This window comes from Gadus morhua, chromosome 10, assembly GCF_902167405.1.
Source record: "Gadus morhua chromosome 10, gadMor3.0, whole genome shotgun sequence".
NCBI classification, from domain to species: domain Eukaryota; kingdom Metazoa; phylum Chordata; class Actinopteri; order Gadiformes; family Gadidae; genus Gadus; species Gadus morhua.
The window spans coordinates 9,996,347-10,068,435 of record NC_044057.1 but is presented as its reverse complement, the minus strand read 5'-3'; the positions used below and the strand labels follow the sequence as shown (position 1 = coordinate 10,068,435).

Sequence of the window (72,089 nt, the reverse complement as noted above, 5' to 3'; positions counted from 1 at the left end):
CTATTGGATAGTTTTTAGGATATTTTTCCGGGAAAATGGCGGACATACTTTTTATTCTGGGTGGAAAATATGATATTTTAGCATAGTTACGCCATTAAAAGTGTTTATGTAAACATTTTTAGCGAGAAATGTGCATTTTACTTTCATAATCGTCGCTCGGTGAATGTGAAGGATGTTTGGTTTGATAGTTATGATGAAGAATATTTCATTCGTCTCCACATAATTATAATAACATGGTTGATATGATGGTTGCTAGGGACGCTGAAACCAGCAGCTCGCATGCCGTTTAAATCATGGGTATAAAACCATTGTCATTGCTGGTTATGTAAGGGATAATGTATAGAACGCCGGCCATTATCGCCTGATAATGGCCGGCGTGCAGGCAACCCGGGCTCACGAAAATACGTGACACTTTCACGTTATTTAATCTATTGAAACGTGATCAGGGACACGTATTTTCTAAATGTTTGTGTCAAAAAGCACAATTTTCAAACTCATACATATCAATTGGAAGTATTTGTCATGTCACTAAGCACGACTTCCATCTAAGGTTCTATCCGGGAGCGTTCTCCCTAAGGTCCCTTAAGGAGCTCCGTACAGAACATTTATTGTTAAAAATGGTCTGTGATAACTAAGAATATGACAGCTTTTGGCCACCCGTTTCTACTTAAAATTGTCTGTGATAATATGACGGCTTTTGGCCACCCGTTTCTACTTTCACCTTTGATTCTGAGAAATTGTGACAGTTCACGGATATATTAAATGCAGGTGCGCTGCTGTATAGGCAAAACGCGATGGAAAAAAGGGTAGATCTGTTCTTTTTAGAATTGTATGTCTTGATGTTTATTTTATCTAGCCATCTATTGTCTTGTTTTTGGCTATGTGAATGAAAGTCTGCGTCGATGCCTCGCAAGTCCAGTGTCGCGAGCGGACGTTGCCATGACATCTAGAAATCATACTGTATTTAATGGGTTATCATTAATATTGATGTGTAGGGGTTGATTATAACTCGTGAATAATATTGTTTATACCATGGTCTGGGGGAATACTCGTATTCTGATTGGCTGCAGGGCGTGCATTAACTCCTGATATAGGCCTACAGACACCTGCTAAGTAGTTCCAGTCAGTGTTTAGATTCTCTGGCCGAGCCCGAGCCCGACGCAGGCCGGGTCGGGCCGATATTTCCCTCCACTATCCTCGGGCCGGGCCTTTGATCAAGCGTTTTTATTTTATTTGATCATTGGTTTATTGGCCTAATCTGAGGAGAAATCTATGCCATAAACAGAAATATTAAAGGCCTTTATTACACGGGTCTTCTCAATGCCGTGGAACGCTCCGTTCACTTGCATGGGTAGTAGTCCGGTGACTTGTCAACCCCAGCGTCTTCCGTTGCTAAGCGACGTCACCGTCTTTGCGGACAAATTATTTCTCTGCTGATCAAAACTACGAATGGCCAAAAGACTTATATTCCCCCCCCCTTAAATAAATACTATGGCAGAATTATTATTATTATTATTATTATTATCATTCAACTTGAACATGTGTTTTTACAGTATAGAGTGGTGGAGGGATGACGTATGTTGGCCAACCCGGAAGTGAGCGTCGCCCGGGGTTCCCTTGACAAAAAGCCAACGGGTTTTTCCATTGGATTTTGGATTATTGCAGAAAAATTAGCATCTTTGAAGCCCCTCCTCAAAAACGGAAAATAAATAAATAATAAATAAATAAATAGAAATAACCGTGCTCCAAAGAACGAAATGTAAACCAATATATTCTGAATGGGAGTGTTTCTCCCGATTTTTCCATGCTACACAGAACGAAATGTAAACCCATGCAAATAAAGACTTCATGGTCATAATAATTTAAATATCATTAATGTGTGTAGGGTGGTATCCTATTTTTTTCAACGGGGCTGCATCCAGTCACTTAATAATAATAATAATAATACATTTAATTTAGAGGCGCCTTTCAAGGCACCCAAGGTCACCATACAGAGCATAAAGTCATCATAATTCGTTTAAAAACAAGACATTGTGAAAAAAAAGAAAAAGGGGGGGCCCTTCCTGCCTGAAACTTGGCCCTTCCTGCCTGAAACTTGGCCCCCCTTTCCTGCCCTCGGGGTCCGACCGAGCCAAGTATCGGTGCGGGGGTCCCAGTTAGGCCCTAGAATAAGGTATTCAAATTTCAGGGCGGTAGGACCTTCCTATCTCAAAAACTGTTTTTCCACCACATTCTGAACCAACACAGTTTCACTCCGAGAATTTCAAATACCGACTGTTGGCATAGGCACTTTAGCGTCGGTGACTGACGGGAAAGGTACCCTTTGCCTTCGGTCGGTGACGGGAAAGGTACCCTTCGGCGTCTTCTGCAGACGGAAAGGGGGAGGTTCAGCAGCCCATTCACTCCTGCATTAACCCAACCCAGTCTCACCAATATGCGTACAGATCGCACGGTTTGACACTTTCAAAATGCGTGCAGTATACGCCAAATGACAATTTCGGGTGCATATGATACTCAAAACCCAGCATTAACTTCTATGGAGGGCAGATGTGTCCACATACCACGCATCACTTTATACTCATACCGACGTCACCAGCGAGAATTTCAGACGAAAGATGGGTACCTTGACCTCAGTGCTGCATTCGACACTGTAGACCATACATTACTACTGGACAGGTTAGAAAACTGGGTGGGGCTTTCAGGCACCGTCTTAAATTGGTTCAGGTCCTACCTACAAAATAGGAACTACTTTGTTTCCATTGGTGACTTTGTATCAGAATCAACCAACGTGACATGTGGAGTCCCACAAGGTTCGATCTTAGGACCCTCCAAACTCCAGGGAGTGATAAACACCGCACAGAGGATCACTGGCTGCCCCCTCCCGTCCCTGAAGGACATATACATCTCCCGCTGCCTAAGCAGAGCGGAGAGAATCACAAAGGACAGCTCACACCCTGGCTTTCACCTGTTCGACCTGATGCCCTCTGGCAGGCGCTATAGGTCCATCAGAACCAGGTCTTCACGGTTCAGAGACAGCTTCTTCCCAAAAGCTGTATCCACCCTGAACACACACATGCACTGACCCCCGACTGACTGACCCCCCCCTAACCTCCCACTGCTGTATTGTACTTTACTTTATTTTACTTTATTATTTATTTTACATTATTTACATTTCTATTTGGTATACTGTTGTTCTTGTTCTATTTATATATTTATTTATATTCTCGAATGCACCATTTGGGAAAGCTTACTAAAAATTTCGTTGTACTTGACTCTTGCAATGACAATAAAAGGCTTTCTATTCTATTCTATTCTCTTTATTCAACATCTACATGCTCCCACTAGGGCAAATCATGCAAAATAACAATATTGACCATCATTGCTATGCTGATGACACGCAAATCTATGTATCGCAATCACCAAATGACTATCGGCCCATAGATCTGCTGTGCCAGTGCATTGAGCAAGTGAAAGAATGGATGTGCCGAAATTTACTTAAACTAAATGAGGACAAAACAGAGATAATTGTATTTGGTTCTAAAACGGAAAGGCTTAAAGTAACCCAACACCTTCACTCTCTGTCCCTGAAAACCTCAATCAAAGCCAGAAATCTAGGGGTTATCATGGATTCAGATTTACATTTCGACAGTCACATCAAATCAGTTACAAAATCGGCATATTATCACCTTAAAAATGTAGCAAGACTTAGAGGGCTCATGTCCACCGAAGACTTACAAAAACTTGCACATGCCTTTATCACTAGTAAGCTTGATTACTGCAATGGTCTCCTTACAGTTCTCCCAAAACAAACTCTGAGGAAGCTTCAGCTTGTTCAGAATGCTGCTGCTAGAGTTCTAACAAAGACCAAAAATTTGATCATATTACACCAATTCTGAAATCGTTACATTGGCTTCCTGTAGGTCAGAGAGTTGATTTTAAAATCATGTTGCTAACCTAAATCCCTACATGGTTTAGGCCCAAAATATTTAACTGATATGATTCCACTACATCAGCCTTCTAGACCACTTAGATCCTCTGAGACCATCTGTTAATTATCCCCAGAGTAAACACAAAACATGGGAAAGCAGGATTTAGTTACTATGCAACAAAGAGCTGGAATAAACTCCCAGAGGATTTAAGACTTGCCCCAACTCTGAGCACCGTTAAAACAAGACTGAAGACTTTTATGTTTGCTATCGCTTTCTGCTAAATCTTAAATACATTGCACTTTCTAAAAAGCTTTTTTAACTTTGCCTTTATTTTCTATTTAATACTAAAATGCCTTTTTAACTTTCTATTTTACCCATTTCTTTGCATATGTTTTTCTTTTACTTATCTATTATTTTATTTTATTGTATGACAATGTTTATATGTGAAGCACTTTGAGTCTGCCTTGTATATGAAAAGTGCTACATAAATAAAGTTGGCTTGCCTTGCCTTGCCTACCTTTTTCGTCGTTTTTCAACGCGGGGGTCCGTCAGATAGACATTAATTTTATAGCCTACCTTTTGCTTCATTTTTCAACGCAGAGGACAATCAGATATACATTCATGTTAATCCTCACCGTTGGATATAGACGAATGGATATCATTGTCCATCAACGGTGATGCCGTCACGTTATACAACTAGGGTGTTGATTTGTTTGACATGATCTAAAAAACAAAACAACGCAGACCATCAGAGCCATCTACCTTAGGTTACTTTGATCTTGCATAATTTTATTCAGCTCCGGTGTTGGTAACGTAAGGTAAAACAAATCATAATAATGACGATGATGATGATGATATAATAATTATAATTATAATAATTTAATATTTATCTCACATTGTGTATCTGGGCAACCCAGTCGCCAAAAGCATTCGTTGACAGTTTACGTTTTCGTGAACACTGGATTACGTCGCACTTCAACATAAAATAGCGTGTTATAGGCCTATCTACAGGATCCGCGCGTAGCTCTGTGGGGACGCCGGAAGAAGGCACAAACAACAAGGTTATTTTTATAAAATAGCCTACATAAATTCCTGGTTATATACAATACATAAATTATAATTATTTGGAAACTTCCCATCGCTGCCAGTACGGGGAAGGTGACTGTGATGCAGGTTGCAAGCTTCACGGGTTGTTTTAAAAACTGAGTCGCGGGTGTAAATCTCAACGCGCGGGTCACGGTTTTCTTGGCTACTTTCAAAACCCACCGCAGAAACTGTTGGGGTGTAATATGTAGGTTATTGTTTAATCTTCATGAAAACACAGTCAGAACTATTAAACACCAGAGTATGGGCGGGGTTGTGCAGTGGACACACACACACACACACACACACACACACACACACACACACCACACACACACACACACACACACACACACACACACACACACACACACACACACACACACATTTCGCTGCTAAAACAATAACAAAAAAACATTTTAATTTGGGCTGCTTCTCGGACATTTTGGCTGGATTTTGAACGGTATGTGGGCAGGACGTTTTTTTTGCAGGACCTGGCAACCCTGCGCTGTTGCCCGAGGAGCTGAAATGCTCTGGAACAGATCTGGATCCATGGCCCAAAGACTTGAATGCACCCCCCCCCCCCCTTTCAATAAATACTACGGCAGAAAAAAAGAATAAATTCATGCATTATCATTCAACTTGAACATGTGTATTTACAGTATATATGGCGGAGGGATGACGTGTTTTGGCCAACCCGGAAGTGAGCGTCGCCCTGGGTTCCCTTGACAACAAGCCAACGGGTTTTTCCATTGGATTTTGGATTATTGCAGAAAATTTTGCATTTTTGAAGCACCTTCTCAAAAACTGAAAATAAATAAATAAATAAAAATAACCGTGCTCCAAAGGACGAAATGTAAACCAATGCTTTCTGAATGGGAGTGTTTCTCTGATTTTTCCATGCTACACAGAACGAAAGGTAAACCCATGCAAATAAAGGCTCCATGGTCATAATAATTTAAATATAATTAATCTCCTGAGTGTGTAGGGTGGTATTCTATTTTTTTCAACAGGGCTGCGTCCACGTCACTTGACTGTCATGGTTGCTATGGTGGTTGCTATCGACCGCCCCCTCTAATCCTTACATGGCTCTAAAAACCACGCGGCAAAGGAGCTGCCGTCAATTGTGTTGTTTTTGTTGTAAACTAGGGTCCGATGGTTAAAAAATAGACAGATATTCCAAGGTATCCTTAAAAGGCACCTTGGATGTTTTTATTTTCTGCAGTTTAGACTTCTTCTATAACCTATTTTTGAAAGCAAAACACCAAACTCATTGATTTAACGAGGCAGGGTTATTTGAAACAATTTATTAAATAAATATTTGTGAGAGGTCATTCCATCTCCTGAGTTTGCTTCCTATTTATGTCTAGTGTACACCCCTACTGCCTAACATTTTCAAGTAAGCTATACCTTAGGGTCTCTTATATATCAAAGGGGGTCACAAAGGACGCATACGCATCAACCTGTGGCTCCAGCCCTGCAGGGAATGATGAACTGGAGTCAGTTAAGCTTTTTTCGCGATTTTTCGAATACATTTTACAGACGCAAATGGGCGTGGCCTATGCCAAAAGATGCAGCTGACTCCAGTGAATCTGTGCGTATAACGTTTTTGAAAAAAAGGAAACACAAAAACCTTTTTGATCCGACCTTCGACGACGAAACTGTAGCGTTTTTAATATTTGTTGCTGAACTACGTTTTAAGTCGAAAATCAAAAATCCAGAAAGAAAACAGAATTAGACATCGGATCGAGTCCAAATTTTAGACACATTTTAGCACTACCCTTAATGGCGTTCGTAAAATAATTCTGAAAATTACGCCCTAAGGGGGCGCAATAAACGAGGAAATTGTATATCTTCTAATTGGCCAAAGGAATGTTCTTCAAACTCAAGGGAAACCATCAAGGGGCAAACCCGAGTCTATATAGAAAATATGGCCAAGAATTATTAATGTGGGCGGGAGTTAATTGGAAAAGGAAAATTCTCTTCGGAAAATTACGCCACAAGGCGGCGCCAAAAACGACGACATTGTATATCTCCTAATTGGTCAATGGAATGTTCTGAAAATGCGTTTTGGGCTATAACTCCCACACCGAACCTCCCACAGTCAAAAACGTTATACGCACAGATTCACTGGAGTCAGTTGCATCTTTTGGCATAGGCCACGCCCATTTGCGTCTGTAAAATGTATTCGCAAAATCGCGAAAACCGCTAAACTGCATTTTCGCTCCTCCTCCCACATTTCTTGCCCAATTGAGACCAAACTTTGCACACGACATCTTCAGACGCACACGACAAGAAATCAGCAAAACTATTTTGATCCGACCATCGTTGACGAAACTGTAGCGTTTTGAATATATGTTTTGCGTTGCAAATCAGATGACAAGTATCGTTTCGTCGTATTTTTGATCCAAAATACGACGAAACGGTAGCGGAAAATGCGTTTGGGGCCGAAACTCCCACACCGAACCTCTCACAGTCAAAACCTTTATATCCACAGGTTCACAGTAGCGTTTTGAATACATGCCTCGCGTTGTGCCGGCGAAATGCACATCGCTTGGACCCCTGCATAACTGCTCGCAGTTCTAGTTTTTGTTTGTTGTTCACATTTTTTAATTACATAACTATACGTCATGATGCATATTGATCTAAATGCAAGCTAAGCGTATTAGTTTATTAGGCTACATATTGTATTCCAAAAAAGTGAACAGCTCTAAACACCCCTTCCAAAAAGCCCAAAATAGTTCAGTCCACACAACTGATTTCCCAGCTCGATTGGGCATTATGCCTCAACGTAGACTTCGGAAGGCTCTCACCGCCCCCTTAACATTACCTCAACCATCACTACTGAATGCCTTACCCAGCCCTGTGCGCTGCCTAGAAGGCTTCGTTCGGGGAACAGAATTCCGCGATTTCACTGCAAATTCCACCTTGCTAACGGTGAGACTTTTATCTGGATGGAGATGCGGCAACATGTCACAACTACAGAAGTTAAAGTCTGGCTCTCAGAAGAGAAAGGAAAAGAAAGAGAGGGAGAAAAAACTAAAACAAGGACAAGCTTCTTTACAAAGAAAGTTGAGCACAAACGTTTAAACACAAGGTGAAACCCCATTCTTAAAGTATCGTTTTTAAAATGAACACAGACAACAAGTTAGCAAGAGCAGACAATAGGCTCCACTTTCAATTAAATGAGGCCTCCCTTGGTTAGTATGTTAATGGATAAATAAAGTGAACGGTAGGCTAATATTGAAATAGCAGGCTACTGATTTGAAGCAAGCTAATATTAATATCATGTAGTAGCCGTTATTAGGCTACTACATGATAAATAATAACCTATGGCATATAGGCTATAGTTAGCCCCATAAGTCATGACATGACACAATGGCTATATTATCCTAGTTGACTGCTAGTAAAACTTAGGCCCCGTCCACACAAAGCCGATTTCATGGCGAAACCGCAAAGGTCTTGTACGGTTCCGCCTTCCGTCCACACGAAGCCGGCGAATCTGCTGACCGAAACCGTAAACTTCTGAAACCACCCTCGGAGGTGGTTTCAAATCTACCCGGTTTCGTTTTGGATTTGTGTGGACGCCTGAAACCGACTGAAACCGTAAACCATAGGGTGACAATTTCAATAACCCCATAAAGGAGGACATTATGTGGCATATCAATAAATTACTATGGTGTACATAGGACTCTGGTATACTCTCATTTATAGTACAATTTTGAGTGGTTTAAAGATGATGTTAGTGTAGCTGAATAGGAACAAATATTAATGAAAAGTCAAAAAGTGTTTGTTCACAGTATTTGTAGTTATTCAATACATTGTGGTGTTCAAAAAGTGACCACTGAGATTAATCTTTTAAAATGAAGAGTGCCACAAAGCATAACATGTGGGGACTTAAATGTGAAAAACAATTAACAGGTAACAACATAATAAAAAAAAATGCTTTTTAAAACTTTTCGATATAAGTTCATGCTCTTTTGTCCATTCAGAGTTAAACGAATCCGAATACTTAGTACATAATATTTCTGTTCAGTTTCTACTACTTGACCGTACCACACTTGACTGTGTAGTACGGTCTACAGTTATGCGTAGAACACCTGAACGCTTCCGAACACCGCCGAAAAACGTATCTCCCTTCAGATGCCGGCAAAATTACCTTGATAAGTTACCTGTTTTCCGTCTTGTCATCGTTGCTATTAAATAAAAAATGTCTCTTTTTACTTAATTACTTACTTTACTTTTTTACTCTTTTTAATGACTCTTTTTTTCGCCGCTTTCTACGACGTCTTTCTGGTGGTGTCGGGTCAGCCATCTCTTCTTCGTTCGTTACCAGACTCCGGTTGCATTGTGAGATAGCGTAGTGAACTCTGTTGTTTACTGTGGCGGTAGTACGCATTCGGAAACGTTTTCCGTACTACACAATGCGTACTGAGCATTCAGACGCGCTATATTTGTGGCGTACTACAAAATGCGTACTATATAGCAGTCAAGTATGAGTATTCGGATTCAGCCGAGGTCTTGTGTTTTGGCATGATGCCAACTTTCTGTCAATGTCATAGACGTAGCAGCACATGGACCCTTGTTTACTTTTTTAACCAATGATAAGCAGGTCACCTGACACCGCTCTTAGCCGTCATTTGTTAGACCAGATGTTACTGCGTTGGATGCATTTTTTACAGTCTATGATTGGATATTGTGCTGCAGCCCAGCAAAGATGAAAAAACTCTGCTCTTCAAGCCTATGCCTCAAAAAGGAGGACAAATACGCGTCCGGCTTGATGCTGCGCCGGACGCCCGACAGAGCATTGAAAATCCGGACTGTCAGGCCTAAAGCCGGACGCCTGGTCACCCTAGTAAACCATGAAGTCATCGCCCCACCCCTCGACCCACTAGCCAATGACTGTTAATCCCTCGGAGCCTCAGAACTCACAACAACAAAGATGATGGCGGACTACAGGCTTGTAATCGTTATGCAGCAGATCATGTCCCTTGTTGGGTTGCTAAGCCATTATTTATTGAGACTGTTGACTGACTGTTTGTGTTGTTGGTGGTTCGGGGGGCAACCTTTATGCGCATGCTCGCTCTTCTTCTTATTTCATTTTCTTCTGGATTTCTGCAGCAGAAGCAGCGCCCCTTATGGGCCTGGCATGTGTACTACAGCGTTTCTACAGATCTACCCGGTTTTGCTTGACTCCGTCTTTACGGAGATACTCCGAAACCGGAACGGTTTCGCCCGTTTCGGCTTCGTGTGGACGGGGCCTTAATTTGTGAAACAAATTACAGAAACTGTCACAGAAAGTGGACCAGCAGCAACAACCCCCTCATTCTCCTCTGATGCAGACTTGAGACAAGGTGAGCTTAGTTCAACATGAAAGCAGAAATAAACTATTTTGACTTGAATGACTGTAGCAACAGGATTTGTTTTAGGCAATAATTAAGATGAGAGGCGTATTAGTTAATTATATCCTTCATGCTCCTACAGAGGGGCCTGCTGTTGTAGATAAAGAAGATGTGATAGAGGATGATGGAAGTGATGAGCAAAGAGAAGAAGGCAGTGTACATGAAGGTTGCATTCAGCATGGAGAGGAGGATAGAGAAGGCACCGTACATGAAGGTTGCATTCAGCATGGAGAGGAAGATAGAGAGAGGACATTAGAGGAAATGAAAAATAGGCAGGGCGAAGAAGAACAGTTCTTTCCAGAGGATCCAGGATTATGGCCAGAGGGGTTAACTAAGCAACAGAGAGAAATAATAGTATGTGCACTAGCAAGTAAAGATGCCGAATAAAGTAACAAATTGTCACCTACAGATATGGAGGGGAAACCATTTCCCATGTATCTTCAATTTCCAAAGTCAGCTAATGGCCGTGAGAAAATCAAAAGAGATTGGCTTATACACCGTGAGACTGCCAAGGCTTTTTATTGCATCCCACGCCTACTGTTCTCTCATGAGCTGTCAAAGTCATCCAAAAGTACCCTGAACAGTAAGGATGGATTAAAGTACACAAAATGGCGCAACATGTACAAAAAATTACCAGAACGCAATACAGGCATGGCCCATAAGCAGTGCTATTTGAAATGGAAAAACCTCCAGCACTCACTTTTGACAACAACTGGAGTTGATAATCACTTTCAGGAACAGATGCAAAGTGAAATAGAAAAGAATAGACTGCTTCTGGAGAGGCTTTTGGATGTGACCCTTCATTTGGCATCAAGAAACCGTGCTTTCAGAGGCAATACTGTTGACTTAGATGATGTCCATAATGGGAATTTTCTTGGCACATTGGAGTTGCTGGCCCGTTATGATCACATTTTACATGACCACTTGGAGATGATAAGGCAACATAAAAAAGGAACAAGATTAACACACTATCATACTATCATATAATACATAGATATCTGTATCATATAATACATATTATCACGGCCAAAAGCTGTGTGCGCCTCCAGACGATATTATGAATCACAAACTTTGTCGGGTTCTGCGACGTCTCTGCTTCTTCCACTTTCACATCAACCTGAAGTCGACTGAACCGCACGCTGCCCGCTGCCGGCTGCCCGCTGCCGGCTGCCCGCTGCCGGCTGCCTGCTGCCGGCTGCCCGCTGCCGGGCGATGGTGCCTCGCGGCAACCGGCGGCATGTCGCAGTTCATGTACTTCATTGAGTCAAAGCCAAAGTTCCTTTCCCCCAATTCCTTCTCAACCATGGCTCAGATAACCCCCACAACAGTCTCGTTGTGAAAATACAAGACACGTCAAAGAACCGACAAGAAACACTTGCGTTACAGTGTGTGTATTCACACACACACACACACATATGGCGCTCGCACGGTCGAGTCTCATTGGCGGACCAACGTCTCCTGGGCGGGCCAGGCAGGAGTAAGGGGAGGAGCTTAGATGCTGATGACATCCTAAACACAGACATTCCAAATCAGCGCACTTGAGCCTCCGTTTTTTCAAAGGCGAGCAAAACAGCTAGTGCTCGTTTTACGCCAAACGCAAGTTTTAGCCACTGGGGGACCATAGGCAGGCTAGGGGAACTCATATTGATGTTAGAAAACCTCATAAAGTGAGATTTTCATGTCATGGGAGCTTTAATAATACCAATACTCTTTGGCTGGGATAATGAGGCATCAGACAATCAAGTGATTTTAGCCTGAATACATAGGTAAAAAGCACCAGGGCAGGTTTCTAGTACCATGGACAGTATCAGAACGATAACCTGTTAAACTAAATGGATGTGGTAGGCTACACCACGGGATGCATCTGCAGACCACTGCCACATAAATAAAGGTAACACGCGATATTTATTGCTTAAGATTTGCAGGTGCTGTGGCAGGTCTTTTGCGTTTTTTGCTTTGCTTGAATTCTGGAATAATTGGGGGGGGAGTGCATGCGTTTTGGTCAGAATGCCTGATGTAGGGGGAGCGTGTCTATGTTCCCCGGGTCCTATGTTCCCCTCTTTGTATGAGACTGGGGAACATAGGACCCTTTTTTTAAAAAACTGTCCTATGTTCCCTGCTTTTCCCAAAAAGGGTCCTATGTTCCCCGATATGTATGTGACCGGGGAACATAGGACCCTTTTTAAAAAAAAGGGTTCTATGTGTCATATACGGTAGTTGAGGTGCTTGCGCACATACTTGTCATATACGGTAGTTAATGTGCTTGCGCATATACTAGGGGACATAGGGGAGGTTAGCGGATGTGAGCGAGACACACGGCAGTTAATAAACCTGAGTTGAGCATCCGAACAAGTATCTATCGCATTACTTTACATGGTGTCAGAAGCGAAAACGAAGTCATGCCTAAGTTCCCCCCTCCGACCAACTTTTCCTTCGGTCGGCCAGGAGAGTGGCCGGAGTGGAAGCAGCGTTTTGTGAGATTCAGAATCGCAACCAAGCTGGACAAGGACGATGGTGCTGTGCAGGTTAGCAGTCTGATATACGCTATGGGAAGCGAGTCGGAGAACATCTTCCGTTCGTTTAACTTCGAAGATAATGCACATAGAGATGATTATGTGAGGGTGCTTGGAAAGTTCGATGATTACTTTGTGCCAAGAAGGAATGTAATACACGAACGTGCATGTTTCCATCTGCGCATGCAAAGACCAGGAGAAAAAGCTGAAACTTTTATCAGGGCTTTGTATGAACTGGCAGAACATTGCGAATTCGGCGGGAACAGAGATGAGAATATCCGCGACCGAATCGTAGTTGGAATACTCGACAAAGATGTCTCACGGAAATTGCAGCTGACAAAGGACTTAACACTAGCGCTGACTATAGAGACAGTCAGGCAGTCGGAAGAAGTTGCTTCTCAAGTCAGCATGCAAGGAGAGACAACAGGGGTGATACAAGAAGTCACTCACGAGCGCAGCAAATACCCCAATCACTACGGTAAGCCAAAAGGGGGAAATAAAGGGCAATGTGGACTGTGTGAGAAAGCGTGGCACAGTAAAGATGAAAATTGCCCGGCTCGAAATTCCACATGCAATACATGTAACAAAGTTGGACATTGGAGTAGAGTGTGTAGGCGCAGGCAGGCAGTGAGTGAGGTTACAGAGCAAACGGAGCAGCAGTCACACTTTCTTGGGGCTGTGAGTAAAGCAGACAGGTCGCCAGAGCAATGGGCCGTCGAGTTACTGGTGGGCTCTACACCAGTTGACTTCAAAATCGACACAGGGGCCGATGTTAACGTCATCTGCGAGGAGACCTACCACTCACTCATGCCCAAAAGAGCACTGCAGCCTGCAGAGATGCCACTGGACAGCCCAGGGGGCGAGCTGCAGTGCATAGGACAGTTCCAGAGCACTGTGACCTACAAAGGAAAGACTCACCCACTCACAGCATATGTCATCCGCGGACGTACGGTCAACAACCTACTCAGCAGGCCGCTGTCTGTGAAAATGGATCTAGTGAGGAGAGTGAATGAAACGGTGTGCAACAGGGAACATCCACAGGCATATGGCACGCATGGGACTTTAAAGACTGAACCAGTGAGAAAACTGCTGAAAGACAATGCTCAGCCATATGCTGTATACACAGCACGACGCGTGCCTCTCCCTATGCTGCAAAAGGTAAAGGAGGAGCTCAAGAGGATGGAGGGAAATGGCATCATCGAGAGGGTGACACAGCCCACGGACTGGTGTGCACCCATGGTGCCAGTCTTGAAGAGCACAGGTAAAACCCTATGTGTTGATCTCAAGAGGCTGAATGAGGCAGTGAAAAGAGAACAGTATAGCCTGCCTACTACTGATGAGATTACAGCAAAGCTGAGTGGGGCCACTGTCTTCTCTTCGCTCGATGCCGCCAGTGGGTTCTTCCAGATACCGCTGCACCCAGACAGCTGTAAGCTCACTACCTTTATTACACCATTTGGCAGATTCAACTTCAAGCGGCTACCTTTTGGAATCATGAGCGCACCAGAAATCTTTCAGAGGATGGTGGAGACCCTGCAGGGGCTGGAGGGTGTTGAGGTCTTCATGGACGACATTCGGGTCTATGGGACCACACAAGAGCAGCACGACGGTCGCCTGGAGAAGGTAATGCAGCGCATTGTGACAGCTGGTCTGAAGCTCAACCGTGAGAAGTGCTCCATCAGGCAGAGTCAGCTGCGGTTCCTTGGACATCTCATTGACCGGTCCGGGATCCGGCCTGACCCAGACAAAGTGAAAGCTATAAGGCAGCTGTCACCACCAGCAGACGTGCAAGAATTGAGAAGGATACTGGGAATGGTAAATTATCTTGGAAGATACATCCCCAGACTCTCTACCGTAGGACAGCCGCTGTACGAGCTCTTGAGGGACAAGAATTCATGGACATGGAGCCACGCACAACAAACTGCTTTTGAACAGATCAAGGAGCTGTTGTCAACTGCACCAGTACTTGTTTTCTATGACTTGAACAAGCCCACGGCTGTGTCAGCAGATGCAAGTAGTTATGGATTGGGGGGTGTGCTCCTTCAGCTCCACGGGGAGCAGTGGAAACCTGTGGCATATTGCTCCAGACGGCTCACTGAGGCAGAAACACGCTACGCCCAGATAGAGAAGGAATGCCTGGCCGGTGTGTGGGCATGCGAGAAGTTTGACAGATACCTCAATGGACTGGAGCAGTTCAAGCTCATCACTGATCACAAACCGCTAGTGCCTCTCATTAACAGCCACAGTCTAGACAATGTACCTTTAAGATGTCAGCGTCTTCTCATGAGGCTCATGAGATTCAATGGGGGCTGGGGCTCGGATGTTGCTGCACTTTCAGCACACGGCTCACCAGACCTGGAGCTGTTATCGATTAAAGTTCGCCCCTTCTACCTCCCACGGGAATTCAGCTCCGTTATTAGCAGTAGCAGTATACATTCCACCGCAGGCGGACAAAACGTGCGCGTTAGAGGAACTTTACAGAGTAATTAATGGACTTGAGGATGCTCACCCTGAGGCGGTTTCTATTGTTGTTGGAGACTTCAATAGGACCAATATGAAGAAAGTTTTACCGAAGTACTATCAACACATAAACTTTCCTACCCGGGGTGATCAGATTCTTGACCATTGCTACTCACAGATTCGAAAGTGTTACAAACCCCTCCCCCGCCCCGCTTTCGGAAAATCGGATCACACCTCCATTATGCTTATCCCTACCTACAGACAGCGCCTAAAACAGGAAAAACCGGTTTCTAGGGCAGTTCAACGCTGGAGTGCTGAAGCCATTAGCACTCTGCAGGACTGCTTTGACACAACAGATTGGCAGATGTTCTTTGTTGCAGCTGATGGGGACATCAATGAATACACAGACTCTGTCTCCTCATACATCTCCAAATGCATTGATGATGTCGTACCTAGGGTCAGTGTAGGACCTTCCCAAACCAAAAGCCCTGGGTAAATGGTAATGTCCGTGCTAAGCTCAAAGCACGGTCCTCTGCCTTTAACTCTGGTGACCAGGAGGCTTTGGGGAAGTCCAGATGTGACCTGCGGACGGCCGCAGGTCACATCTGGACTCACAGCTGGAGTCGACCTACCTCAGCTCTGACCCCCGACGCCTGTGGGGTGGCCTGCGACACATCACTGGCTATAAAGGGAGAAATAGCAGTGATGATCAGCCTGCCGCCTCTCTCCCTGACGACCTCAACACCTTTTACGGAAGGTTTGAGGCAACCAACCCCCTTCCTTCAGCAAGACTGGCCGAGGACCAGGACGACTACACTCTGTCCCTGACCGTGGCTGACGTGAGGCGAGAGCTCCAAAGGGTGAACCCCCGGAAGTCATCGGGGCCCGATGGAGTCCCAGGCCGCGTCCTCAGGGGGTGCGCTGACCAGCTTGCGGAGGTATTCACCTCCATATTCAACTTATCACTGCATCTGTCTGAAGTCCCCACCTGCTTCAAACAGGCCACCATCATCCCCATACCAAAGAAAACATCAGTAACCTGCTTGAATGACTACTGCCCTGTAGCACTGACCTCCACAATTATGAAGTGCTTTGAGCGGCTGGTCAGAACCCACATCTGCTCTACCCTTCCCAACACCCTGGACCCCTTTCAGTTTGCATACCGTCCAAACCGATCAACAGACGATGCCATTGCCCTAGCTATGATTCTAAAGGACAACAGCCACCCAGGCTATGGACTGTTCTCATTGCTGCCGTCTGGTAGACGCTACCGGAGCATCCGAACACGGACTACCAGACTCACAAATAGCTTTTCCCCCCTGGCTGTAAGGCTTCTGAATCAGAAACACCTGAACCTCCAACCCGGTCTCACGAAAAGTCGTGACACTGTCACGTTATTTAATCTATTGAAACGTGATCAGGATCACGTATTTTCAAAATTTTCGTGTTTTAAAGCACAAATTTCCGGCCGTGGTGCAAACAATATTATTCAAGAGTTATAATCAAGCCCAACACATCAATATTAGTGACAACCCATTAAATACGATATGATTTCTAGATGTCATGGCAACGTCCGCTCGCGACACTGGAACTTGCGAGGCGTTGACGCGGACTTTCATTCACATAACCAAAACAAGACAGTAGATGGCTAGATAAAATAAACATCAAGACATACAGCGCACCTGCATTTAATATATCCGTGAATTGTCACAATTTTCTCAGAATCAAAGGTGAAAGTAGAAAACGGGTGGCCTAAAGCTGTCATATTGTTCACAGACAAGTTTAAGTAGAAATGGGTGGCCAAAAGCTGTCATATTGTTAGTTATCATTGACTTGAAATACATGGGTTTGAAATTTGTGCTGTAAAACACGAAAATTTTGAAAATACGTGATCCTGATCACGTTTCAATAGATTAAATAACGTGACAGTGTCACGACTTTTCGTGAGACCGGGTTGGAACCTCTGAACAGTTGCCACCTCCACCTACTCCCTGCTCCCCCACTCATACAATTCACTTCATAGATATATTTGCACAATTTTAAAAACTTTTAACTTATGCTTAGCATTTCTTTTTAACTTATTCTCTATTCACACTTAAACTGCTGCTAGCCCTTCTACTGTACTCTGCTACAGAGATATGTTGTTTTTTAAATTGTTGTATGTTAATGTTACATTTTATTGTCATATTGTTTTAGAGTTTTATGTTATTTTTGTTATATGTATGACGTCTACTGCGTAGATGAATGATGCTTGCCAAGTCGTAAGAATTTTGCTGTGCTGAAGCAATTTGGTACATGCAACAATAAACACACTTTGACTTTGACTTTGACAATCCAGTGGCAGAATATGCGCCAGGGAAAACTCTGGTCATCGCGGACACCCTGTCACGCAGTCCACTGGCCAGCACGTGTGCAGAGACAGACACACACTCTGACGTGGCATGCTACGTGGATAGTGTAGTAGAGGGGATCCCTGCATCATCAAGCAAGATGGATGAAATCAGAACGGCGACAGCAGCCGATGCCGAACTGCTATCGGTTGTGAAACTCATAAAGAAAGGATGGCCTGAACACTTAAGCAATGTGCCCATGGACGCGAGAGAGTACGTCCAAGTGAAGTCAGAGCTATCAGAACACAATGGCCTGGTCCTCAGAGGAAGCAGGATTGTCGTGCCAAAGTCAATGAGAGGTGAGATCCTTCAGAAGATTCACGAAGGGCACCAGCGCCTAGTCAAATGTAGGGAGAGAGCGTGCTCATCTGTGTGGTGGCCCACTCTCTACGGAGATAAGCATGCTTGTGACGTCATGTCAGGTGTGCTGTGAACTGAAAAGAACACATCAAAAGGAACCTCTCATCTCCACACCGCTTCCAGAGCGACCCTGGAAGAGAATTGCAATGGACCTTTGTGAGCACAACCACCACAACTACCTGGTAATCTCAGATTATTACTCCAGGTTCCTAGAGATACTGCACTTACCCTCGACAACGAGTGCACAGGTAATTCAAAGAATGAAAGTGGTCTTCGCCAGGTTTGGCATTCCAGATGAGGTGGTGAGTGATAATGGACCCCAGTTTTCAAGTGCAGAGTTCAGGGAGTGCGCGAGGCAGCTCGACTTCAAGCACTGCACATCCAGCCCTCACCATCCACAGGGCAATGGGCACGCAGAGAGAGCTGTACAGACGGCAAAGAAAATTCTCAAGCAAGAAGATCCTGTGATGGCTCTGATGAGCTATAGGTCCACCCCGTGCTCCACCACAGGCTTCAGTCCAGCCGAGCTGGTTGATGGGGAGGAAAATCAGAACCACACTCCCCACTCTGGAGAAAAATCTCCTACCCAAATGGCCTAGCAGGACAGCTGTGAAGGGAGAGGGACGGAAGGGAAAAGGCTAAACAGGCTCACTACTTCAACCGCCGTCATGGAGCCAGGCCCTTACCTGCCCTGCAACCAGGAGATGTTGTATTCTCCAAGTTGGGACCATGAAAAGTCATGGTCTTTGCCAGCGGTGATCTCAAGCGAGAGCACCACCCCGAGATCCTTCGTCATCAGGACGCAGCATGGAGCGGAGCTGCGGTGGAACCGCGACACCTCCAACCAGGGCCAGTTCCCCAGCCCATCCCAGCAGCGCACAGGGACGTCACAGGGACAGACAAACACTCTGACGGTGCCACCATGTCAGAGACCGTTCCTGTGAGTCAGAGTGTGGCTACAACCCACAACCCCTCTGCCCGGTCAGACTGTGACCAGATCGGGACGGGTGTTGCAAGCAGATCGACAGGCTTGACCTGTAAATAAGTGCAGATCATATGCCCTTTTGAAAAAAAGAGAAGAAAAGTTGTATTGACATTAATGTGATACTGTTGATTTGTGAAGAAAAAAAAGAAAGTTGTACAGTTGTACATGTTTATCTGTTGATTAGGTTTATCTGTTGGTTGAGGGGAAAGAGACCTGTGTATGTTGAAATGTCTCCATTTAAGTTAATTTAAGTTAATCTTGGTTTATGCTATGACCTGTTTGAATAGGCATTTTCAGTTAAACTGTTCCTGTGATGTTATTGACATAACACTTTAAAAAGGGGGAGATGTCATATACGGTAGTTGATGTGCTTGCGCATATACTAGGGGACATACGGGAGGTTAGCGGATGTGAGCGAGACACACGGCAGTTAATAAACCTGAGTTGAGCATCCGAACAAGTATCTATCGCATTACTTTACACTATGTTCCCCGGTCTGTTACTTTTTCCACCATTACTGCCAAATTCAGGCCGAGATAACTGCTATTGCATGTCTTCACCTTTTGTGGAAGAGGGAGAGACGTCGGAGAACCTGACGCAGTCTATTCATACGCCGGTAAACAAACCCCGAGAAGGCCAATCCCTACGAGAGCTCCCCGCGCTACGGCCATTCGGAGGCGCACAGAGCTTTTGGCCGTGATATCATTATACAATTATATTATATTATATACTATTATATAAAGAGCTCCGGGAGTCGTAAACGGCAACAATCACTTTCTCCTCCATGCTGCAGTTCACCCCGGACTGCACTGCACTGAGTTGGCCGGTTGAACGCTGATTGGCTGTTACGTTACACATGTCACTCAGTGGCCATGCTGTTGAACGCCGATTGGCTGTCATCACGCGAATGTCGCGTCAAAGTTTAAATATTTTTAAAGATTGATAGATTGCGGGGAACATAGGACCCTTTTCCCAGAAAATGGTCCTCTGTTCCCCGCTTTTCCCAAAAAGGGTCCTATGCTCCCCGGTATTTATGGCTACAGGGGAACATAGGACCCTTTTTGGGAAAAACGGGGAACATAGGACCGGGGAACATAGGACCCGGGGAACATAGGGATGACCCCCCTAGTTTTGATGAATGCGTGATGTGAATTGAGAACAGCCAGCCATGATGTGATACAGTGTTCAGCTGTGCAACAAATATTTTTTTCTTTTCTAATCTTGATGACTTTTTGTAGTGTAGCCACACGTTTGGCCCTTCTGAACTTAAACACGCAGTTAATTTCCTTTCCTAGTGTGGCGGAATGGAGAGAAGGGGGGGGAAAGTTGCTCGACAACGCCACCTGGGGAATTGCACCCCAGGAAATACAACCTTGGCCCTGTACTTTGGCCAACCAGAGGTCACACAGATTCGTTGCACGTTTTGTATAAAGGGCGAGAGACGGACTTACAAAAGATATAATTTTATTTATTTACAGTAAGCAGAATTAAAAGAGCTCAGGGATCTCAACAACCACTGAAGTGTCAAGTCAAAACCCCAAAGTAGAAATAAATACAACAGGCACAGAGCTAGGCTGTAGCGAGGCGGTCAGACTAAATCAACTCAAAACCATAAAAGAACCACTACAAACCAAGCCTGCCGCCCGCTGCACCAGCTCCTGTCCTGGAAACACAAGAAAGAAACACAAAAATTACACTACTGTTGTGGTGAGACACTCAGGTTGTTACGACAATCATTTAAAACAGAGGACTATAATAAAACACACACATACACACACACACAGCACTCACACCCACACACAGGAACAGAACTGACTCATACCCAAATATTTAAAACCCAAATACAAATATACAGAAAACCCAACTAATTCTTAAGACAAGTAATAAGGAAACAAACGAAATTTAACTGTGGGTGGGGGCCAGGCGTATTTAACACCCCAAACACAAACCCAACAGCTATGTTAAACTAAACAGAAAATAATCAGTTGAACCCCAAAGCAATAGATCAGAAATAATAAGAAAATATTGATATGCTTAACCCCAAATGGGTCAACAAAACGCAACACAAAAATATATGTATGTATAGGATTTAACCAAACAAATAAACTAAAGAACACAAACACAAAAAGATGAAAGGAAAAGCAGACAATTAACCAAACCAATAAGAGTTGTGGTGGGACTGAAAACTTAGCGCTGCGTGGGAATGCAACCGCCACATCGGACTGTGTGGAAAAAGGCAACGGTGCCGGAGCAGCCGAAGATGATGAAGACGACGGAGTGGATGGAGAAGACGGAGTGGCTGGCGAAGACAGAGCGACCGCCCCAGGACCGGAGGCCGTGGATGGTTTACGTTTGGGATCGCCAGGTGTAGGCTACGTCACAGAGCCGTGCAGGGCAGCTTCACCAGAGCACAGGAGGAGGAAGAAAAGCAAAAGCACCGCTGCGGCTCCAACAGCCGAACGAAGAGAGCTTTACGCCCCCGAAACTGATCACCGGCTGCGGCAACAGTACAGAGCGGATGCCACACTCCCCTCACTCTTCACAATGCCGCCCCCGAACAACACGGCCAACAACGCTTCAAATGACTGAAGCACGCCACACCAACCGACAACAAACCAACAACTAACAGACGCCACACCGAGTCTTCGCCACGAGTGCCAGGCAGCAGTGTGCGCGCCAGAGAAGGCGCAGCACTTATACAGGTGAAACCAATCTTGCAATCTGCCCACCAGAAATCACCTGAGTGGAGGAGGAGCAACACTCAACCTGCCACACTAGCTCCCCTTGTTTTGTTGTTAGCTTAGCCATGTCATGTCACGTTGTCAACATTGGATAAATGGAGCAGAACATAGTGGGTCATATGTCCGAGCTTTTTGGAAACGTTTTCTTCATAAAACGTGCCAGACAGATTTTGAATACATTTTATTCCTAACCCTGCGTTCACACCAAAAGATGCAAAAAGTTGACGCGCGTCGTGATCCCATTCAAAGTGAATGTAGAGACGCGTTGCTGCTTTGCTGCCGCAGCATTTGCTGCCGAGAAAACAGGCAGCAAAACTTGATTTGCGGCGTGTCAAATCTGATTTGCGGCGCGGCATGCCCGTGTCCACTGCCGGGCACGGGCGATGACAGCCAATCAGCGTTCAACAGCGTTGCCACTGAGGCGTTGCCACCAGGGCTGGACTGGGGAAATTTTTCAGGCCGGGCATTTTTAACCAAGAGCAGGCCACCACCAGGTATTGACGGGGAAAAATGTAAGCGCGCTGTGTGATAGCGTGGGTTTTTTTCCCCAACTGCTATTGACATGCGTACCCCTTAAGCCTTTTTGTCACACCATGAGTACCCCTTCACTCATGCAATGACTATGCTGCACACATTCGTTAATTTATCCACATACCCCCTGCAGTTTGCTTGCGCACCTCAGGTGGTATATGTACCATATACCCCTTGTTGGGAATGACTGCCTTAAACGATCAATGTGCACTAGGAGACAAACATTTTAACACTATGAGAAGCATTATGAAAAGTTCTCCCAAAATACTGTTAGGCTTATCAAAAGTATGATCTATTGACCGTAGGTCACATTACTTTTTAGACATGTCATTTCTTTCAACCTTGTTACTTAAATTTAAGTAAATGAATTATATTAAATATTAATTAATTCATTTTAGTTAATATAATTATAATAAATGTAATACTGTAGGCTAAACTATGAATAATATATCATTACTTGTGTGATACAATGCATTATTAAAGCAAGAAATGACTGGATGACTGTACCAATGACTGGATGCAAAGGCTGACCTAAAATTGCAATACACAAAAAGGCCACAAGATGTTTATCTCACTACAAGCTACAAGTAACAGCAAGGATTTCTCTTATTACCAATTTGTGTTGCTAATCAACTGTCAATACAAAATAAAATGTTAGGTGTGGGAAATTATGCCAGGACTTGGAAAGAATAGGATTTTCATCCATTTAATTTTGAATATAAAATAAAAAGTGATGACACACATAACAATTGAAGTTAAACACTTATATTTACAATGAGTCAATAATTACTTAACTGTACAAAATAAAATAAATTGCTTAACTTAACTGTACAAAATAAATAGAAAAAATAAAGTAAATAAATACACAATTATACTGTATATTAAGAATATGAATATCAATAAAACAAACATTAAAACGAAAAGGAATGGGTAACTTACATGCAGCATGCAAACCAATGAGAGCTTTCAAATGGACCAGAACACACACACACACACACACACACACACACCACACACACACACACACACACACACACACACACCACACACACAATCCAACAAGTGGGGAGAGATGCTGATGCTACCCCATCTGCCTCTTCTCAGCAGCAACACCCAGCACTCCTTAAGCATGGGAACCTTAAAAAGATGAAAAGACAAAAGAAAGATAGAAATGTGAGAAAATAACAGGTGATCATAGTAGTGCATTTCAACTCTACAAAAACGTTCTAAGAATGTGACACAGTAAATGCGTATTCAGATCTAATGTTTTAATTCTAAATGACAGTGATTCTAATATAAGGTCTCATGTGCACTAAAGGTAGATACTGCTTTACATTTTCTCTGCAATGTACTTTGTGCAAGGACAGAGTTTAACTTAATCTGATCCACTATGAGTGTTTCAAGTCAGCGTATTATTTTACCTCATCACAAAAGCAGGTGCCCAGAAGTGAGGAGTGAGAAAATACATTAGTTCTGTTCTATAGAAAGGGACCGTCCACCCCATCGCTCAGTAAGACTGTGCAAAACAGCATATTTCGTAAGGCCGACCAGTGATGTTGATAGGTTTTCAATGTAGTGAGTCCCCGGGACCCACAGGTGGCGAGTTGGGTGGGTCCCTGAGAAATTCAATGGGTCCCGACTCCCCAGTTTAAAAAATGTGTTTATTTTTTATTATTATTCTATTTCTTAAATTAAATGAATAGTGTTAAAGCCCATGGTGCAGGTTAACCGGAAGTTTGATTAATGGGTACATAAAGCACTCAAAATATGTATATAAAGTTAGAAATGTCTCCAAAATGGTGTTAAAGTCCAGTTTTTGTAGTTTTTGGTTAGTAACGGTTATTTTTTACGCAATTTGGCGATGACGTCACATAAGGTAGACGCATTAGAACTAGCATTATGGCGGACGGGGATGAGGAAGAGGTAGCAAGACCCAGTGTCAACATTTATGATGGCCCACAGCCATATAATTTCGAACCGGTTAGGCGTATGAGGGGAAATGAGGAAATCCCGAGAGCCGATGGCCGTCAAAGACAAATAAATGCATGGTCAGAGGAGAATGAGTGGAGAGTTGGTGAAGTGTCCTGGTGAGTTGCTACCATTTAGAAACGCAGCAAGGAGCGCTGGAGCTAGTAGTCTATGAACAGCAGTGCATACAATAACTTATTTTCTTTTACTGTCAGTGAATAGCATCGAATGAAAGTCAACGTTTTCTTATATCTAGTGACAGTGATTATGTCATTGGCTCAGATAAGTACCCTAAACTTAGTCAGAAGATCCAGAAATAGAAGGCATATTATGCCTTCTATTTATTCTAAATATGGGCTAGCTTGACAGTCCCACCTGTGAACCCCTAGTGTTTATTCTAAGCTTTTACCTTTCTCCGGTGAAAATGTTGTTTGCAAACGTAGCCGACGCCGAGTAGGCTGGTTATGTCTTCAGTGTGATTATTTTTGATAGTGCTAACTCGTTTTCCTCGTGATTGATTGTCATTGAAACTGTCAGGGTACCGCTTACCGGGAGAGAGCAGTAAGCGTGTCTGTGTCGCTGTGTTTGGCAGGTGTCTGTGTGGGCGGTGTCGTTCCATGGAAACTGTGGTGGAGAGCTTGTGTTGTAGGGAGGTGAGCGCGTTTTGGTCGCTGGTCGAGGAGCTCACCCCGCGGCCAGCAGATGTAACGTGCCTAACGCAGCATCCTGGATTTGAGGCATGCTGCCTGAATCCGTTTGTGCTAAAAATAGCATACACACTTCAGGCAGGATCATGGTCCCCTTCAAGCCAGCACGCACAAGTATGTTCATGGTTTATGTTTACTTTACAAATCTTTTTACACTGAGTCATTTGAACCAACAGTTATAGGTGACAGGAGATGTGTTGCATACACAATAAACATGCATAAGAAACAGGCTTAAAATGACGTTTCCAACCTACTTACAGTTTTAAACTTAAGAATCTTTCCTACTTATCCCTAGGCAATACCGGTACACTGCGTACAGGCAAGCTATACGCTGGGCTTATGGCGTTTTAGGGAGGAGTATAAGGAAGCCTCTACCCTCTTGTGTGGTTTCAACCATCAGACAGCAATTCCAGAATGGTGACCAGACCTATCAGGGCTTTCAATGGCCTTGTTTGGATTAAAATGAATAAAAATAATAGTTATGCTTATTCTGTTGTGATCATTCAATTGCCCTTAAAATTTTATAAAGTACACAGAACACATGCATTTTGGATAAAAAAAAGTTGATTGGCATTGCTTGTAATGGTTACTGAACAAAGACACAGGTTGGAATTAAATCTATATAAAAAAATGGTTAGGCACAAAACATACAAGGAACACTGATGAAGGGCTAGACCCGCAATGTTTAATTCTAATTCTAATTAATTCTGCAATAGTGTAGTCATACCCGAGGGTCAGTGGATGGTTCTCTTTCTCTCACACACACACACACTATTTCATGCAGTGATACATGCAGCGATACATGCAAAAGCACATCAAGCAGACACACAGTGAGCCCAGACAACACCGCACACAGAGGTTGACAAGGCACAGGTAAAATGATTACCAAATTATTTTGAATTACATGCAAAGAAATTTCATGCAAATAACAACTAAATCATTGGACTTGTCCGTGGAAAAAAATAATAATGTGAAATTAGGTTTTCTTGAAGCGTGACTGCCGGGCTAGGTAGAGGCTGATGGCCTCCTCCTTAGGAATCTGTTCGAAGGATTTGGCGATGGGGGCGGGTGCATCGGAGGACAGATTGGCGCCAACCTCTCGAAGAACCGCGGGTGAATTGGCGTAGCTCTCCCGAAGGGCCTTCATTAATGATGTTGCATAACCTGCAGACATAATAATAATATTACTTTATAAAGATCATTGTCACTGATCACTCGTGCGCCATCTCAAAATATGATAGAACTGCCTGACACTGCTTACCGTATGAGGCTGCCTCTTTGATGGGACGCACCACATGGGCACCTTTTCTGAAGCGCGGATACCGCACGCAGTACTTCTCTGTCCCGTCACTTCTCCGTGCTGTCTCGCGATTGGCATTGTGATTATAATGCAGCGCCGCTAAGAGAAGCCTACAAAATAACACATTTGAGAAAACCTTTGAAACTTGGTGTATGACAAAATACTACAATAGGCACGTTAATAGGTACTATTATTACTATAAAAGGCATAATAATTGGCAGTGTTATTCCATTGGATAGCACTGACCTGCTATACATCCCAAGGTATGAAAACCCTGTGTGCTTGGGCGCGAAGTGCAAGATGAGGGAGTGGTAAGCCTCAAGGGAGAAGGTCTGGTGCTGTGGAGACAGCTGACGAACATCTTTCAGCAAGGCAGCCCTCATCATTATGTTCTCCAACTTGACTGCTGCCAATGAGCCTGAAAAGACCAAGACAGGTAGGCAGGGAGGCAGACAGACACACAGACGGAAAACGTACAAATAGACAGGAAGATGGACAGACAGAATTCCTTTTTGAAATGGAAACACATGAAATTGTCCTGCATATGAGATTTACCGTGAGACCATCGGGGGGGCTTCAAAAAACATTGTGTCCCAGCGTCAGAAGTGGAGGAGGGCAAGGGCTGATCCCCAGTATCGACACTCTCCACAGTGTCTACACTGGCCACGGTCTCCTGCTGTGAGGCGTCTGTCAACATCTTGCGAAAACAAATATAAAAAAGTATATTAGTATAAAGTATAGTATATATAAGTATATAAAAGGTCACGGTCAAATACAGTATATGTGAAAGAGAACCGTAGCAGTCTAGCACTAACACAAAACGCAAACACACTGTTGTGAAAGCCGCTTGATGTTGACGATCACTGATCCAAACACTAGCCATGAAGCTTTCATGACGATATGGACATTTACTTCAGGGCAATTTTGTTTTGGCTCATATTCGTGAATCACGAAATATGCTCTTCTAATGTCAGACTGATCATGCTTGTAGATGAGGCTGTGTCAAAGGGAACACGGTATGCAAAATACACAGAGCTAGCTAACGCGCAGCTTGTAATTAGCAGCTATAGCATGATGCTTACCGTGGCAATCTCTCGCTTGCGGCAGACGGTGTCTCTCGACCTCGGGACAGGGCAGGCAGAGTGGTTTGCATGCACAGACGGCACGGCGGTAGGAATTAACTTCGCCGTCCTCTTACTCTTTAAACCAAGTGAGACCATCTTGGCATCCCCTGAGTGGTAATCCTCCTCCTTGAAATGCGCGCTGCATATTCTGGAGTACGCGGTAACAGAGCTAGCTGAAAAATCTGCCCGCCTAAACTTGACAAATTGCACCCAGCTTCGGAGAATCCCTTTGTCCTTGGGGAAGCAATGGACCCTATGTCCACTTTTGCTGGAGTTGTTGCACCCGCCACAAATACAGTAGAAAACCATGTTATCTACTTATATATCTACTCTCTCCCTCTCTCTATCTATATATATGTTATGCTATGCTATGCTATCCCTCACTATCTATCGATGTTATGCTATTCTATCTATCTATCTATCTATCTATCTATCTATCTAGGCTATCTCTATTTATGTATTTACTAATATAATCTGACACTGTCACTCTCTCTCACTAGCGGCTTCGGCTGTCGTCCAAAAGCGGAGTACCCTACGTGACGTCATGCAATGCATTGTGGGAGAAATAAGAATCATCGCTAACCTGTGGCTAATAACCACTAATATATCACCTACTTTTCCTAATATTTATATTTTGTGATACCCTACAAAATCAAATACAATGGATAATTGTTTAAATGTTTGTTACCAACTAGAAAATTGCCAGAAAAGAAGAAAATAGAAACCTGCACCATGCCCTTTAAACTCCTTGATGGTGGTATGATATGGTTAGAGTTGGAGTACTCAACCGTTCATGTTTAACACTAGAAACGCCGGGCCATTTTTACTTACTCCTAGCGCCGCAAGAGGGGTCAAATGACCCCTAAGTCATTTTAATGAGAGGCTGTGCATTTGCACATAATGATCACTAGGTGGCGCCAATGAGCTATTACCGCGCGAGCGCCACATTTGTGTGTGTGTGTGTGTGTGTGTGTGTGTGTGTGTGTGTGTGTGTGTGTGTGTGTGTGTGTGTGTGTGTGTGTGTGTGTGTGTGTCACAAGCCTAGTCCTCACGATTTTGTCATAAATGTACATATATTCAATCAGAAGGATTGCAAAAAAATCCTGTTTGATTTGCTCATTCGACACGAATGAGCACAGCATCGAGCAGTGGAAACGTGGGTTTATTTACTATGAAGTTCGTATTTTTAATTGTTGAAATGAAATCAGCGGTGACGAGCTAGTTGTTTTGGTAGCGGCTAAATTAGCATGTCGCGATACCTTGTACAGGGGATCACGTCTGCGCCGAGTAGATGCGCAGAGGGTTGAAACAGCGCTTGTCCGATCTGCTCACAAGAAGGTTTCTTTGGCCAGTTACTGTGATTAAACACGAGTTGTTTAATGTTCACAGTGTATCGTTTTTCATGGGGAAAATTAGATGCGTCCCCGGGACGCATGGATAGTGAGTTTAGTGCGTCCTTTCAGATTTTAATGCGTCAGGGACGCAGGACGCGTACCTAGCAACATCACTGGCCGACGCACGACAGTCACTCAAACAAAATAAAGAATAAAGAAGCAACCCCGCGGTGGCACAACAGTCACACAAATACAACGAATAAAGAATAAATAAACAACCTGGCTGCGGCAGCGTTGTAGCTAGCCATGCACACCATTTAGCCTAGACTACATTGCTAGGCTAGGTTACATGACTGGCAGTGAGCAGCACCAAAATAATATCCGACGGTCCGACATTAATTCATATCTGAGTGACAAGGTTAGACAGCACTTAACTTCGACAGACGATCCATATTTCTTTCTCACACATAGATGTCTGATTTATAAACATTTTGCTGTTCATTAATTAATGGCTGAAGTTAACCTTGACTTACCGTCATGGCCGCCTCGTCCACCTGCTGTCGAGCATCTTCTCCTCCACTACCTGTTGATGCTGCTGCTGCAGATGTGGAGGCTCCATGTCCACGAGCAGCAAACATATCAGCTATGTTTAGGCATTTCGTAGCATCTGCCTGAAGGGCTGCTTTTTTCTGGTCCCTGGCTCTTTCAGCGCCACCCTTTCTTTTCTTCCAACTAGGGTCCATATTGCCCGTTTTCGATCTTCCTGCTAGCAGTGGCTAACCAACCAAGTCACCAACTGAGATGGAGGGGTAGGCGAAATTGGCCTGCCCCTCACCTCATTGGCCCAGGCTTCAATCAATCATGATAAAGGGCAGATCTGCCAGTTTAACTTGCATTAACTTGAATTGACGTTAATGTGGCCTGCATTGAAGTTAACGTGGCCTGCTACGTTAGACGCGAGTTTGGCATGAATAAAAAAATAAATAAAAGGCTTCAGGCCACCGGGCATATGCCCGCCATGCCCTATGCCCAGTCCAGCGGTGGTTGCCACTGAGTGACATGCCGTAACAGCCAATCAGTGTTACTCCCTTGGAGTGACCTTGAGATCACTACCTGATCCTGATCAAACCGCTAAAATGGAGGAGAAGATTATTATTGCAGTCTCATCATACCCGGTGATCTTCAACACCACCTTGGCAAGTTATAAGGACCGGACGGTCAAGACCAAGGCTTGGCTGAAGGTGAGCGAGGAGGTCGGGCTAACTGGTAAGTCTTTTTGAATTTACTTTAAAATACTATAAAATAAAATACTATACTAAAAATACTATACTTTATTTTTATTTTTATAAATACTATACTTTTTGAATTTACTTTAAAAGTTACTTTATTCCAGCTATCAATTGAACCAAGCTAGTTAGTGAGCAGTTAGCATTCAACTATGTTCCCCCACATCACGACTGACTACAATGGGTGCCCGGTCATTCAGCTATTCGGCACCCAGTCTCTGGAACTCCCTCCCCCCACACATAAAACAGTCAGACACCATTACAACCTTCAAGTCAACCTTCAAGTCACAACTCAAAACTCACCTGTGGGGTGTTCCACAAAGCCGGTTTTATCACATAACCGGGTAAGTTAACCCAGGGTTTTCGGTAACCCTAGGTTTTCCGTTCCAAAAGGATCACGGTATGTTAGTTGCTATAGCAACATATGCTCTGAATCAAACCTGGTCGGACCAGGTTTTGCGCAGGTTAAGTTTGAAACATAACCCGGTTTTGGGTATTTCAACCGGCGTTCACCGCAGATTTCATGTGTTCACAATGGCATGCCCTTTTGATGAGAGAACTGCTGATATCAGAGCGCAAATTATACGTGCAATCCACCGGGAGCGATTGATAAAACCACGGCTCGACATCTTGGCATATTGGATGACTTTTTGCTGGAGTGGAGAGATATAGATTCTCGCGCATATCTTTAATATATTTAAATAGCCTTACATAGCCAACACTACCAATCAAGGACCTGGCCTCAGTTCACTCCAGACTATTTGCGTAGCCCTCCGTTTTTTTCAAATGGTAGTTTTATCTAGGCTATAATGCTGGAGATTGCAATGTTCTTCTTGGAAAGAGGGGTCGAATCCAAAGGAATAGCTTTAACGAGACTTTATTTGTATAAAGTATTTTCGGTATGGTAAACTGATGCTCTGAAGTAAAGAGAGATTGAAGATGTGTTCTAAGCACGTGCGAGAGTGTTCTCCTAGCTGATCCTAGCCACAAACCCACGTATGTCTAATCGCTGCCGAGAGAGCTCTAATGTTTTCGTGGCCAGGTGGGCTTCTTTATGGACTCAGCGAGGACCGGAAGACTTGGAGAGGAACCGGTGTGACGTAATCCTCGGTTTTCCTCGCCTGGTCTGTGATGCTGCCCTCTGTGACTAAAGTATCTAATGCAGCCTTCAGTAATGTCCTGCTTTCCCTTGTGGCTATGTGTAGTATTTACGGCTTATATATTTGGTCCTACCCCCTATTGGTTAAGTGAGGGAAATACAGCTTGTGTTCCTAAAATACGTAACAAGATGCTGAGCACATCACAGTCGTTTCAGATGACCCATCCAAGATTTGTATCGGCCTCCTATCATACAAAGAGCAATATTGTCTGACTACTATGCCGAGAGGCATTTACAACATAAAGTATAAAATAGTCCTAACGGACTTGCATCCACTGAAGAATGTTCGATCGTAGCCGGCGGCTTCATTACAAGCACTGATCCATCTTGATCTGTGAAGTTGATGAATTGTCACTTTTAGGTTTTCTACCCAGTTACCAAAAAAAGAAACATTTGGAATAGTATGCGCTGTGGCAAGCACACGGTTTGCATGTGTTACTTGAAGGCAAAAAAAATCTAAAATACAAGAAAACAAAAAAACCTACATTCAACCAGTGTGGGGTATGGCCCATGACTCTCTGAGGTGGTAGATACCTCCAGGTAGGCCTACCCCCTCCATGCCAGGGCGCCCTGAATTTATTGTATAAATTCAGGGCGGAATTTAACTGAATTTAATTTATATTTAGTTCATTAACAGCTCCTCCACCGGGGTCAAGACAATTTGAGGGCCAGATCCAGTCTGCCGACTGTCGGCCTTTTCACGATTGGCTTAAAAAAATGGCTTATTTAAATTTATACCAATACGATGGTGGGAAAAGCTTACCAGTTTGTATGTTTTTTATGCTTCATTTTTATACTTGATCCTCTGACCGCTTGGAAGCAATCGGAGTACATATTGTTTTAGAAGAAAGGGGTTATGTGGTAGGATCTTTAAGAATGCTTAACTGGGATATTTATATATTCATGGCTCAAATATTAAGGATCATGCTTTTGACGTGTAACTAACGCATTTACGCGGTCAGCGATCCGTTGCCAGGCTTTGGTTCTCCGGGTTCCAGAGGTTTTAGCGTTCCCTTTTCTTGTGATAATGTCCTTCTCCTCGTCATAGCTCTCAAGGAGAACCTGGAGTTCCATTTCATTGAAATAAGCGGCCCGTTTCGCCATATCGATCAGGGTTTCCATGATCCATACATCACGTCTTTTTAAGTTTGGCGTGGACGCGCACAACCCTGTGTTAACCAACCCCGAGTTGATTGAACTAATGCATAACCGCTGCTGTGGAACCGAAAACTCTGGGTTGGTCGGCACAGGGTCAATCAACCTAGAGTTCAGCGTTAACTCAGTGTTTTTTAAACCTCCGTTCGTGGAACACCCCTCTGATCTAACTGATCACTGTTTTGATTGTTTGTTTATTTTGTTTTGTCTTGTTTTTGTTTTATTTATTTCTTATTTATTATGTTTATTTATTTATTTTTTCCACAATGTCTTGTTTTTTTTAAAAAATGATTTATGATGACTATATGCTCTGTAAGGTGACCTTGGGTGTCTTGAAAGGCGCCTCTAAATTAAATGTATTATTATTATTATTATTAACAGTTCAGTTCGAATTACACAGCGCAGGCTTTTTTCTTGTCAGAGGAGGAATGCCGACGACGGTGGAAGGTCCTGAGGGACACGTACCTCAGGGTGAGACGCAGGGAGGAGGCAGGAAAGAGGAGTGGGTCAGCAGCAGGCCCGTTGAAGACTTGGAAGTACTCTGCAATCCTGTCTTTCCTCGGCCCATTTGTTACTCCGAGGGAGACCAGTAGCAATATGGTGCTGGGGGTCGAGGTAGACGGGATTGCAGAGTACCCAGTCGAGGACCAGGGTTCAGAGGCAGCAGCAGGGACAGAGAGTGACCTAGGAGGTTGGTCGATAAGCGAAGACACACATACACGCCCATACACAGCATGATTTGTTCTATAGATTGATAACTACCTCTTGTCACCTCAAGATCTAAGCTGTGAGGAGCCGGAGGCTGCTGCTGCCTCTGAACTCATTCCACCACCACCACCACCAACTGCTGCTGTCACCACTCCTCCTATTGCCCCAGGTATGTCATTTAACATGAGAGAAATTACATTTACTTTATGCTACACTTCGTTTTATGCGGTCATAAGGGTCCCTATGGTATGTTATTAGTATGACTAGTTATGTACTCATAGCCTTTCATGTTGAATGTATTTTTGTCTGTTACCTGACCCAAAAATGTTGTTTCCATTTGAAACAGTGAGGTCACAATTCAGAAAAAGGGAGACGGAGATTGAGGCCTTACTCCTTGAGGTGCTGAGGAAGCAGGCCGCACCTGTGCCTCCACCTGAGCCTCTCATCCTCTCAGAGGATGAGCACTTTTTAAAAACAATACTTCCTTCCCTGCAGCGATTCACCACCCAATGCAAAGGAACAAATTAAATTCCAAATGTATAAATTATTGCACGATGCAAACTGCGTTCATAATCCAGTAGAGTTTAATTTGATCAATCAATTTGGACCAGTCGATGACTAGGTTCTGGGGTGACAATCGTTGCAGGGAATGATCCATGCCCATTTTTTTTTTTTTTTTGTTTACGCACCCCCACACACACACACACACACACACACACACACACACACACACACACACACACACACACACACACACACGCACACACGCACACACACCAATAAATTATTTTTTATACCAAAAATGTGTCTTCATAATCTTTATTGAATGGCCATTTATGTTGTTTGAGGGAAATGTTGCAAATTATTTTGTGCCACAGATTTTGGGGTCCAAGAAACTTTGTTTAAGGTATTTTTGTCAGTTATGTTGTGCCCTGCTCGTTGAAGAGCACAACCAAGAACGGGAGGTCCACGCAGCAACAGTTAAATGAACGTCACATTTATTTAGTAACTCGAAAAACCCCACAAATCAGCATTCTGTAGTGTAGAGTTGTGTTTACAGTTAAACTAAACTATGAGTATGCTAAAGGGCTAGAATAACATCCCCAAACAAAACCCAGTTGGGTGCCAGGCAGCACCAGCCTTCCAGGTGGGAGAGCAAGAGCGCCATGTTGGATTCCCCCCATCTTCTGCTTCTTCGGCCTCCTGCAGGTGAGTTCAATCCCTCAATGAGGTGGCCAGCCAATCAGCTTCCCTGGAAGAAGAACAGAGGCCAGCAGAAGGGAAGCAAGACGGCTCAGGACTGTCACAGTTACCTGATTACAAACTATAAACTAACATTAACAAACTTAGTTAATAATGGCATATTACTGTTGTATGTTAAGGAGACATTCTTCATTAAGTCAGAAGATCACTGTCAATAAAGTAATTTCAGGAAGTTTCCTCAATAGTATTGTGTGGGTGGCTCTTAAAAGAGCCGTTTTGGGTGTGCTGGTGCGCTACACGTTGTCTTGCCATGGGACGGTTCCCTCAGCGGAGAAGTAGGACTTGAAGGCCTCCCGAATCCTGATGGCTTCCCTCGCTGAGTTGTTGGCAGCAACTCTCCGTAGACCTGGCAGTGGGTCCACCTCGCCAACTGGGATGTTCCCCCTCAATGCACTTGGGGGGGTGGTCCTCCGCATGAAGTTGTGGAGAATACAGGTAGCCTTCACACACTTCTCCGCAACCTCAACGTTGACCTCGAAGGCACGCCTGTAGACCCTCCACTGGGAAGAAAGGATCCCAAAGGCATTCTCCACAACCATCCGAGCTTGGGACAGACGGTAATTGAAAACCCGGCGCTCTCTTGCCAGGTTGCGACCAGGGAATGGCCTCATGAGGTTTTTCCGCAGTGGAAAGGCCTCATCAGCCACGAAGACATGTGGCTGTGGTCCTCGGTGGTCAGCTCCTGGTAGTGGCAGGTCGGCAGGCAGTTGGAGGGTGCCAGACTGAAGGGCTGCACCAAAAGCAGAGTTGGCCAGAATCCCACCATCGCTGGTTCTTCCGTACCCCCCGACATCAATCACCCGGAAACAATATTCCGCGTCTACAACCGCCAAGAGAACAAGAGAGAAAGTTCCCTTGTAATTGTAGAACTGGGATCCTGAGTGAGCAGGGGCTTTGATGACCACATGCTTCCCATCTAATGCTCCACAGCAAAGAGGAAAATTCCAGCCCTCCTCAAACCTCCCTGCAATGGACCTCCACTCATCTGTGCTGGGCACAGCCATGAACTCTTCCACCAGAGAGTCCCAGATTGCAGTGGCAACATCAGGGACAATGCTGGAGACAGTGGAGATCCCAACACGGAAACTATTTGCGATGGTCCTGTAGGAGTCCCCAGTGGCTAGGTATCTGCAGAATAAAAAAAAAGTGTTGTAGTGAAGATAGTATAGGTATCATACATTTACAATATCAACATAATGGATCTATTTATTGTATTTGACTACATACTATACTCAGTGCTTAATTTGTCAAGTGGGAGCTCCCGGAGCGCTGAGGACGAGTAGAAAAAAAGCGGCGGGGGGGGGGGGGGGTTCTGGTGGGCGCTTTCGAACAACCCACACTTATTTAGTCAACATCGCAAGAAATTAGCCTACTAAAGCCTCGTGAATGGGGATGTACCCAGAAAAAATAGTAAACATATGTTAGGTTGGAGAGACACACAGCCACACGTTATAAAGTTTACCGTTGTTTACTAACAGTTGAGGAATAATGTCATGCACTCGCAGGTGCGTCATTGAGTCATTGTATTCTCAACACAACAAAATACACCAAGTCCTTGAAAATGGATCTCCGTCGCATCAAAAGATGAAAACAAATAAATAGGCTACCTGTCATGATCCGCCCCTGGTTTTCTCATTCACCTGCCTACCACCCTGATCACTCCCAATTAACCCAACCACCTTCACCTGTGTTTCCCCTATATCAGTCCTCTCCTCCCAAACATTCTCTGCCAGATTGTCTCTTGTGTTTCACAGTGCTTTCCCGCGATTCAACTCCTGACCTACCACCGCTCCTGTCTGCTCTCTGATCCCTGCCTGTCTGACTATTCCCCCGGTTCCTGATCCCTGCCTGTCTGACTCTCCTTCTGGTTCCTGATCCTCGCCTGTCTGACTCTCCTGCCGGTTCCTGATCCCTGCCTGTCTGACTCTCCTTCTGGTTCCTGATCCTCGCCTGTCTGACTCTCCTGCCGGTTCCTGATCCCTGCCTGTCTGACTCTCCTTCTGGTTCCTGATCCTCGCCTGTCTGACTCTCCTGCCGGTTCCTGATCCCCGCCTGTCTGACTACCCCGTTGGTTCCTGATCCCTGCTTGTCTGACTACTCGCCTGTCTACGAAATAAACAATTGACTCTGTTCCACGCTCGTCGCCAGTCTGTGCACTTGGGTTCAGCCAAACGCGCACGTTACACTACCTCATAGATTATAGTAGGGCTAGTTAGAACAACAATCTGGCATGACAACTTGGCCACGTTAACAAATAGATACATATATTAACCAGAACAATACCAGAATACCACAAAAACCATAATAATAATAAAGTTCATTTTGGCCTTCTTGCCCCTCTTCTCCGCAGCCACTTTCGCTAACTCCTCGCAGATTTATCACACATCACTCAACCGACTCGCGTCACTCCAAGTCCAACCTCTCTTGCTGCACATCTGAACAAAACACACACATGCACACAGTATTAGCCCCTCACACACACACACACACACACACACTGTTGGGAAAAATAACCTGCTGAGTACATTACAAATATAGCTAACTCCTACCCTAGCCTGATGAGCACATCACATGGCAGTCACATTACAATATAGTCAACTTTTAACACATAACACAAACATGATAATATAGTCAGGTCAAGGCCAGAGCCAAGGCCCCATTTCCCAAGCAGGCAAATGGTAGACACTCAGACAATGCACCAGTCATCCTCAAGAACGTGAGAGCCACATTAAATTATCACACAGGAGACACTTCGGGGGGGCGCTCCCCCGTTTTAATTTATCACACAGGAGACATTTCGAAGCTCTCCCAGGGCCTGGGAGCCAAGGCCAAGCAAAAACACACAGAACCACACACACCTCAAACGCACACACCTCATCGAGAGGAGGATACAGCATAAAACTGTATCACACAGGGACTCTGGACCTTCTTCTGAAGCAGACCTTCCACGGAGGCGAAGCTCTGGACGAACCATCAGCGCTGATTAGGGACTTAGACATATTCGATTTCTCACGCTTTATGACTCTGTATAACCGTTGCCACTTTACTTAATAAATCCAAGGTCCTCGTGCCGACAGCCTTTAATACCTCTCCGTCTCATTTCATCTGGTCCAGTAACTACACAGACCGTTTTTCCCCTCAATACACACACACACACACACACACACACACACACACACACACACACACACACACACACACACACACACACACACACACACACACACACACACAAAGTTCCCGTCATTACAAAGACAACTCCAAAAGGTCATTGCCTGGCGAGCCATAGCTCTGGAGATTGGATCTTCAGGTGAGAAATCAACAATGGTGGACTAAGTACCCAAACCATTAACCATAATGGGAAATAGACGAAATCAAGTCACATATAATCACACCATGTAGGTAGAAACCAGATTACTTGTAATATATATATATTTATTTAAGGCAAGGCAACTTCATTCATATAGCACTTTTAATACATGAAGCAGACTCAAAGTGCTTCACATAGAAACATTCTCATACAATAAAATAGATAAGTAAAAGAAAACACAGGCAAAGCTCAAAAATGCATTGTCATGTATTAACTGTCTCTCTGGTATCAGATCATGTATTAACTGTCTCTCTGGATTTAAGGAAAAATAACATTAAGTGTCTTGAGCACTCAAATAAAATACACTGGCTACTGAATCCAGCACAGCAATAACATCACTGTATTTATCCCGAGGGATAAAAAAAAAAGTATATATATATATATGCAAAAGAGTATACCAGAGAGGGATAATAACTAGATTATAGGTCATCATATAGGCTGCACCATATGGTTCTGCCATTGCACACTTAGTGGCGAATTGAAATATTGGCGTGCCTCTCAGGATCTGCACGGAGCTCCTTGACCAGATTGTGGCATACCCCCTGTTCTTGTCTCTGTTCATTGATGGGGTGCACCCAAACCCTTCGTCTTCTCCTTGCCCGCCTACAGCGCAGGAGAAGAAGGGCAGCCCCCCTCTGTCTGGCAACAGTTATTTATTCTTTTGAAATAAAAAAAACTCAATAAAATGTAAAAGAGCTTGCTCAATTAAAATGGATAACTACTGGCTGCATACATGTAAATGTGTGGCTATGTTAAGGCTATATAGATGGATAGATAGATAGATACTGTATTGGTCCCAATGGGGATCAATAAAGCCATCCAGGAGCTTAATACAATAAATACACACAATAACAATTGGCCTTAAAAGGTGACTGCACTATATACTAAAAAGGCTTAATAGAAGGTCCTGCAGTTATTGAGATTGTTGATGCAGTAGATGAATAATGGCAAAATATAAAATAAATAAGAAATGACAGTAAATAAAACGATTAAGTGCCCTACAAACTAAGTTGATCTGATGCTTGAAAACATACTTTCACTTCGCAAATTATACATTTTTCAAATTATTCAGCCAAAAAGATGGAAAATAAATAAACTAGGCTACAATAGGCTACTCACCCATTGCGTTCCGTCTCTTTGCTGCGGTTGATTGACAGGTGACTTCCTGATTTTATACTGCAGCGCGGCCGTCGCGCCGCCTCCTGTTGGTGCTACGGGCGTGCTTTTGACGCGCGTAAAATACGCGCCGCTGCGCTGCGGCGCCGGTGTGTGGAGGCCTTCAGAGCTTCCGGTGCGCGCGTCAGAGCTTCCGGAGCGCGCTCCCCCTTGCTCCCCCTCAAATTAAGCACTGACTATACTATTGTCGGCAGAGGATAATAATAATGGTAGTGTCTACCATGGAAACGCCTGCTTGGTGAACCTGAAGTAAAACGTTTATGTTTCGATTTTTGAGACACAAATTATGAAACCACTCACCGGAGACAGATGGACAGGCGCTCCGAAGCTGAGATGGAGCGCCTGTAGTTGGTGTCCAACCAAGAGATCCTAGCACCGATCCTAGCTAGCAGGTCATCAAACTGGGCCGGAGTCAGCCTCAAATAGCGCTGGAAGCGTTCGCCATCCAGACGGAGCTCCTGCAGAAGACGGTGAAATTCACCGAGCTCTGTACGGCTCCGAATGGTCTCATGAACCCAAAAACGACGACGAGCATTCTGACGTCTCTCCCTCTTCCACAACAGGTAAAGAGATACGATGCTCGTAATGTCGGCCATGGTTGTGAATGAATTCAGAAGCACCGCGGGAAAAACTTGCCGTGCCGCGAAACTTCACGCGCTGCAAAACTGCGGCGCAGCAGAAGATTTGCTGCGCGTCAAAACTTTTGCGGCGCGTCAAAACTTTTGCTGCGCGTCAAAACTTTTGACGCGCCGCAAAACTTTTGACGCGCCGCAAAACTTGATTTGACGCGCCGCAAAACTCAGGCGTCAACGCGTTCGGGCAGCAAATGCATCTTTTGGTGTGAACGCAGGGTTAGTAATTAGCTACATGGTATGCCGTCTTTCAGAACCTTTCATTACCGGCACTAAAGAGAGAAAAAAGAGTGCATCCTCATTGTACCCAGCACTTCTGAAAATGCACTTCCGAATGCGTCTCTGTCCCCAGCCCATTTCAAACCAAACTGACGCCCATGATAATAGTACATAATATTATATACTATTATATATAATATCACGTCCAGAAGCAGTGTGAGCCTCCGGATGGCCCTAGCGGGGATTGGGCTTTACGGGGTTTGTTGTAGTTGCTGGCGTTGCTGTGGTTACCAGTCTTGTGTGTTCCAACGGTTTATAGACCTCTGAAGAATAAGTCCCGCCTCCATGTTATGTTCCATGTTTAAATGTCTATGGAAAATAACATGGGGGTTTTGAATGATCGTCGTTCGTGACAAACTCTGTAGGTGGCGAAGAAGTAAAAGCTGCTCAGGTTTTGAACTAGACACTTTTTCCATGTAGATTCCACTTGGGTTTTGGATTGGCTTTTAAAGTAGTTAAAGGAACACTCCACCCATTTGCATAAAGCTTTGCATTGTTAGAAACCCAGTCATACTTTTGAATGGTCATGTAACACTCACTCATTTTCCCCTGAGACGGGAGAAATCCATATTTACCTCTTACACTTCCTCCTTGCAATGACGCAAAACCAGAAGGAAATACAAGAGGGGGGATTTCTATTGAGACTACAAGCACAAGTTCCCACCGTTTCAAACCCGCCCATAGGGGGTGGGACCTAATGCGCTAACAGACCTATCACAGATCAGTGCCAGTGCGTTAGACTTCACCTACAGAAAACATGGCCGAAGGTACTGAATACGCACACGGACACAATATGGAGGATTGGAATTTTGAAGAAGTTATGGTAGAAACGGATGGTCGTGGCTACCTTTATGAGCCACAATATAGCGACGAGCAGCTGAGGGCTATGGAGGGACAGGAGGCGGCTGAAGCTGCCGCCGCTACAGCCGAGGCAGATGACCTGCCTGCCGCAGAAAGGAGCCCGCAATGGCTCGAGCTGGGCGGATTGGTGGTGCCTGTGCTCTCACTGTGCGCCAATGGACACAGAACAAGAGTCTGTCTTCTGCCGAGAATTCCAGCGGGGCCAATTTCTTCTGGACGAAATCATGGAATCAGAGGATGCCACGGACATGTGTGTCACCCGAGTTTCGCACCCCAGGCTTTACGCCTCATCTGTTGGGTATTGGATACATATTTCCGGACCCAGAAAGTGTACTGGAAACGTCAGCCAAAGCCCGCCGGGAGAAACAGACGTCTGAGCATAGAGTAATTGTTGTTGTTTTTTTACTCACACATTGGCTACAACGAGTCCCAGGGAACGTGACAATGTAGTAATCCGAAAGTAGCCGATCTTAATGGCAGATCATAGGCTACGTTACGTTAGCTTGAAGTCTGTGTAATGCTGTATTGGCTACTCAAGGCATCATTTATCTTGGTTTGCTAATGTTGTTCTCTTTCTTTCTTATACAGTGTCGGCTTCCTGTGTTGTCCTTGTTCATCAGAGCTAATTATCCAGCACAAGATGGGCAGTACCGTGGCTACCAGGAGACAGTAGATGCTCAAGACGTGCTGTGACAATTTTGACTCTAGCACTACACGTTTTATTTTTGTAAATAGTTCATAATTTTTCATGAATAAAACTTCAAATTCATGTTGGTTGTTGTGATTTGTTTACTAACCCAAGTGCTGTTATACTAAAGTAGGCCTACTGTATAAGATAAACACTTATTTCAACTGTGGAGAAAAGGTTGAGTACAAATACTTGATATGCTGAGCTACTGTAATTAGCAAATGTTTTTATGCTGCACAGCAATATACAAAGGATGCGTTTGAAAAAATGAGGGCAGAAGTCTGAACTAGTCAACTTATCACGGGGATATGTTCACACAAAGTTTGCTAGCGCTAACACTAGCGTAGGACCATGGGTCCTTCCCCCTCCAAACGGAAACAGGCGGGCGGTGCAGCGAGCGCAATGCACTGTGATAGTTGGAGGATTTCTTTCTGCCTTTTCTCAGGCTAGGATGAACTGATTTCAATTTTCTTTGCACATTTATAATAAATCTAATTATTTACTTCATATAACCTTCAAAGCTCCACCGGTGAAGTATCCCTTTAACTATTATTAATGCTAAACGGGAGCTAGTTCTGATCTGCACAGACTTCATACATCATACTTGTTAGGGAGGCGGGAGTTGCTCGCAAGCATTCACAACCTAACATGATTGTCATTTCACACGTGAATGGACGAGCAGCGTTGGTGCCACCTTCTCCGTAGGCGGGCTCTGGTGCCATTTCAGTGAAGACTTGACTGGGAGAGTCGTGACGTCCTGAGACGGCGCAGATCAGCGCAGCGTCGAGTATCAGAGCAGTAGTCATTCCACACACACAGAGCTCAAACCTTGGTGAACGGTCCGGTTACTTTTTGTTGCTAGGTGTTAGCATAATGCTTCTTCATAATAGTTAACTACTTCAACAGCCCCGACATTCCAAAACCCAACAGGAATCTAGATGGAAAAGGTGTGTACTTCAAAACCTGAGCAGCTTTTACTTCTTCGACAGAGTTTGTCACATCCGATCATTCAAAACCCCCATGTTATTTTCTATGGACATTTAAACATGGAACCAAGAGCCTTGGAGGCGGGACTTATTCTGCAGAGGTCTATTAGTGGTGGTATCTAATAAATCGCTGTCTAATCAATATTCACTGCCTCTTCCGCGGTCATTACAATATTATGAACAGACTGCGTTGGGTTCTCCGACGTCTCTCCCTCTTCCACAACAGGTAACGCAATGGTGGATATCTTGGCCATGGTTGAGAATGAATTGGCATGAAGCACCGATGGCGGGGAAAAGATGTGGCGCGACAAATTCACCTGATAAACTTGCACAAAACTTGCACAGCAACGGATTATTAATTGACACGCGACACGATGTGGAATAAACTAATTAGATCCTTTGGGGTATGCTGGTCTCGTGCTAGGTATGACTCGGAGAGTGGTAAATATTCAACACGTGGTGTATTCTAACAAAAACACAAGGTAAACGGGCTTGCGTACTGGAGGTGGTTCATGAAGCATCTACCGAACACAGGTAAACAAACAGTTCTATTTCATGTAGGCTATGCCGTCTAGTTTTCGACTTATGGGCTTGTCCCGTGCGCGCGCTTGTGCGCACTGAAAATTTCAACTATGCACCACTCAGCGTGGTTACCACTCACATTTCCCACGGTATAGTGTCTATATAACCAGTGTATACCGTCGCTCATCCTCCCTTTTCTTTCAGCACTTGTGCTTATCAGTGGAAAATCGAGAATACAGTTAAGATGACTTCGACACGGATCTCCCAAGCCGGTGGCAGCCGCTCGGGCGAGGCCATGGTCAAACGGCCCTTTTCAGGGCCACCTGAGAGCGCTCCTAGAGCTAGGTCCTTTTCAGGGCCCCTATGCGCCTCCTGTCCCGCCTCCCTGGCACCGGGTGACGTACACTTGGCGTGCTTTCGGTGCCGACCACGCCGCGGCTGCTATGGCGGCCCCCGTCTCCTGTGTCACCTGCCGGGAACTGCCTGAAGAGGGGATCCTCTCCAGGCATCTCTTCTTTTCCCCTTCGGTGGACCTCGCTGAGGCCATCGACCTGCTCAGGGCCGGGGCCCCTGACCTGGACGACGACGGCGGCATCATCTCCCTGGACGACGTCTTCGGTGACTCGGCGTCCGGTTTTTCCAGCTCCCGGGTTACAACCGCTACCGTCGTCCAGCGTGAGAAACCGTGCCGGATGGCCGATCTCTTCGGGGAGATCATGGGTGAGGCGGCGGCCATCAAGGGGATTCCCATGCCGGCCCTGCCTCTCGTCCCCATATCTGATGATATGCAGGGCGAGTGCTTTTGCACCCCATCTTCTTCCCGGCGGGCTACCCAGTGCCCCCTGTTCCCGCCTGTGCAGCACCTGTTCACTGCTGCCGGTGGGGACCCTTCGACCCTGAAGGCCCCGGTGAAATCCTTCATGGATTACACCAACGTGGAGGGGTGGGCCGATACTCAGGCGAGGGGGATCCCTCGCCTGGAGCCTCCCCTGGCAGCGCTTCTCTGTCCGGGCGCCGGATGGCGCCCTAACGAAAAGCCGCTGCCCCCCGACCGCCTCCAGAGACAGATTGTCGGCCTAACGGACAGGGTGTTCGTTTGTGCCTCTCAATCCGCGGCGGCGGTCAACAACCTCGCCCTGCTCTCCTCTGCCCTGGTCTCCTTGTCGGCTGGCAGGGAGGCCTACGGCCCGGAGGAAGCCGCGAGATGGTTAGCGGTTTCCCGCTTTTCCAGCACCATCCTCCAGCTATGCCAGCTGATAGCCGTTTCGGCCGGCCGGCATATGGCGTGGGCCACGATGGTCCAGAGGGCCATATGGCTCTCCCACACTGCGGTGCCGGAACGAGAGAGGGCCAGCCTCGTCCAGGGCCCATTAGCGCCGGATGGCCTATTTGGGCCCCGGTTCTCCGAGGTGCTCACGCACCAGCAGTCTGTCCGTGAGAATCGTTCCCGGTTCGGGGCGATTCTCACGGGCTCCTCCCGCCAGCAGGCCGGGAGCAAGCAGGGTCCAGGCCGGTCCCAAGTTCCGGAAGCTTGCTCCCACTTTTTCCTTCCAAAATAAAGAAAAAAATAAAGACCGTTCGGCCGAACGGAAGTACATGGTAACTAAAGAGCGATATCCCTTAGGCCACCTGCGTCCTACGCTTGTGGTGCGTTCCTCCATGTTGCCTCTTTCACCCCCTCAGCCCAGTGGCTGTAGGGTGGCGGTCGGACGGTGTGTTCACATGGCCTCTGGTTCACCTGCTTCTAAGAAGCGGCGTCCCTTGGAGCCTCGTGGACGGACCAGAGACTCATTGCACGAGCCCGTAGATACGGCCGCTTGTAACGGTCTCCTGGTTCCCCACATTATCCCCTCTACCTCCCTTCCACAGTTTGTGGAAGGTGAGGAGACGAGTGTGCGCGCTTTGGCTACAGCCTGCGGACAGCGCACGGACACAGGTGCGGCGACCGGACGGCTCGCTCCCTGTTCAACGGGCACGAGCGCAACGTCTAGACAGCTCGTTGTTTTTACAGCGGCTGGTTCTGGTACGTCTCCTACGCTCGCTGAGCCTCCTCCCTTTCATGGGAAGCCCCCCCTGGTTCACACACATTGTGGAGGCGGTAGGGGCCGAGGAATACGGGTTATTCCTGGACGGTCTTCCTCAGCTGTCGGCTCGCCCTCTCTCCGACCGCTATGCGTGTTGGCAAGAGCGGTGCGTTCTACCATCGTGGTTGGACAACACGTTGAGATGGGGCCATCCCATACAGTTCAAGCGTCGTCCCCGGGGTTGGTGGAGACAACGCTACGGGACCCGGCTGCGAGCACGGCTCTGGCAGCAGAGGTGGCCCGTCTCTTGGTGAAGGGGGCCATCACTGTCGTTCCCCCCCACGAGTCTCACCTAGGGTTTTATTCCCGCTACTTCCTGGTTTCCAAAAAGTCAGGGGAAAAGAGACCTATTCTGGATCTTCGCGTGTTCAACAGATTCGTTGCCGCGAGGAAATTCAGAATGCTCACTGTCGGAGCGTTGCTCCGGTGTGTGAGAGAGGGCGATTGGTTCACATCCCTGGATCTCAAGGATGCTTACTTCCACGTCCCTGTTCGGCAGGCGCACAGTAAGTTTCTCCGCTTTGCCTTTATGGGGATGGCGTACGAGTACCAGTGTCTGCCGTTCGGCTACTCCCTGGCTCCGCGCACCTTCTCAAAGTGTGTGGAGACGGCGTTGGAACCGCTCAGGCGTCAGGGAAAGAGGATTCTTTTCTACCGACCTACTTATTCTGAGCAACTCAGAGGAGACCGCGAGAAGGGACACCATGACGGTGATAAACCATCTCTCCTTCCTGCCGGCAGAGAGTCTACTTGGAGAGTCTACTTGCCTAGACTCAGCCACCATGACTGCGATGCTTTCGCCTCCTCGGCGAGGCACCATCTTGTGGGCGCTCTCCCGTTTTCGCGTTTGCAGAAACGTGACCGCACTGTCCACCATGCGCCTGTTAGGGCTGATGGCAGCTGCCCCCCCCGTGGTCCCCCTGGGTCTGCTTTTTATGCGCAGACTCCAGCGGTGGTTTGCTCGCCAACGGTTGGACCCCAGGCAACACAAGCTCAGGGTGCTCCTCGTTCCCCGTTCGGTGTTGCCAGACCTGGAATATTGGGAAAACCCCCCCGCCCTTCTCAGGGGTGTTCCCCTGGGCAGGGTGGCGTCCTACGTAGTGGTCTTCACGGACGCCTCGTTGACGGGTTGGGGAGGAACGTGCCTCTCTCACTCGATCGGAGGCGAGTGGCGCACACCCCCTGCAGCACACATAAATGTGTTGGAGCTCGACGCTGTGAGGAAAGTGCTGTTGCATTTCTTTCACCTGGTGCGCGGCCGCCATGTTCTGATCAGGGCAGACAGCGTGTCGGCGGCGGCATACATCAACAGACAGGGGGGAGTCCACTCCCCTGCTCTCCACCGAAAGGCGGTCGAGCTCTGGCTTTGGGCTCATCAATATCTCCTCAGTCTGAGAGCCCTGCATATCGCGGGCGCCCAGAACTTTGGGGCGGACCTCATGTCTCACGGCGGTCCCCGCCGAGACGAGTGGCAATAGTCCACTCGTCTCGGCGTCCCCGACATTGTCAGACTGATCTGGCAGAGGTTCGGGACAGCGCAGGTGGACCTCTTCGCGTCCAGGGAGAACACGCACTGCAGGTGGTGGTTCTCCCTCAGCCCTTGGGATCTTCCCCCGTTGGGGGTAGATGCGTTGGCACACACACTTTGGCCGCGGGCTCTCTTGTATGCGTTTCCCCCGCTCCAGCTGATCCTTCCTCTTCTGGAACGGGTCAGACAGGAGAGATTGTCCCTGATAACAGTGGCCCCGGAGAACCGCTCAGCTCTGTGGTTTCCAGAGCTGGCTGCGCTCTCGCGGTCGGCGCCGTGGACGGTACCATTCAGGCCGGATGCGCTTTCACAGGCCCACGGGACGGTGCACCACCCGCCCGATGTCTCGGGACGGCTATTGGTTTGGCTCCTGAGAGGTTGATCCTGCAGGGCAAAGGTTTGCCTGAGACGGTTATCAACACTATTCAGAGTGCTTGTGCGCCTTCTACTTCTTCCCTCAATGCGGCGAAGTGGTGCGCCTTCTCTAATTGGTGTGACAGGAACCACGCTGTCCCATCTCAATGCGAGGTGGGAAGCGTGCTTTTGTTTCTGCAAAACTTATTGGAGAAAGGTTTGGCCTTCTCCACTATCAAGGTCTATGTGGCAGCCGTTTTGGCTGGCCATGCAGGCTGTGATGGTGGACCGATCTTCAGCCATCCACTGGTCAAGAGATTCTTGCGTGGGGCTGGACGGGTTAGGCCTGTTCCAAGCGGTGTGCTTACACCATGCTGGGATCTCCCCACCGTGTTGGGCGGATTGTCCAGGGATCCTTTCGAGCCTCTTTCTCAGGCCCCTTTGGATGCCCTGTCCTTTAATTTATTATTATTTATTTAATTTAATTTATTATTATTATTATTATTATTTATTTATTTATTTATTTATTTATTTATTGCCATGGCTACCAGAGAGGACGCTGGCGTTGTTTGTTCGCCGCTTCTCTGATCACGACTTTTTTCGATTTTTGTGACTGATAAAATAGTTTTCCTGTGCTTTTTTTTTCACTTTTATTTTTTCACTTTTAACAAGCTATTGTCACGAGCCCTTCCAGTTTTTCGGGACATTGATTTTTAGCCTCACCGACGTTGTTAGCTGGGTAGTTAGGCATCTAGCTTTTTCTGACGTCTTCCAACTGTCAATATTGCCTCACCGGGAAAAGAGCCATCTGGTTCCAACAACAACTTATATCGCCTTGCCGGACAACTTTCAGCCACTCGCCTCCCGATCCCTGCTAGTGGGTCCCCCCTCTCTCATCTATCGAGTGGCGGCTGACGCTAGGCTGCTCCGTCGGTCAGACCTGATCACATCGATCCTCTTCACTTTGTATGGACTCTCCCCACAGTCAGTCTTTTCCCTGGTCCATCTCCTCCTGTCTTGCCGTGGGTAATCCTGGTCTACACTGCTGTCATCCATCTCTGTGTACCGGGCCCGCGGCTAGCCGCTATTGCTGAGCTGTTGCTCCCTTCGCCCGGCAGCATCATGCTCACCTATTCGCCTGCACAGCTGTTTGGTATGTTCAACTACTCCCTCCCATCATCCATCTCAGTCATCAAACAACTTGGACTCCTACGTCGTCGCCGTTACATCCACAGGAGCTCCCGCCGTAGATTTGTTTTGTCCCAGCACGGTCTCTGCGTCCCATTCACCCGGTCAACTGCACGCTCCGTCACGCCCCTCCCACGTCATCAGGACTCAGCTGCTTCCGGATCTTTCAACGCTGCCGTTAGGCAGCAGCTCACCAGGCAGGTGAGCTCCCCTCTGTCCTCCCGCACAGCTATCCTGACTAACCTCAGACCTCTCCAACCTGCCCCGATCCCACCCCCCTCTGGCTGTGTCAACTTTGCCCTCCTCAACACTCGTTCACTCACCAATAAAGCCCCCATCATACATGAACTCATCCTTGATAATAACCTCGACCTCCTTCTACTTACTGAAACCTGGCCACAACCCAATGAATTTTTCTCCCTCAACCAAGCATCTCCCCCTGGTTTCAGCTACATCGCCAAACCCCGCCCCTCTCGCCGTGGAGGTGGTCTCGCCGTCATACATAAAGAGACCTATTTGATTAAAGAACTCACCCTCCCTTTAGTAATATCATCCTTTGAATTCATTGCTTTTAAAGCCCCCACAACAGTTATCCTCATCTACCGGCCACCCAAACCTAATCCCTCATTCCTCTCTGACCTCACTGAACTCCTCACACTAGCATCAACCCACGTCTGCTGTTACTTGGTGATTTTAATATCCACATGGACTCCCCCACTTGCAAGCTCTCATTTGAATTCCCCACTTTATTGGAAAATTTCTCTCTCGCCCAACATGTCACCTTCCCCACCCATGACAAAGGACACATCCTTGACCTTGTCTGCTCCATTAATCTCCCTGTACTTGACCTCCGTCCATGCCCCTTTCCCCTCTCTGATCACAACCTTTTACGGTTCTCCATCCTCTCCCCCATCTCCCGCCCCCGCCCCCTTAGAGAAATCACCTTCCGTAACCTAAAATCCATTGACCCCCACCATCTCTCTGACCTGCTCTCCTCCACCCTCCCCCTGGACTCAACCCTCATCTCACCTGATGAGCTCACAAACCACCTTAATGCTACCCTGTCTTCCTCCCTCAACACCCTGGCCCCCCTCAAAACCAAAACTGTCTCCTTTAATACCTCCTCACCCTGGTTCACACCTGCACTCCGCAAATTGAAACAAACCGGCTGCCAACTCGAACGACTCTCCAAAAAAACCTCACTCACAGTCCACCATCAAGCCTACAAACTCCACCTCACTGCCTACAAAGACGCCCTCATCGCCACCAAGTCTGCATACCTCTCTGCCATCTTTTCTGACCCCTGTCAAAACCCCAGAACCCTCTTCTCCACAGTGAGCAACCTCCTCAAACCGCGGACCAGCACCCTCTCCACCTCCACCCCAGATCTCTGCAACTCATTCCTCCAGTTCTTCGCAGACAAAATCACTGCAATCAACCATTCACTATTCCCTGTACATAACCCCCCTGCACACTCAATGGCCTCTCCCCTACCCATCTCTCTGGACCTCCCAACACCTCCTCCCCATTGCCGTCTCACCCACTTTGACCTGATTACCCCTCCTGCACTCTCCAAACTTATAGGCTCCTCCAAACCTACTACCTGCTCCCTCGATCCCCTCCCCACTCCCCTGCTCAAGTCCTGCCTCCCCGTTCTCTGCCCTTACCTCACTAAGCTCTTCAACTCCTCACTGTCCCATGGAACGGTCCCCTTTGCCTTCAAATCTGCTGCTGTCACCCCCACCCTCAAGAAACCTGGTCTCGACCCCTCCTCCCTCAGTAACTACCGCCCAATCTCCAACCTCTCCTTCCTCTCCAAAACCCTTGAACGCATCGTCACCACACAACTCCAATCCCATCTCCACGCCAATAACCTTTTTGAATCCCTCCAATCTGGCTTCCGCCCCCTCCACAGCACAGAAACCGCTCTCCTCAAAGTCCTCAATGACCTCCTCATCTCTGCCGACTCTGGTTCCCTCAACTTCCTCATCCTCCTTGACCTGAGTGCAGCCTTCGATACTGTAAACCACACCATCCTGCTCACCAGACTCAGCAACCTCGGAATCGAAGGAACTGCACTTAGCTGGCTTCACTACTACCTCTCCGACAGATCTCACTTCATCTCCCTCCACAACCACACATCTGCCACAGCCACCGTCATACAAGGTGTTCCCCAAGGTTCTGTACTTGGCCCCCTCCTCTTCATCATCTACCTCCTCCCCCTTGGTCAGTTACTCCGCCATTTCTCCATGGACTTCCACTGCTACGCCGACGACACCCAGATTTACCTCAGCACCAAATCCCCCCACAACCCCCCCCTCTCCCACATTGAATCCTGCCTGTCTTCACTCACTCTCTGGATGCAAAATAACTTCCTGAAACTTAACAGCAACAAAACTGAACTCCTCCTCATTGGCTCCAAATCCACCCTCAGTAAACTCGCCAACCCCCCCACACTCTCTATCGACGGCACCACGTTCTCCCCCTCCCCCCAGGCCCGCAACCTTGGCGTAATCTTTGATTCCACCCTCTCCCTTGAACCCCACATCCGCCACACTGTCAAAACGTCCTTCTACCACCTCCGTAATATTGCAAAGATCAGATCCTCCCTCACACCTCACGCTGCAGAAAGACTCATCCATGCCTTCATCTCCTCCCGCCTTGATTATTGCAATTCACTCCTCGCCGGCATCTCCACCACCTCCATCAACAGACTCCAACTGGTCCAGAATGCAGCAGCCCGTCTCCTCACTCATACTAAAGCGTGGCACCACATCACCCCAGTCCTCAAGAATCTCCACTGGCTCCCCATCTCACATCGGATCCACTACAAACTCCTGGTCGTCACCTACAAAGCTCTCCACCATATGGCCCCCCCATATCTCTATGATCTTCTCTCCCTCTACCAACCCCCCCGGGCCCTCAGATCCTCCTCAGCTGGTCTCCTCTCCACCCACACATCAAAACTCCACAGCCTAGGTGACAGAGCCTTCTCCAGGACATCTCCCAGGCTCTGGAACTCCCTCCCCCAACATATTCGTGACTCTGAGTCCCTCACCATCTTCCAGTCCCGCCTCAAGACTCATCTCTTCTCCTCTGCCTACCCCTAGATCACTCACTATCTCTAGCCCCATCAACTTCCCCTATGTAAAGCGCTTTGAGTACGTGAAAAGCGCTATATAAATTGAATCTATTATTATTATTATTATTATTAAGACAGCGCTCTTGTTGGCCTTGGTTTCTGCCAAGCGGGCCGGAGTTAACCGCTCTGTCTGTCAGCCCGAGTTGCTTGTTGCTAAACGCGGACAGCTCCTTCGCGTTGCTCAGACCTAATCCTGCGTTCCTCCCGAAGAACATTAATAGCTCTTTTCGGTCGAGGGATATTGTGCTTAAGGCTTTTCACCCCCCGCCTCATTCTAGTGAGGCGGAGGCGGAGTTGCATCTCCTGTGCCCGGTGCGGGCATTGGCTATGTACGTGAATTGCTCGGCCGCATTCCGCTCCACACAACAGTTGTTTGTGTGTTATAGCGACGCTAGCAGGGGCTGCGCCCTCTCTAAGCAGCGGTTTTCTCGCTGGATATTTGAGGGTGTTTGCTTAGCCTACTCTCGGCAGGGCTTGGCGCCACCGTTGGGCGTTAAAGCTCACTCCACACGGAGCGTGGCCGCTTCAACAGCTCTACTCGGTGGAAGACATCTGCGCGGCTGCGTCTTGGTCTTCCCCCGGCCCCTTTGTCCGTTTTTACATGTTAGATATGTCCAGGGGTTCACTCGGCAACTCTGTGCTGGAGTCCGGGACCCCTTTTACGGCTTAAGAATATAGACATGTTCTTTAAAGCGGTGTGGTTGGATTTCCTCTCACCGGCTGGCGAGTTGGACTTGACTTCCAGTCTTACTCTCCCACCTTTTTTCATGTGAAAAACAGGCTAGGGTTTTTTTCTATTGGCCCGCCAATTGTCAGGTGGTTTTGTTTGCCAGTATGGCACTCCCGCCGTTTCTTTCAAATAAGAAACGGCCGAGAAAGACCCCTTATTGGAGAGCCGGATTCCGTAGCTCCGCCCCCGGTGGTAGCGGACCTAATGGAAACCGTATTGCTCTGGTTTTTCTTCTCCTTTTCATGGGTTCCATGAAGCACGGATTAGAGCGGGAGTCTTTACAGGCTCACTTTTTTCTCTCTTGATCATTGCCTTGCTTGATCTAGGAGGAATTCGTTTTTTATTATGCTGTTGTGTTTTACACTTCCTTGGCTTTTTAAGTCTTAATGTGCTCTGGTGACTTAAGTCGTTTTGACTGGGGTCCAGCAGGAGTACATTGATCGGGCTCCGCTTGCAGCTTCACCTTAGCCCATAAGGCGAAGCCTAGACGGCGTAGCCTACATGAAATAGAACGATAGTTATGTTATTATAACTCTAGTTCTATGATTGTAGGCGTAGCCGTCTAGTTTCCCACCTGCTGTACCCTCCAAATGCTGAAAGAATAGCGTGGAGGATGAGCGACGGTATACACCGCGTTATATAGACGCGGTGTACACCGCCCACATATAGGGAAATGTGGGCGGTGCCAACGCTGATTGGTGCATAGTTGAAATTTTCTCGGGACAAGCCCATAAGGCGAAGCCTAGACGGCTACGCCTACAATCATAGAACTAGAGTTATAATAACATAACTATCGTTATATCGGGAGTGGGCAGAACGGTAAGTAGGCCACACCTACATGTTCTAATTTATGCTGCTATCCATTTGGATGTACGAAGGTACGAAGTGGTAAAGTCGCAAATCTCCCAGCTTTCTTGCGGCATTTCACTGAGGCATGTCCCCTTTTGGTCGTAGTGTCTCGTCGCTTTCAAAGTAGAGCGAGCAGAGCTGTACAACTGGCAAAGAAGATGGCTGCGCCCATAGTTAATGGGGCTTGAGATGTATTTTCTTTGCATTTGTACCACGTTGGTGGTTTTAATGTCGTTTTAAAATCCTCTTACACACTTGATTTCATTGCTGCTTTAATCCGGTCATCAATGTATGCAATGCACGGTCTTGCTTTGCGTGCAATTCAATGTAAAGTTTTGTATTCAAGCTGGTTTGCTAAAGAGGCTATGTTGCTAATGATGAATAGCCTGCTACTACTCCCCCTCGTGGCTCGACAGAAACACAAATGGCAAACTGGAAGGCTGGAGCAAAGGAAATACGTCACGTTCTCGCTGAAGCTGGTCGTTCGTACCAGCGTACCATCCAAATGGATAGCAGCATTTCCCAGGTAAACCTTTGGCCATGTTTGTAGTCTTTAACTTATCTATAAAATCATTAAAACCTTATATGGTGTTGTCCATTATGTTGTGAAGAAACCATTCATAACTGTGGTTAGCTTGAAACATCATCAGAAATAGCAAAAATAATTTACATCAATCCACCCTTTGAGGCTGAAAGATTCACATACCGTAATGTTAATATAATGCACATAAATTGCTATAGGATAGAAAATGACAATAACAGTACTTCATGTACAAAAATGCAAGGCATTTGCAAAATATTGAGTATTTGCTTATCCTGGTAGCTGGATCACCTCCTCTAAGTGGCCGTGGAGTTCTTTGCTTCACGACTTAGCACATCCTAGAGGTGAACCCCCTGGCCTCCATGGACTTCACTCTGTGGCTCTGATAGGAGCCGGGATCCGCTGTAGTCGGAGTCTGTATGGAGGTGTCCGCCGCGTCCATGTCGTCCTGTAGGTCACTGTCCTGTGAGTAATCATACAAAATGGGCACAGTATCAGGGTTGGGGAAAATACATGACATCTGAATTGTATCAGCAAATCTTACAAAGAAAATAATAGTGATTCAAAATCGTTTTTGGTTATATTTGTTATAATCAGCTTTGATGGTGTTAATGGGGTGACTGGATCAATCCAGGGTCGGTGAAACGTTGTTGTGAGGAGGGTCCTCAGAAGTTGCAATTCCCTGGAGGTGTTGTTGGATTTATGTCTGGGACCATTGTGGTTCTGGTGCAGGCGTGCAGTGGATTCGGTGGAAATACACCGTTTTGCTTTGTACTTTCAGCGACCTAGTCGCCAGGCGTCAGGTTAGCGTGGTCGTTTAGGTTTCACAGCTGCTCCTGTGTCTACCATGAAAGCTAGTTTCTTGCTGTTGATTATTAAAGGGAGCATCGGCTATTGCAATGGGGTACCCGACAATATTGGAAACATCCTCCTCATCCTCATCCTCATCCGCTTATCCGGGGTCGGGTCGCGGGGGGAGCAGCTCAAGCAGGGGGCCCCAGACTTCCCTTTCCCGGGCCACATTGACCAGCTTTGACGGGGGGATCCCGAGGCGTTCCCAGGCCAGTGTTGAGATATAATCTCTCCACCTAGTCCTGGGTCTTCCCCGAGGTCTCCTCCCCACTGGACGTGCCTGAAACACCTCCCAAGGAAGGCGCCCAGTGGGCATCCTTACCAGATGCCCGAAACCACCTCAGCTGACTCCTTTCTAAGTAAAGGAGCAGCGGCTCTAATCCGCTGGCTCTAATTAGAGAAAGTACGGGGTTGTTGTTCGAGGTGTTATGACCCGCCTGTCAATTGATGTGGAATAAACTAATTTGATCCTTTGTGGTATGGTGGTCTCGTGCTGAGACACAAGGTAAACGGGCTTGCGTTCTGGAGGTGGTTCATGAAGCATCTGCTGAACACAGGTAAACAAACATTCATATTGGGAGTGGGAGTGGGAGTGGGCGGAATGGTAAATAGGCCACGTGTGTTTACCCAGGTAAACCTTTGGTCTGTCTTGGCTTAAACGGAAATGGCAAAGAGGCCATGTCTTTTAAAATCCCATGGCATGAAATTTCATTTTTTTGTAACAGCATTTTCTTACATTAATATGAGTTCCCCTAGCCTACCAATGCTCCCCCAGTAGCTAGAAATTTTGTTGGGTGTAAAACGAGCACTAGGCATTCTGCTCCGTCTTGGAAAAAACGAAGCTCAGGCGTGCCGTTTTTGGAATTTCCCCCTCTGTCGTCATAAGGCCTTTCTCTGCCTTGCCAGCCCAGATAAATTACATTTGACCGTGCGAGCGCCACGTGCAGTCCCGGAGCTATGTACAGTGTTGGGGAGTAACGGAATAGATGTACCGGCGTTACGTATTCAGAATACAAATTATAGCTAACTGTATTCCGTTACAGTTACAATTAAAATAGTTGATATTTAGAATACAGTTACATTGTTGAAATCATTGGATCACATGACGATACTTTTGTTTCAGCAGTTTATTCATGCTTTCACACCAACAGCCTTTAGTGCGCACTAAATGAGTTTGGTCCCCTTGGTTCGGTACGTTTGCGTTGGTGTGAATGCAACCACCTCACTTCGGATCAGACGACCGAGACCTCCCTGAACAGCTGGTCTCGGTTCGCTTCCAAACTAACCCTGGTACGGTTCGCTTGAGATGTGAAAGCGAACGCACCTCGGTCCGATCCAGTTCTACAAAGCATATGCCTCTTTGGACGTAACAGCCGTGCGCATTATGGGAATTATTGTTTGATTAGCGGTAACTCCAAGACTAGCGAGCTTCAGTGATTGTTTCAATAACAATTCAATATCTGTTCGCCCCTTCCCCCTATTCTCCGTTCCATTTCGAGTTTCGTGTTTCGTGTTTGGACAGCATGTTTTAGTTTGCTTGTTTCATTAAAATCTATTAATTAAGGCCGCCACCAGGGGGCGCCCCTAACGCTTTTGTCGCCCCCAACGCATTTGCCGCCCTAGGGAACCGCCTACTTCGCCTATGCCTAGCGCCGGCCCTGGCCGTGTGTGTGTGTGTGTGTGTGTGTGTGTGTGTGTGTGTGTGTGTGTGTGTGTGTGTGTGTGTGTGTGTGTGTGTGTGTGTGTGTGTGTGTGTGTGTGTGTGTGTGTGTGTGTGTGTGTGTGTGTGTGTGTGTGTGTGTGTGTGTGTGTGTGTGTGTGTGTGTGTGATTACACACAGTGTAACGCAAGTGTTGTACACTTCTTTGTTATTTGTTTAACCGTTCTGCTGTTGGTGTTATGGCACATAACACGTTGGACTCTCGTCTCTGGTATTTCCACAACGAAACTCGTAGTGGGGGTTATCTCAGCCATGGTTGAGAAGGAATTGGGGGCAGGGCCGACGGACTGCGGGGGAAAGTGAGGCAGTCGTGGGGGCCCAAGGCAGAGGGGGGGCCCATGCAAAAAAAAATAAAAAAATAAAAAATATGTTGAATTATCCACCAGCCCATAGTGTTACCCTGCGTTCACACCAAAAGATGCAAAAAGTTGACGCGCGGCACGATCCCATTCGAAGTGAATGTAGAGACGCGTTGCTGCTTTGCTGCCGCCGCATTTGCTGCCTAGAAAACCGGCAGCAAAATTTGATTTGCGGCGCGGCAAAATCTGATTTGCAGCGCGGCATGCCCTTGCCCGTTGCCGGGCACGGGCGGCGGGCGCGTTCACGTATTTTGCGGCGCGTCAAATGCTGCTCGAGTTGAAATATTTCAACTTTTCGGCAGCAAACGCGTGATGACTGCCAATCAGCGTTCAACAGCGTTGCCACTGAGGCGCTGCCACTGAGTGACATGCCGTAACAGCCAATCAGTGTTACTCCCTTGGAGTGACCTAGAGTTCACTACCGTTACATTTATTTAGTATCTCGAAAAACCCACAAATCAGCATTCTGTAGTGTAGTTGTGTTTACAGTTAAACTAAACTATGAGTATGCTAAAGGGCTAGAAAACAACCCCAAACAAAACCCAGTTGGGTGCCAGGCAGCACCAGCCTTCCAGGCTCCGAATGGTCTCATGAACCCATAAACGACGGGCATTCCGACGTCTCTCCCTCTTCCACAACAGGTAAAGACATACAATGCTCGTAATGTCGGCCATGGTTGTGAATGAATTCAGAAGCACCGCGGGCAAAACTTGCCGTGCCGCGAAACTTCCAGCGCTGCAAAACTGCGGCGCAGCAAAAGTTTTGCTGCGCGTCAAAACCTTTGCTGCGCCGCAAAAGCTTTGCTGCGCCGCAAAACTTTTGCTGCGCCGCAAAACTTGATTTGCTGCGCCGCAAAACTTGATTTGCTGCGCCGCAAAACTTCGGCGTCAACGTGTTCGGGCAGCAAATGCATCTTTTGGTGTGAACGCAGGGTTAGGAGTCGCACACGGCCACGTCTCCCCCCAAGGAAGTGGAAGAACCAGAGACGTCTGAGAACCGACACAGTCGTTTGAGATTCATAATATCGTCTGGGGGCTCACACAGCTTTTGGCCGTGATAATAATATATATTATATGATATAGATATCTATGTATAATATGATATTATTTAGATATTGAGCTCCAGGACTCACGCCGGAGCACCCGGAGTGTTCTAGAATATTTACAGTACACGGCCAAAGGCTCTGTGCGCCTCGCCATTGCGATACATCCACTGTAAACGGGGTGCATGGTACCGTGGCCGCAAGCTGCTCAGGGCCACACCCCCACCCTCCTCCTTGACCCGCCTCTCTCCTCCTCATTTGAATTAATGCTACAGACACCGAAACGGCGCATTTGGGGAAAGCTCAATGTGCGACTGGCTCGTAGTGGCTGTAATTCTGCACCGAGGCTGAATTTCGGGAACGTCTTCAAATACTGCATGCCATGGGTCCTTAAACTTGTCTTTAACTTATCTATAAAATCATTAAAACCTTATATGGTGTTGTCCATTATGAGGTGAAGAAACCATACATAACTGTGGTTAGCTTGAAACATGTCATCAGAAATAGAATAGACAAATAATTTACATCAGACAGAACTTGGGCGACAAATGTGTCTTTTGGTGTGAACGCAGCTTGAAGTACTTTCTCTCCCACTGCACGTATAATTCAGGGTGCAAGTTTCGGTGCAGAGGGTACTTTGAGAGACCAAACATTGCAGACCTGTATTTTATTATTATTATTTTATATTGAAAGGGAATTGGGCAAAAAAAATTAACCACTCCAAACCTGAACCCCAAACAAGTACCAGATACCTGAAACTTGGTATCTGGTACTGTTTGGCCATGCTGAATCTTTTTACTTGGATCCATGATGTTACCTTGAAAGTTTTGGAGAAAACTGTAAACCAACCTCAAATGACCCATAATGGGGTACACATGCTGGGTAATCATGTCCAAGTATATATTTTTATTTATATATTGTGTTCAAAATGGCATGATAAGTGCAAATACGATTGTTCAAATGACCTGCAATTATTCAACCATTCACAGGTCAAAGAACCCCAGGGATCCATACCGCGGTAGGCCATCGAGATATCGCCCTTTGGTAATGTGTAAAGTTTTGCGTCGATAGTTAAACAATTCCGTCACAGTTTCAAATGACTACTGTCGCAGGTGTTATCACTTCCAAATCCTCTTCAAAGTGGCCCAGGCACAGGCTCACCAAATATTGTGCATACGACGAGTTGGCTCATGCAATGTGCAGTTATTAATAATATCTTTCTCTCCCCTATGACCTCATTCTGTTTCAATGCTTAATTTACCCCTGAAGTTTACTACCCCTCTATTCTAGTGATCTAGTCTATTGGAAGTGATAGTTGAATGTGTGCGCAGGAATGAATTCTACTCTGATATCAAGTGAATCCCTGATATAGAGTCCTGGTCTAGAGTAACGTACAGCCATTGTCTAGACGGTTCCATGTGTATATTAGCCCATGCTTGACTGCTAGCTCTCAGCCTGCTCTTGGCAGCAGTAAACACTGCGGCTCTATAAACATTGCCTTATTAAGACAAAAGCGGAGAGCAACACTGAGGAAGAAAGAGCAGGGATGTACTAATGCATCTTTCGCTACCGTGACTCTTAACTTCTCTCTTTGTCGCCAACAAAATTGGAAAATATCACTGGCCAATACTGTACCAGGGACTGCTACTAAAGGTTGAATTGATTCATAAACATAAAGGCAATACATACTGTACATTTGCATTACACATTTAAAAAAGATATTCCCCCACTATTTTAAAATACTTAAAATGGCATCAGGGTCCTTCCTTAACTGTTTTGACACAGTTCACTGTCTTTTTAACTTGGCCTTTATAGCGAAATAATGGTATTCTTCTGTATAAACTTAAAATAATCAGCCGCATTTGGACAGATTATAACCAGGTGTTGATGACTGAACTATACAAAGAGTGTATCTGAAAAAAACATCTACAAAATGACAAAAGTGTTCATCAAGCCTGCATAGCATTTCATATGGTTATTGTAGCTTTATTCGTTGACCAATAGCATCACTTAATCAGACTGTGAAGCTTCCCGCTCTGATTCATTCATTCATACACAAAACATTCAACTTTAGCTCATCGTCATTTGCCTCTTTGTATGAGCTGATACTCAATAATGTGGTACTTTCTCTTGCTGTAAATAACATTTAAAATAATCTCCAAATCTTGATCACAGTGTCTCAATAACACAGAGTTGATTCTAGCGTGTTCTGTATGTCTGCTCACATGCATCCAGTGGTTTATGTATTTACCTTTTCCAATTTTACATATTGCCCTGTTAGTCTTCATTCTGTATCTTCATTTCTGTTTTTATTCAAATCTATCTTCATCCCTTACACTTTCCATATGGGCCAACAAGTGTTACAGATCCAGATTCAGATGTCTTTATTCATCCCAAGAAGGGCCGTTCAGCTCACCCCATCCCTCCACACCCAACCATTCACAGAAGGCCTGATAGTTCTCTGGCAGAGCAGATAAACCTGCATCGGTCACAGGAGACACCGAGCAGCAGTCAATAAAGTCCAACACTTGTTATAACTTGTTATAATAACTTGTTATAAAGGCCCTGTGTGTGTGTGTGTGTGTGTGTGTGTGTGTGTGTGTGTGTGTGTGTGTGTGTGTGTGTGTGTGTGTGTGTGTGTGTGTGTGTGTGTGTGTAAGCAGGATGGAGGCAGAGAGGAGGAGTCTTTATTGAAGTGCTGTTTGACCGTTCACACACTACCAGAGGACGGGTTAATGGATCCCAGCTGGTGCTTCAGGAGGCGGACCAGTCGCCGCTACTCCAGAAAAGTCCAAATTTAGAAGAAATTGTCAAAAGATTTTCCCTCCCTTTTCATTAAAGGAACAATCCCCTTCTCCGCTCCGCCCACTGCCGTTGGTTCCTGTTGCCTTCTCCTTTATCTCCCATTTTAAATCTAATGCCTGATTACCTCTCAGGTCAGCTCATTGGTTCTTCCTCTTTACTCTCAGCTGTTTCTCGACCGCTCTTGGTGATTTTTGTGGTTTCCTTTTCCATCATTCCTTCTCTCCCACTCATCCATTTCTCTACTGCCCGCCACAACACACACACACACACACACACACACACACACACACACACACACACACACACCACACCACACCACACCACACCACACCACACCACACACATACACATACACATACACATACAAACACAAACTTCCCAGACATTAACACAGGGCCCAGGTCAAGGGAGTCCCACGATAATAACCAATCGGAGCTGGTGGGGGTTCGGTCGGGTCCCACTAAGCCCATCCCCATGTTACCATATAAGGTGCGGTAGAAATGGTTCCTTGACAGGGCGCTTCATAAATGACTTGAGAAGGTAGTGAGTTGGAGATGGGAGGCAGAGGGAGAGCCAGCCGTGGTCTGGGCCTCAGGACACTTGTTCAGCCTTGGTGAGCTGAACCTGGGGAGACGGAGGGGACGAGGAGGGGGGGGGGGGGGGGGGGGGGGGCGCTGCGGGCAGCCAGTGACCCCAAGACCCCGAGCCTACAACAGGAGGAACAGAACCACTGAGGTACGGAAAGCCCATCACCACTTCAAGGGATTGATCAAAATAGATATACATTGTCATCAGAATATCTTTGTTTTGTTAAAATGTTAAAAGGAAAAGGTTTTTCGGAATTGTTTCGGTTGAAATAACCCTGAAAATATGACCAAACGAAGTGGTTTGCAACGTTCATGCACTTGCTTAGTGAAATATGCTTAGTGCAGCGCAATGCGTTGGGCTCCCATAGGGTCTGCTAGAGGCGGTTCAATACAACAAGTGCACTAAGGGGAACCTCCAGAACCATTAGGGTACAGCTGAAAAAGCAATGCGCTCATGTATACAACCTGACCCATTCTAACCTTGCTGTTTCTTTAAAGGCCTTCGGACAAAGTGGTGGAGGAGAGCCGCACTGGGAGAGAGAGAGCACAGGTAAGAGCTCATCAACATCTGGTCCAGTTGTTTATAATGAAGAGGTTTCCTACTATGGATTGGCAGGATCTCCATATAATCTCATACTATACAATATACCAATATACCAATATTCCGGATCTCGAAAAAATCTGTTCATGTAATAATTCATCTTATAATATGTATTTTTACTCAATACTTATATTTTCTTAATGTGTTTGTAATTGACAGCCTGTTACTTTTTCAATGTAATTTAAAAAAAGACAAACAAAAATGTAATGTCAGTATCATGGTAATATTGTTAATGCAATCCCCACTGTAATGGTATATACGCTTTGTCCATATGTCTGGAATATGAGCTGTGGTGTATACAGTTAATTTAAGTAATGATTTGATTCATTAACTATGAACCTCTTGCACTTTCCGGAAGCAAATTGAATTACTCTTTGGCCTTGACATTGAGTGACAACAAATATGTTTATGACCAAACTAAATGTTTAGGAATAATAGAAGAGAGGAAAGGCAGGAAGAGAGGACTGATCTGTTTGTTTATGAAGTCAGAAGTCTTGAGGGTGCGAGGGGAAAGGGGACTTTCACATAACTTCTTGTGACCCTAAACACACATGCAGAAATGCACGCACACAGACACACTGGATGGATTCAACCAGGAACAATTGTTACAATAGCAGTTTGATTTATTAATTTGTTTAGGGTGAAGATAATTTGTAAAAGGAGAGAAAGGATTGTTTTTAGAGGCACAATAAGAAGTTAACTGTGTATGGTTGTGTGTGTGTGTGTGTGTGTGTGTGTGTGTGTGTGTGTGTGTGTGTGTGTGTGTGTGTGTGTGTCTGTGTCTGTGTCTGTGTCTGTGTGTGTGTGTGTGTGTGTGTGTGTGTGTGTGTGTGTGTGTGTGTGTGTGTGTGTGTGTGTGTGGTTGTGTTTGTGGGAGGGGGGCTAGGGGCGAGTTATGGGGGGCGGGGCGGCGGCGGGGGCGGCAGAGGGTTAACATGGCCATATTAGGAAATGTTTCAGCTGGATGGCTAACTCTAGCTCTGTCCATACTATAGACATACATTAGATACTGCTGGAAATATAGACAGGTTGACATTGTGTAGCTGCCTTTGTTTCACTTTTTTCTTTTCTGTAACAGAAGTTATAAGCAGTAATAAGCAGTAGTAAGCCGGCCCCTTTAAACCTGCTGAACACTGCAGAAACAATTTACTATTAAAATCACATTTGCGAACTTTCAAAATATTTAAGGTATATATGTGCAATGTGTCTTTCTGTGTGCTAAATATAGACTTGCTTAAACAAAGGAGAGGAAGACAGGAAAAAGATCACGCTTTGAAATTCATAAGAAGTATGTGTTCTCTCCCTCTCTCCCCCGTCTCTCCAGCTCGCCCTCCCTCTTTCTATGCATTTCCATTTATGTCTGTCTGCAGACTCTGTGACTAGAAAAGGGAATGTGTGTAGTGAGCGAGAAGAGGTGGGGGAGATGGAAGAGAGAGGGAGAGGGTGAGGAAGGCATTCTGCATCGGGGAGGAAGTGAAAAACTATCACTTGGAGCCATCGCAGGCCAAGAGGGGGAATGTTTATTCAAAGGCCTTTCTGCAGTCCCAAAATACAAATGTCCTTTTATGGAAAGGTAGGAGGGGACAGAGCTCCCCTGAAGGACTCTTCTCACTGGATCCCTCTCTTCTTCTGCTTCCATCTTCTTTGTTCATTCAAATCAAATTAGGATGCTTTCCATTTTCTTAAGCTACTTTTTTATAATTCATGATTTATACAAATTATCTGCGTCTTCTGTTGCAGATGTCAAAGCTCATGGCGGCAGGGAGTTGAACCCTCCATCTCCTTGTGATCAAGAGAGTTGAACCGTCCATCTCTTTGTGATCCAGGGAGTTGAACCATCCATTTCCTTGTGATCCAGGGAGTTGAACCATCCATCTCCTTGTGATTCAGGGAGTTGACCCGTCCATCTCCTTGTGATTCAGCGAGTTGAACCGTCCATCTCCTTGTGATTTAGGGAGTTAGGGAATTGAACCGTCTATCTTCTTGTGATTCAGGGAGGTTTTTCAGATGTTACAGAGCAGGGAGGGCATGGATAATAAAGGGATGACCCCTCCAATTATAACTTTCAGACACAGCATGATTTTTTTATTAAAGTAAGTAGAAACAAGGTTGTCTGTTTGCTTACATGTTTGAAGATTGAAATAACCATGCACTAAGAACGTGTCATAAAGGGTTTTGCTGTTTTCTCTTCTATGTAATCAAGCACACAATTGATTCATGGCAAAGGAAGAGAGAGGAAATGTTTGTGGTGTTATCCCAAAGGATATCAATAATCAAAATTTCCTGTTTGCACCTGTTCAGCAATGTGTGTTATCACAGACAATATTATCTCTACGTATGCAGGGTATGAAATTACATTACAATCGTTCCTCTTTACTGCCATCATGTTTCTTGTGGCTTTTTTAAAATAGTTTGTTTAATGTGAACAAAACACACATTTGTTGTTAAGTTCGGTTGTGTTAAAATTTTCATGCAATTTACACGCAAATAGAGTCAAACTTTATTGAACAAAACAATCAAAATTAGCAGACTCTAATGGATTTCTTAATGAGTTTTTTATTTTTTAAATCGGATGCCAAAGGAAGATGTTATTAGAAGATAAGGTTGGTTGCTAAAGCATGATTGTTCACATCACACATGTGGTCAGTTGGCTGCGAAGCAGATCCATAGATACCTCAGGTCCATACCTCAGGTCCTTGGATACCTCAGTTCCATACCTCAGGTCTATACCTCAGGTCAGTACCCCAGGTCCATACCCCAGGTCCAAACCTCAGGTTCATGGATACCTCAGGTCCATACCTCAGGTCCATTCCCCAGGTCCATGGATGTCTCAGGTCCATACCCCAGGTCCATGGATACATCAGGTCCATGGATATCTCAGGTCCATACCCCAGGTCCATACCTCTGGCCCATGGTGCAGTGCTGCATCTCTGGTCAGCTGGTAGTCTGAGATGAAGCACTGTAGCTCGGGACAGAGGACTGAGCCAGCTGCCTGCTGAAGAGGACGTATCAGACACCACTGTACCGGAGGACGTAAAATTAGGAAGAACCACGCATGTCTAAAGTAGCAAATGTTTACGGTCAAATCTGTATTAAGTGTTCCCATTATAAGGTGCCCAGAAAATGAAGCTTTCAATAAGATCTTGTTCCCCTTTCTCCCGGGGTCCAGTTTTCCCAGGAATCCCTTGTTGAACATGAAAGCGGGATTCCTGGAAATACTGTTCTTGGGGGCGGGGCTTAGCAGCCTTTTAAAAGCACCATATATGCTCTGTGGAGCTATGGGAAGGATGATGTCTTTACTAGAGAAAATATCTTACATATACTTATTGTGCTCCTTGTTGCAAGTATAAACAATGGATCACATTTTTTCTTTGAATAAAAAAAGGCTTGGAAAAATTGTCTTTCCTTTGTGTTGGTTATTAAGAACTGAAGAACTATTAATTAATAAAAAATGTAAACATAAATTATTGTTTCACTTTGCTAAACAAGCTGTTCTGCTAAACCGGAAAAAAGAAAACCCAAACCGTTATTGTATTCAAATGTAAATGCACATCCTATTAGCCTACTAATTATTCAATCAGAAGACAATTTGACACAAAGCACGGGTCAGGTGTTTCCTAGAGGCCTACATTCTGAAAGAGCCGGTCGGGGTAGGGCTATGGAGCAAGGGGGTGATGGGGGGGCCTGACCCCTCGATATGATGAAGGCCTTCCTAGAGATTCACCAGGAGAACTCTGGGGCGAGATGTTTACGCAAGTTTAGACCATATGCTTAGACAGAGACAAATCGAAGTGTTGATCACCCAGAACGGTTTTCAATAAATCACCTTAATATGAACTATTTACCCAACTTTAATGTGTACATTTTAACACCAACGTTTGCAATGGGCTACGACTGAATGCAGCAACGTTACTTCAAAAATGGCACATTTTTGTATTAAATGATTGTATCCTTCGTAAATCCATTTAATTGGGGGATTTGAGGGAAACACATCATTGATGAATCTGGATAAGGCATAGGAGGCCTAATGATCTATTTTTTGTCTATTATTGTCTAGTCTAGTATTTGTATTCAGCAAACAGACACATTTTACAGAAATAGTTTTAGTGCCAGTGAGACTATTATTGGAAGATAATTATCAAGAGTTCTGGATACATCCTTTATGTTAGGTCAGCTCTCTGGAGCGACTGCCTTAATAAATGAGTCCCTCCCAGTAATGGAGCGGCATCTAGTGGCTATGCGGTCACATTTCATTAGACCTTATATTGACTGGGAGGTGCAGTGCGTAGAATTTAGTGAGCTCAAGCGCAACGGACTTAATAATCAGTATGTGTGTGTTATATAGTGTGTAAAGCGTGTGACGTCACACGATCTAGCCTATGGCACGCCAACGGGGCCAAAGCGTCTGTCAAAATAACGCCTCCACCACGCCTATATTACTTCTCCTTCTGAAGTAAAAAAAACTGACGCCTGGGCTTACAGACGTCATATTTTTACGTGTGCCACGTGTAAAAACTTTGCGTATAATGTCAGAAGTAAAAAAATGACGCCTGGTCGATTTGCTGCAATGCCTACTGCCAGCCAGCAATTCATGTGTTACAAAGCATACTTTTGACATGTTGCAGTGTTGGCCCAATGGTGGATGTATAATGCTATATTGCTTTTATTTTGTTTATTTATTCATGACTGTGAACTGAAAACTGAATTGTCCACTTCTGGGATAAATAAAGTTATCTGAATTATTTATTGAGAAGATACGCGACTCATGCACGCAATAGGAATGATTAACTTTGCAGAGGCTTGTGCTCTCCAGATGCCTCTCCACAGAGAATAATTTGAAGAGTTGCAGACAGTGTCACCCATTTCTTTTCAGAAGTGATCGAAATAGTAATAGCCTATATCATGGCTGTGTCACACTAAATTTGTACCGGCTGCCAAATTTGTACCGGTCGCGTCATCCATACGTAATCCATTCCAAACCTGCCTGCAACAGATGATCGCGTCGTCCGTTGCCGGGCAGGTTTCAAAAAACATTCGCGCTCATGTTGCCAAAGACGAAATAACATAATACAGTTAACGGATCGCTAGATAACACTTGTTTTTAATTTATATTTGTATTGTATTTAATTGTTTAATCAAATTTAGATAGTAAACTGAGTGTTTAAAGCGGGTTTCAAAAAACATTCGCGCTCATGTTGCCAAAGACGAAATAACATAATACAGTTAACGGATCGCTAGATAACACTTGTTTTTAATTTATATTTGGATTGTATTTAATTGTTTAATCAAATTTAGATAGTAAACTGAGTGTTTAAAGCGGGTTTCAAAAAACATTCGCGCTCATGTTGCCAAAGACGGAATAACATAATACAGAAAACGGATCGCTCGATAACACTTGTTTTTACTTTATATTTGTATTGTATTTAATTGTTTAATCAAATTTAGCAAGTAAACTGAGTGTTTAAAGCAGGTCAAGGACGAAATAGCACAATAACTGATCGCTAGATAGAAGTTTCGCGAATGTCCGTGAACCTTTCACGTCATTCGACGCGATTGTCCGTTGCCAGGCAACGGACGACGCGATCATCTGTTGCCAGGCAGGTTTGGAATGGATTACGTATGGATGACGCGTCCGGTACAAATTTGGCAGCCGGTACAAATTTAGTGTGACACCTGCATAAGACATTTGAGCTATGCTGGTCTGGGTTGTATCGTGGCAACGACCAGCATTTCTCCCGGACATAAAAACTGACATAATATTACTTCTCCAGGAGTGAAAAACAGACGCATGGATTCAAAGACTTGTGCCAAGCAGAAGTAAAAAAGTAATGTAATTACATTTATTATTATTAATTACGTAAACAAGTAATGACGCCTGGACGAATAAGTGCATGTATTTCGATTATTCCTTGCACGTTGTGTACAGTCTAAAAGTGCAAAGAATATTTGTAATATGAATTAAGTTTTTTGCAACCCTCTACAGATAATTTTGAGGGAATGTATTAGAGGTAAGAAAGATGTGGACAATTCAGTTTGCAGTTCCCAGTCATGAATAAATAAACACAATAAATAGCAATATTTATCCACCATGGAGCGCACACTACAACATGTCAAATGTATGCTTTGGAAGGAACACATTAATTGCTGGCTGGCAGTAGGCATTGCAGCAAATCGTCCAACGTAAAAATAGGACGTCTGTAAGCCCAGGCGTCTGTTTTTTAAGGCGCGTTCACTCTCTTGGTGGTAACGAGACAGCTCACCAGTGATGACGCGTGTTCCCGACAGCGATCGTTCATGTGTACTTGGGAAACAGCCGGTTGGGAATCTAAAAGTTCTTCACAGCAGGGATTTTTTATCCGATAGAACCAGTCAGAGCTAAACAGAACTTAGCCGAAACAGTTTCAAGATTGCATGCCTTTATTTCCTTGATGCCTATCACCTTCCATCCTTTTGCTTTTATTTATGAGAAGCACATAGTATTGCCACTGTGGAAGGCAACACTTCCCCTTAACTAGAGCTGGTTTACCAGTAGCCTACACAACGTTTAAAACTGAGCAAAGTCGATGCCAACAGATGGTAACAACGTCAATCAATAGTAAAGTATGTGATATGATGGTTGATACTTTTATATTGATATATAAAAGAAAATATATCTTTTATATATAAAAGATATATAGCCTAGTAACGGGGACGCTGGCGAGTCTAACGCCGCTCTGTATGGCTTGTTTTTATTCAGTATTTCCAATATTTCTCACGATTGCATTGAACATTTTGTCGTTTTTTTTGGTCTTTAGTAGTTTAGCTAAGTTTACTAGTTATATATAGTCACTTTTCGCTATTGTCAGTGCGCCAGTTTTCTTTATTTTTACGTGTTTTATACGTGAGGTCGTACAGTTGGTGGACGCTGTTGCCTTTTGAACGCTGTTGCTGCTGCTGCTCACCGGAACGTCATTCTGAACATTATTTTTTCGCGATTTTCTTTTTCTTTCTAGTCTTTTAACTTTTTATCAGTTTTCTTTTGCTTGCTTTCAACACCTTCTGTCTGAAACCCTTCTGGACCTCGGGTCGGACTACAAAGTTAAGTTAAGTAACTGCGTCAGTTTTCTTGATTTATTTATTTATTTCTGAACGTTAAACGTCTGCGTGTTTTGTTTTGTGTTTTGTGCATGGAGTCGTGCAGCTGTTGGTGGATGACACCTGCTGGCCGGTTAGACTGCTGTTAACCCCCGGCGCCGTCCAACTGGCTTCCCCGTCTCCAGCGTAGCTACAACCGGCTTGCTCCACTCCTCTGCCTCCGCTGTGCTGGCTCTGTGGCTTCACCATAATCGCCTGGATCTACCGCTGGCTTCTTCCGACTTCACAACCTGTGGATTTTAACCTGTTCCTCTGGATTGCGCTATGTTTGACTCTCACGTAACGAGCGCATCTCTGCCGCTCCGTTACTCGGTAACGGAGATGTTACGTCTACGGATCTTCTCAAGGACCCAACCACCTCAGCTTGCATCCCACCAGGACATTCTCAAACGACCAAAATACATCCACCGAGGCTCTGGACGGAATTTTCAGTACACTCACACCAGCAACAAAAACATCCGCTCCTTCTGGTCCACTGGGCCCCGCCCCCCTCCTCGCAGCCCGTACGGTCAGTCCCGTCAATCACAGTGTACGCTCCCCTCTGCTCAAAGCAACCTGCTACACTCCACTCACCTGTCTGAAACTCTGTTTGCTGAACACCAGATCCCTCAGTAATAAGGCCCTTTTGATAAATGACTTTATTGTTGACCAGAGCCTAGATATTCTCTGCCTCACTGAGACCTGCCAACAACCAAATGACTTCTCCCATCTAAATGAAGCTGTCCCACCAGGTTTTTCGTTTATTAGTAAACCCCGGGTTAATGGGAGGGGGGGTGGCCTTGCTCTCCTCCATCGTGATAACATCAAAGTCACCACTGTCACAGTCCCCCTTCATTCCTCCTTTGAATGTCTAGCTGTAAAACTCTCAGGCCCCAAACCCACTATCATTGTCACCATTTACAGACCACCAAAACCCTCCGCCGTTTTCCTCAATGAATTCTCATCACTACTTACATCTGTATGTGCAATGTCCCCCACTGTTATCCTCCTTGGTGATTTCAACATCCACATTGACAACCCATCCTGTACTTTTGCTAATGACTTCACATCACTTCTGGACTGTCTTGGCATCACGCAACATGTCAACCTCCCAACCCATAACAAAGGTCACATTCTGGATTTAATCTGCTGCACTGACATCACTCCCACTAACCTTGATGTCATTGATTTCCCCATCTCTGACCACAAAGCTGTACTTTTTGACATTCATACCCAACTACACAAAACCAAGGAACAACGGACCATCTCCTTCAGAAACATCAAACTTATCAACACCACAGACCTCTCCACCATGATCAGCTCCTACCCCAACCCTCCCCCAGCTTCCTCCCTGACTGACCTGGTGACTCACTACAATAACTGCCTCTCCTCCTCCCTCACCACCCTGGCCCCCCTGAAAAACCGCTCAGTCTCATTCACCCACACTGCTCCCTGGTTCACTCCTCATCTGCGCCAGCTCAAAGCCACTGGTCGTCGACTGGAGCGACTCTACAATAAGACTCAACTCACTGTACACCGCCAAATGTATTCGGACCACCTCCATCACTACAAGAATGCCCTCACCACTGCCAAAACCTCATACTACTCCAACCTCATCAACACTGGTACAGGCAACAGCAGAGTCCTCTTCTCAACAGTCAGCCACTTACTTCAGCCTCCTAAATCTCTCCCTCCAGACATTTCCACCACCCAATGCACTGCGTTCCTTGACTTCTTCAGCTCTAAAATCAACACCATTCACCAACAACTGGCCTCATCTCGCACCCCCTCTGATGACCCACCCTGGATGATCACCTCTGGCCAACCTCTCATCAGCTCCCTCTCTGACTTCACCCTAGTAACAGAACAGACCGTTTCAGAACTCATCCGCAAAGCCAAAACCACCACCTGTCAGCTCGATCCTCTTCCCACCTTCCTTGTCAAAGCATGTCTTCCGTCCATCTCCCCCATGATCACCAACATAATTAACTCCTCCCTCACTACTGGTACTGTACCCCCCACTCTCAAGCTGGCTGCCATCACTCCCATCCTAAAAAAACCTGGTGCTGACCCAACTGACCTTAACCATTACCGGCCCATCTCCAATCTCCCTTTCATCTCCAAAACACTTGAAAGGGTGGTTGCCGCACAACTACAGTCCCACCTCGACACTAACAATCTCCACGAACCGTTCCAATCTGGCTTCCGTCCAAAACACAGCACTGAAACAGCCCTAGTCAAAATCACCAACGACCTCCTCCTTGCAGCCGACTCTGGATTACTCACCATTCTCATCCTCCTCGATCTCAGCGCAGCATTCGACACCATCTCCCACCCTCTGCTCCTGGACCGCCTAGCTGGTATTGGGATCACTGGTGCTGCACTCTCCTGGTTTACATCCTACCTCACCGGCCGTCAACAATTTGTTCAACTAAGCAACCACAAGTCTGGGTGTTCAGGTGTCTCACTGGGCGTCCCCCAGGGGTCAGTCTTGGGTCCACTCCTCTTCACCACTTACCTCCTCCCGCTGGCCACACTCCTCCGTCACCATGGGGTCCATTTTCATTGCTACGCTGACGACACACAGGTCTACATCTCCACCAAACCCACCGCTGCCATCCCCCCCACCTCCCTCATCACGTGCCTGGAAGAGATCCGGAGCTGGTTGAGCAGGAACTTCCTGAAACTCAATGGAAACAAGACCGAGGCCCTGCTCATCGGATCCGAATCCACCCTCACTAAATCACAACACACCCCAGCTCCACTCATAATTATCGATGGATTCCCAGTACCCTTCTCCTCCAAAGTCAAGAGCCTCGGCGTCATCCTGGACAACACCCTCTCATTCGCACCCCATATTCACAACATCACCCGGACTGCATTCTTCCACCTCCGCAACATCGCCAGACTCCGCACATCACTGACCCAATCCAGCGCTGAAATCCTAGTTCCCTCATTTGTCACATCACGCATAGACTACTGCAACGCCCTCCTCACCGGACTCCCCACCAAACTTATCAACAGACTGCAGATCATTCAGAACTCAGCCGCCCGGATCATCACCCGCACCAAATCATCTGACCACATCACCCCTGTCCTCATTCAACTTCACTGGCTCCCAGTACACTACCGCATCCAATACAAAACCCTACTCCTCACCTACAAAGCTCTCCACAACCTAGCCCCCAGTTATCTCTGCGACCTCCTCCAAGAATACACTCCCTCCCGCTCCCTCCGCTCAACCTCTGCTGGACTACTATGTATCCCCACATCACGACTCACTTCAATGGGTGCCCGGTCATTCAGCTGTTCAGCACCCAGGCTCTGGAACTCCCTCCCCCCACACATAAAACAGTCAGACACCATTTCAACCTTCAAGTCACAACTCAAAACTCACTTGTTCAAACTCGCACACAACGTCTAACTGATCACTGGTTTGATTGTTTTTGTTTTATTTATTTCTTATTGCTTATGTTTATTTATTTATTTATTTATTTTTTTCCACAAAGTCTTGCTTTTTAAAAAATGTATGATGACTATATGCTCTGTAAGGTGACCTTGGGTGTCTTGAAAGGCGCCTCTAAATTAAATGTATTATTATTATTATTATAAACGTTCATGTTCCTCCTATTCATGCGCGTCACTAGTAAACCATACGTCACCAACTGGGCAACTCTTGTCG

General features: G+C 45.8%; 2 protein-coding genes and 1 long non-coding RNA gene across 4 annotated transcripts; 1 reads left to right on the top strand and 2 right to left on the bottom strand.

Annotated features, from left to right (window-relative positions):
• Positions 1 to 25,184: 25,184 nt before the first annotated feature.
• Positions 25,185 to 29,879, bottom strand: LOC115552838 (uncharacterized). Of its 2 annotated transcripts, none has more exons than XM_030369188.1 (5): positions 29,361 to 29,879; positions 26,925 to 27,066; positions 26,616 to 26,787; positions 26,331 to 26,479; positions 25,185 to 26,233 (listed from the first exon to the last, which is right to left on the bottom strand). In XM_030369188.1, exons 1-5 carry the CDS (start codon positions 29,568 to 29,570, stop codon positions 26,046 to 26,048), a joined length of 861 nt encoding a protein of 286 aa, XP_030225048.1. In that variant the 5' UTR covers positions 29,571 to 29,879; the 3' UTR covers positions 25,185 to 26,045. The 2 variants fall into 2 exon arrangements, with proteins under 2 accessions (XP_030225048.1, XP_030225047.1); XM_030369187.1 differs by lacking the exon at positions 29,361 to 29,879 and adding an exon at positions 27,452 to 27,840.
• A 4,626-nt stretch (positions 29,880 to 34,505) lies between these two features.
• Positions 34,506 to 39,548, bottom strand: LOC115552469 (uncharacterized). Its single transcript, XM_030368614.1, has 2 exons — positions 39,245 to 39,548; positions 34,506 to 35,526 (listed from the first exon to the last, which is right to left on the bottom strand). The coding sequence occupies exons 1-2, from the start codon at positions 39,538 to 39,540 to the stop codon at positions 34,632 to 34,634; spliced, it is 1,191 nt and encodes a 396-aa protein (XP_030224474.1). The 5' UTR covers positions 39,541 to 39,548; the 3' UTR covers positions 34,506 to 34,631.
• Positions 39,549 to 60,747: 21,199 nt separating this feature from the next.
• Positions 60,748 to 64,692, top strand: LOC115552743 (uncharacterized). The gene is made up of 3 exons (XR_003978368.1): positions 60,748 to 60,841; positions 61,192 to 61,243; positions 63,035 to 64,692. It is a non-coding gene; the product is annotated as an uncharacterized LOC115552743 (long non-coding RNA).
• The last annotated feature ends 7,397 nt before the right edge of the window (positions 64,693 to 72,089 follow it).

Excerpts from the sequence above, each read along its gene's own strand:
- LOC115552838 (XM_030369187.1), bottom strand. The coding sequence starts at position 27,802 with ATGGTTTTCTACTGTATTTGTGGCGGGTGCAACAACTCCAGCAAAAGT. Across the intron at positions 26,788-26,924 it reads GCCCCCCCGATGGTCTCACG|GCTCATTGGCAGCAGTCAAG; the intron begins GTAAATCTCATA and ends TGGTCTTTTCAG. Across the intron at positions 26,480-26,615 it reads TACCTTGGGATGTATAGCAG|GCTTCTCTTAGCGGCGCTGC; the intron begins GTCAGTGCTATC and ends GTTATTTTGTAG.
- LOC115552469 (XM_030368614.1), bottom strand. The coding sequence starts at position 39,540 with ATGGCCGACATTACGAGCATCGTATCTCTTTACCTGTTGTGGAAGAGG. Across the intron at positions 35,527-39,244 it reads CGCCTGTCCATCTGTCTCCG|ATACCTAGCCACTGGGGACT; the intron begins GTGAGTGGTTTC and ends TTTATTCTGCAG.